Source organism: Herpailurus yagouaroundi, unplaced genomic scaffold (assembly GCF_014898765.1).
Source record: "Herpailurus yagouaroundi ecotype Mexico unplaced genomic scaffold, PumYag 219, whole genome shotgun sequence".
NCBI classification, from domain to species: Eukaryota; Metazoa; Chordata; class Mammalia; order Carnivora; family Felidae; genus Herpailurus; species Herpailurus yagouaroundi.
The window spans coordinates 1808526-1880614 of NW_024412450.1; the positions used below are offsets into that span (position 1 = coordinate 1808526).

Consider the following 72089-nt stretch of genomic DNA (forward strand, 5'->3'; position numbering starts at 1 on the left):
TATGGTAACAGTGTACATTTTATCAGGATAATAATTTAACCCAAAGTACCTAAACTTTCATTATTCCTTCCTGCCTATAAAAGAATTCTGCATATTTGTACTATGGATATGATTAATTATAAATAAATTGATGACTAAAGTATTTTAGTGGTCATGGGGAGATACGTGCCACAATAAAAACAATTAGGATTTAAATCCTTTATTCTATCCACCTCTGTGCTGTTTTACATCAACTCATTGAATCTCCCTAACAACCCTCATGTGAAAATTACCTGAGTCAATTGTTCAAGGACAGTAAACTAATAGTATAAAAATAGAATATATGCGGCCTCTACTCTCAGTGACTGCCTCTTTGAATGATTTAATCAATACTCTGGAGTGAGAACATTTAAAGCACAAAATCAGTAGACTGTATAACAGTAAAAAAAATTAATAACAAGCACCAGGACTTCTAACATATACAATAGCAAGGCCATGGCATATAGCTCGGCAAGGACTATTCAGTATAACCAGAACAAAGTAGGATTACACAGGGCTGCTCCTTGGGCCAGGTGCCTTGTTTAACATCCAGTGTTTACTGGCTAATTATAAAAAGAACGCCTAATCATTGAATAAAATTTGGAAATGCAGAACACAATTATATAATGAAAACTATTAATAATCCCAAAGTCACAGATAATCTAAATTATCATTCTTGTAGTGTGCTTTCCAATGCTTTTGTATGCTTACATTTTCATATATTACAGCAATATTTGGAAAATATTTCGTATTTTATATTAGGCCTGCCCACATACTAAGACATTGTAAGCGTCATGAATAGGTATTACATATTTAAAATTAATTTTATTGACTATGTAATAGTCTAATCAATGGATACATGATCTTTGACATTTCTCTGTTCTGAAACATCAAGCTTATTTTTTCTAATTTTCCCATAATGTACATATGGCAATGATGTTTATCCTAGCACGTAAATATTTTTGTGCATTTAATCATACATCTAGAATGTTTTCTTAAGGAGGGGCTCCTGGGTGGCTCATTTGGTTAAGCGTCCGATTTTGGCACAGGTCATGATCTCATGGTTTGTGGGTTCGAGCCCTGTTGTCAGGCTCTGTGCTGACAGCTCAGAGCCTGGAGCCTGCTTCAGATTCTGTGTCTCCCTCTCTCTCCCCCTCCCCTGTTTGCACTCTCTTTCTCTCAAGAATAAATAAATATTAAAAAATTAAAAAAAAAAGAAGTTACCTTCTCTAAAAATTAAAGTGTTTATAAAAGCCCTTCACTCATGGAATCACTTCTTGACTGACAATTATTATCTTAATAGTAATACTTATATTTATGTGATGCATTGTTCGTTGCTCAAAGTTTGAGTATAACATTCCTGAATTATATATTTGCTTGATACATAAGGAAAATGAAGCACATGCCCAGCATGTGTGTGTGTATGTGCAAGGTCATATATTTGGTAATTATCACATCCAGGACTCACACTGGAGAATCTATATAATGTTCTTCACAGCTCTGTCCATTGTGTAATCACAGTTTCCAGAAAACAGAAGATTATATTATACTGAAGCTTTATTACAGGACAGCCTGTTTTGAAAATCTTTGTACTTGGAGGTGTGGCTTAATGGAAGGAACAGTGAGGCCATCCATGAATACCACACTTTTTTTTAGTTCATGATATTTGATACAAATACAAAAGTGTTTTTGACATAAGTAAACTAAGTGAAAATGTTTGTGCTATTAGTCCTAGCTGTGTTAACTCCTACTAATTACCCTTTGGCTAAATATCATGATAAATTAATTCCATGAGTGCATTACCTTGGGTCCTTGGGGTTTTAGCCATATTGACTTAATTACCAGGAGAAGAAAGGAGAATTTACCTTCACTGATGGTGACTTTCAAGGGTGGTAATTTTACATGCTATAATAGAAATCCATTAAAAATCAGCAAGAAAAATGAATTGAAATGAATTAAGTTAGAAAAAATTGAGTAAATTAGAGATTTATTGAAGCTCCAATGTCTCGGTTTCTCCCAATCCTAACAGATATGATACCTTCTTTCTGTAACAAATAATTAGTAATGCCTCTTTACTATCTTGATCTTTGCAATACTCCCACTTAGCAAACTAAATGAAGATCAAGGATTAAAACATGGTTGTTAAAAAAAAACAAAAACAAAACAAAACAAAACAAAACAAAACATGGTTGTTAAGATACAGATATGTAATTGTTAATTCTCATTATTCTTGCTGAAGTTATAAAATGCAGTATGTTAATTATTTTCTCTGTTTCACATCCCCTGCCCAGCTTCTGTGTTGCTTGTAAGTCCATAAGCCAGCATCAGGTTCTAACCACAGGATAACAAAGCTCCCAGGATTCTGACTGTGTTGTTTCTGGCAAGTAGTGTTCCAGAAATGGGAAGATTCAACAACACCTTTACTCACCCCGATGGCTTTGTTCTGGTGGGCTTCTCTGAATGGCCCAGACTAGAAATGGTTCTCTTTGTGGCTGTTTCCACCTTCTACATAATGACCCTCCTCGGAAATTCAGCCATCATTTTCTTGTCACACCTTGATCCCAGACTCCACACACCCATGTATTTCTTTCTGGCTAATCTCTCTTTCTTGGACCTCTGCTACACTACCTCCACTGTCCCGCAGATGCTGGTCAACATACAGAGCCACCGGAGAAACATCAGCTACACGGGATGCATAGCTCAGCTTTTCGTCTTCCTTGGCTTAGGATCCACTGAATGCATACTTCTCTCAATAATGGCCTTTGATCGTTATGTCGCTATCTGCCGGCCTCTCCATTACATAGTTATCATGAACTCTCGGCTTTGCCAACAAATGGCAGCGGTGGCTTGGGGAACAGGTTTCAGTAACTCCTTGGTGCAAACAGTGTTAACTTTCTTGTTACCTCGCTGTGGTCAATATCGGGTAGAGAATTTCTTCTGTGAGGTACCTGCCATGCTTCAATTATCATGTGTTGATACACGGACCAACGAAGTCGAGATGTATGCAGCTGTGGTCATCATAAAAGTTATCCCCGTTGGATTAATTCTGTTCTCTTATCTCAACATTGTCAGAGCAGTGGTTGGGATCCAATCTACTGAGGGTCGCAAGAAGGCCTTCAACACATGTGGGTCTCATCTGCTGGTGGTCGTTATGTTCTATGGCTCAGCTATCAGTGGTTATGCATATATGGCGCCCAAGAGCAATTCAGCCAAACTGAAAGGCAAGCTTCTTGCTCTCTTTTATGGACTTGTAACTCCAATGCTTAACCCTCTTATCTACACCTTGAGAAACAGGGATGTGAAGGGAGCAGTAAAGAAGCTACTGGGGAGAGAAGAGCAGGGGTGGAGCACGGCTTAGGAGAAGGTGGTTCCTTGCAATTCGTGTTCCTCACTCCCAGAATGCCTGCCATGGACGCCATCACCACGGTCCCAATAGCAGTGGCTGCCTGTTATTCCTATTACCTTTGTATTTCAGAGGAAATAAAATGCTGACTATTCTCCCCCTAAAATAATGAAAGAGCTCTAAAAATAGATAATGAATATTCATAGATTTTAGTAAAGTATTGCATTTGTTGCCATGCTGTCTTTTCCAATGAAGTCTTAAAATTAATAACCAAGTAAGTTTTCTTATCACACGGCACATTAAAACTGATGATTAAGGGGCTAATCTTGAGACTTGTTTAAAAAACAGGAAGAGGACTGTCTGAAATAACTACATTATGCCACAAAATTAGAAGAATGCCCTTATACTCAAGAGGGAACTTAATTTCCTCCACCCATATTTTCTTGTGTTGTCAGTATAGCTGTTGTACCTCTGACCTCATTTTAGTCAATATTAGAATGAAGCATCCTCAGGGAGCCACGTCCATGCTATGAGCATTGACACAGTTCTGGAAAAAAAGGTGTGGATGTGTAGAGAGCTCTCTGCAAGACCTCTGCCTGTTTGTTCATTTATCCAACCCTTCTAGCAGCCTCTTTTAGCATATTTTAAAAATTCAACATGTTCTCATATGGAAGTTTTTCCTCATGGCCAATATACAGACAACATGTATATCTCTCAGCAATGGCTTTTGATCTGAAAACACTTGTTTCCCAATCAGTATAAATTTTATTTTTGGTGCTCAATCATCTTTATCAGCATTCTCAGCAGGCAAAATAGAAAAATAGACATTTTTCTCCAAAATGAAAAGGAAGAAAGCATGTAAGTACTGCACACAGAATAGATATCCCCAATGCCATGTGTTTAAGGTTTTTTTTTTTTTAATTCTGGTTAGCTAATGTACAGTGTAATAATAGTTCCAGGTGTAGAATCTAGTGATAGAACACTTCCATACATCACCCAGTGCCCATCATGACACATGCCCTCCTTAATCCCCATCACCTGTTTCTCCCATCCCCCACCCAAAGTTCCCTCTGGTCACCAGAAGTTTGTTCTCTATAGTTGAGAGTCTGTTTCTTGGTTTGCCTCTCCCTCCCCAGTTCCGGTTTCATAGATGCTACATTTTATGCAACCATTGCTGGATGAAAGGCCTACCTCGAGGCAAGGATGTGTAGGCTTGACACAACCAAATATCTTGCATGTACTATGAAAACAGCCCAAACATCGAAAGAACATTCCTACTATCGATACGTCTTATTAAATTTTAATTACTTCTCTTCCTATCTTCTTCTGCAAGTTATGGTTTCACATTTGGAACAGAGGGAAAAAAATGACCACATCTTCATCTGGGTAAATTTACAGCAGAAGAATATGAAAACGCATCTACTCTCAAAGACTGTAATGTACAAGTTATTTTATTAGTGGCGACACACAGTGGTCCTTTCTACCTATGTCTGAGCAGTGGGTATATAGTTCAATTCTCCTGAAGAGTAGTGAAAATGAGCTGTTTGAAGATGTGACAAAATTTCTGACATCTTTTTCTATAAAGACTTCATTTTTGGAGGAGTAGATTTAGATCTACAGCAAAACTGAGAGATTCAGAGAGACCCCCGCCCATTCCCCTGCCCCTCTGCACACAGCCTTCCCCACTATCTACACCAGAGGGGACATTTGTTATAATTGATGGACCCACACTGATACATCATTATCACCCAAAGTCCATTATTTACATGAGGGTTCACTCTCAGTGTCCATTCTGTGGGTTTAAGATAAATACACAATGACATGTACCCACCATTATAGTATCATACAGAGTGTTTTCACTGCCCAAAACGTCCTCCGTGCTCCACCTGTTCATCCCTCCCTCACCCAACGCCAGGCAAACACTGAACTCTTTACTGTCTCCATAGTTTTGCCTTTTCCAGAATGTCATACAGTTGGAATCATTAGGGTATACAGCCTTTTCAGGCCAGCTTTTTTCACTTAATATGCATTTAAGTTCCTCAATGTCTTTTTACGGCTGGATAGCTCATTTCTTTTTAAAAAGTGATGAATCATATTCCACTGCGTGGATGGACCACAGTTTATTTATTGATTCACCTACTGAAGCACATCTTGGTCCTTGCTTCCATGATTTTTCAATTACGAATCCAGCTATGATAAACATCCATGAGCAGGTTTTTGTGAGAACATACGTTTTCAACCACTTTGGGTAAATACTAAGGAGTGTGACTGCTGGACCACACGGTAAGAGTGTGTTTAGTTTTGTGAGAAACCACCAAACTGTCTCCCAAAGTGGCTGCGCCATTTTGCATACCCACCAGGAATGAATGAGCGTTCCTATTGTTCCACATCGTCACACACACTTGGTGTTGTTTGTGTTCTGGATTTGGGTCATGCTAATTGGTATACAGTAGTATCTCACTGCTGCCTTAATTTGCGTTTACATAATGACGTATGATGTGGAGCATCTGTTCATACGCTGATCTACCATCTGTTCCTTGCTGAGGTTAAGGTTGTTGGTGCACTTGCTAATGAGGTTGTTCGTTTTCTTAATGTTGAGTTTTAATAGCTTTTTGTATATGTTGGATACCAGTCCTTTATCAGCTATGTCTTTTGCAAACATTTTCTCCCAGTCTGTGGCTTGCCTTCTCATTCTCTTGGTCTGTCATTCCTCTTCTATCCCAATATAAATTTCCTCATTTTTTTCTAATATGTATATGCTTGTGTGTGTGCCCTATGTACAGGTGTTGTATTTCAGAAGTGTATACAGGATGAGAAATCACATTTCAGACATTACAGACATTGTATTCCCAATCCTCTCTAAGGGATCATTACTATCCACCCTCCCTAAGCATTTACGTATCTTATGTTGTTTGTGACTTGATAGAGGGGGTAGGGAGTAGGTTTTGTGATTGAGTCTTGGTTTTTCAAATACACTGATCTTTTCTGGATTCTATCTTTATGTAAATAAAGTTGGTATTCAAGTTGTTTGGCAGAATTAAAAAGAAAAGTTAGTGGGTTTTACCCCCATTTACAGGCCTGATACGTATCACATGCAGAAAGGTAAGGGCTACCAAGCAGTGTCTATTCTGATAGTCTGTTGTGACCTCAGGATGTAAGAGGTGCAGGATGGAGTATTTCAAAGGATCTTGTGTGTGCATGGTCCCGAACTTTTAGGCTTCATTTCTTGGTCACATATGGTAACTATAACCCTGGGAAATTTCCATTAAAATGGTTGGTTCTTCAATTTTGTTGAATTTTTTTAAGCATAAGGGACCTTCCCTTCTTCTGAGACTTTTACAGCTACCCTTTATCAGATTAAGAAAGTTCTCTTCTATTGTTGGTAATGCTAGGTGTGTCTTTATGTTAACGTAAATGGATGCTGTATTTTATACAGCTTTTACTGTCTAAAGAGAAAAAAAAAGACTTCTACATCTATTGAAATGATTATATAATTTTCCCTTGTTATTTTTTCTAATATAATATATTCTGTTAACTGACTTTTTAACATTAAAAAGAACTCTGAATTCCTAAAATAAAATCAACTTTGTTATAGTCTGTTTTCCTTTTTATAAATTGCTAGATTAAAAATGCTAATTATTAGCTGGAATTTTAGATTATGCTCATGAGGGAGACAGGCTTGCAACTTTACCTTCTAATCGAAGTCAGAGGATTTGGATTACTTGATATGAAGATTTATTATAAAGAGACAGCAATTATGGTCTCTTATGGGTGTAGGAATACACACAGAAAACAGTGAAGTACAGTAGAGGATCTGGAAACAGACCCACATGAACCTGGACGTTAGGTTTATAAAGAACTTGGCAGTGGAGAGGGGGCATGGCGATATTTAATAAGATAAATAGTACTTTGTCTATCCACATAAAATAAATATTGACACTTTGCCTCAGAAACTACTTCCCCATAGAGTTTAGATATTATAAATTTGAATGGCAAAATATTAAACCATCTGGGAAAATAACCCTGAAGAATATGATCATGATCTTGGGGTCAGCAAAAGTTTAAAAAAACCTAATGCATAAGTAGCACTAACTATAAAGGCAGTAACTGATAAATTAGACCACATTAATTCTAGAAACTTCTGCTAATCACAAGATACCGTTAAGAAAGTGAAAAGGCAAACCACAGAGTGAGAGAAGATGTTTATAATACAACTTCAAAAGCTAGACCAGAATATATAAATACTTATAAATCAATAAGAAAAAGACAAATGACCTAATGAAAAATGTCCTGAAGTGCTTCACAAAAAATGAAATGACCGATCAATATACAAAAAGATATTCACCTACATTAGTCACCAAGAAAATGCAAATTAAACTCACAGTTCAATACCGTCGCATGCTTACAGGGTTACCTAAACTAAAACAGACTGATAGTTCCAAGTGTTGGCAAACTGCATAGATGGAATTCTCATCCATGGCTGGTGGGAGTCCAAGTGGCTCGTCCATCTTGGAAACCAGTAGGCAGTGCACCTACTAAAGCCTAGCGTATGCATATCTTAGTACCCAGGAATTCTGCTGCTACAGATACGCAGAAAATAGCTCAACTAAAATGCTTATGCAAACAGTATTAATAATAAAACCAAATAGAAATTGCCAACTATTCATCAGTAGTAAAGTAGATCGATAAAATTGTAATATATCCATATATATAATACCATACAGCAACGAAACAAAGCCTCGCTACCTGCAACATCCCAGGTGAATCTCAGAAACAAGTCAGATGGAAAGATTAGTACTACATGTTTGGACGCACGAAAATTTCAAAAACAGGTAAAACAAACTTTGTAGACATCTGGATGATGATTACCTTTGGGGAGGAATGTGGAAACAGCAAATGGGATGGATATGAGGGGGTCCGGAGGTGGGGTAACATTCTAGATTTCCATTTGGAAGTGGTTGAATGTGTTTTGTTCCCACTTTGTGGTAATTCAGTTAGGTTTAGTGTTTTCTTCATTATGTATGTTATACTTTATAAAACAATTAAGACTCCATGTCAAATGGGATAAGCTGATAGTATACTGTTACTTGTAAAACAAACAGGACGCCTTTGCATTTCAAGAGGAATATTTTCATTATCTCCCTCTTTATGAAGACAAGGAATACTGATCTGTTTGCTAAAAAAAAACCTCTTGGGGCGCCTGGGTGGCGCAGTCGGTTAAGCGTCCGGCTTCAGCCAGGTCACGATCTCGCGGTCCGTGAGTTCGAGCCCCGCGTCAGGCTCTGGGCTGATGGCTCAGAGCCTGGAGCCTGTTTCCAATTCTGTGTCTCCCTCTCTCTGCCCCTCCCCTGTTCATGCTCTGTCTCTCTCTGTCCCAAAAATAAATAAACGTTGAAAAAAAAAATTTTTTTGAGAAAAAAAAAAAAAACCTCTTATTTATAAAAATTGAAAATTTTATCAACTCTTGTGCACATTAGATCCATAAAAGTAATAGAACATGATTTAAAATAGAAACCAAAGCGTTCATGTACAACAAAGGAAATAAAGACGTGCCACTAAATATCATTAGATCACTCCAGAATCCTCACTGATGAGAAATCCTAGTAGTGACCTGATTCCCTTTGAACTTGGTGAGATATCCTTCTGTGCTCATGTCCCTTAACATAGTGACATTGGTTTCCATCAGTTTTTTTTTTTTTCAACATTTATTTATTTTTGGGACAGAGAGAGACAGAGCATGAACGGGGGAGGGGCAGAGAGAGAGGGAGACACAGAATCGGAAACAGGCTCCAGGCTCTGAGCCATCAGCCCAGAGCCTGACGCGGGGCTCGAACTCACGGACCGCGAGATCGTGACCTGGCTGAAGTCGGACGCTTAACCGACTGCGCCACCCAGGCGCCCCTCCATCAGTTTTTTATTAAAAGATGAGCTGGCTTAAGGTTTGGGAAATACTAAATGTTGATTTACACAGCTATACAAAACCCTCATTGTCCTGAATCAATTTGTCCAATTTGCAATGACTTGACTTATCTTACGTAAGGAGGCGTGAAGGAGCACGGATTCCAACTCTTTCATCATTTAAAGACTTTAGCAAACCAAAGAAGGCTGAATGTGAGAGACCGGGGATTCAGTTTCTTTTCATTTTTGTTAACACCAATACAATTTTGTTACAATACAATACAATTTTGTTAACACCAAAAATATCTGTTGGAGAACCTGGGATGCTACGATACACTTTGGCACACAAACTCCATTTTGCACACCGACAATTATTGGGCCTGCCCTGAATCTACATTTAAAAAGTCAGAGTGTTGCGGGGAGGAACAGAGTCCTGAGCTTCAGGCTGGGAACACTCACAGTCGTACAGACACAACGCACAGAGAAGATTCAGCAAAAGTCAGAGAGACAGAAGACTAAACCTCTCACCCTGGGACTCCCGGGCCAGAAAACAGCCCTGCTAGACAGACAAGAGTCCTCACACAAGTTAGCACACGCACTTACACACCGAACGAATCAGATTCACCCTTCGCCTGGCTGCGGCCGGATTCCCAAGATCTGTCACTGGACAGAAATCACTTAACACTCGAAATGCAAAGGTCACGACTGAAAATCCGGTCTGCTGGCACCACTGCGGACACGACTGGCTGTGCACCATCAAAACATCAACGGAACGCTAACTTGGCCAAGACTCAGGTGTACATGCAAGACCTAAAACAGCTCAACCGGGAAACTCACCAGAACAGACTCGGGAGGGTGGCTGCAGCCGAGGAGGTCCCCTGCAGACCACCTGTTTCCGTTGGTCCAGCGTGGGGTCCAGGGGCGCGGCATCGCAGGGACCTCCAGGGATGCACTGCTAATTAGCTCAAAGACGTCCAGCTAATCAACGGCACACTATGTATACCGGAGATCAATCAGGGGACTGATTTAACTCGGCAAGGCCAACACTTAACAGAAGAGAAAGGGCTGAGACCCGAGCAGGTTGACTGGGGACATCCTGGACTGGTCACATCTGCACTGCAGGTCAACAACTGGCTGGCAGGTGACACAGGTGTGTGTCAGGAGACGCAGCAGAGAGACGGCAGGAAGCAGTGTCGGCTGCCTGTGGGTCTGGTCCTGCAGCCGGCAGCCAAGGTCCTCTGGTTCGGGCTCCCTGTGCCCAGTCTTCAGCGCGAACCTGGCCAGGTCGGTGCCCTGCGACAAGCCAGCGTCAGGACGCGGCCGACCCGCATTGAGACGGGAGGTAGGGTGTGCGCGCATGCGTGTACGTGCGCGTGCGTCCTGTGTGTCCTTGTGCGTGCGCGCGAGTCCTGTGAGTGCGTGAGCACGTGTGCGCGCGTCCTGTGAGTGTGCGTGCGTCGTGTGCATGCGTGTGCGCGTGTCTGTGTGCGTGGGAGACAGTGTCACGTGTGTGTTGTGTGTCGTACGTGGGGGAGCCGTGCGCATTCAGGAGGAGGGTAAGGATACAAAACTCACAGCATGTGGTGACATATGGACATATACAAGTGGGGATTAATTATTGCCCAGTTCTTCCAGCTTGTGTCGTCTTTTTCTTGGAGATCCACCCTGTTTCGTCAACGGCATCTTGTAAGATTATGAGTAAAATAAAGAGATTTTTCCTAAACAAACATCTTCGCCCCCCTTCTAGCAGTCGCCCACAGAAACTAGCAAATCAGGGTCAGGCAGTTTTTGAAAAAGATCCACATAATTATTCAGTACCCTACCCTGACACGTGCATTTGTCAACATCGTGCTAACGCAGGCTTCGCGGAAACAGCGTAATACTGGTTTCAGGTGTACTATGTAGTGACCCATCACCTACAACCCCTGATGCTCCGCCCGGTGTCCTCCTCCATCCCCATCAGCCATTTCCCCATCCACCCCTCCCCTCTGGTGGCCGCCAGGGTGCTCTCTAGAGTTCAGAGTCTGTTTTATGGTTTGCCCTCTCTCTTTTTTCCCTCTATGTTTATCTGCCTGCTTCTTAAATTCCACACATGACTGAAATCATTTTGCTTAGCCTAACACCCTCTGGCTCCATTCAAATGGATATGTTTTGAATAAACTGATAACCTTCACTCATTCTATTAAACTGCTTTCCTCTCCATTTCTCCTTCCCTCATAAAATTGCTTATTTGAAACATATATTTAAGCATAAAGCTATACAATTACATATAACAATGCTAATTAAAAAGCCAAATATGAACAAATACAAACTAAGTAACTAGTAGTGTGTATTACTCTTCCTGGAATAAGTATCTTTTTTCTTTGGAGAGCATATTACTTGGGACACTTTAAGGATTTGAATGCGTTATGTTAGAGGCTCTGCTACTACGTACAACTCCTACTTAGCAGTGCACACACCCGCGTATTTTAGGGGAAAGACCATGCTAGCACTTCTCCCAGACAGGCTGTGCACCTGTGCCAAAACATTCTGTAGCTCTGAACACCCGCCTTTATTTTCTTCTCTCGTCCCTTCACTTCCAGCCAGGTCTCCTTCCACAAAACTCTCCCTTTTAACTCAACTTGCTACTAACTTCCTTAGCATTCTTCCAGTGCTAAGGCCATTTAATGATACTTAAAGTAATGTCCTTCGATTAGAAAGCTCTAACAAGCACGTTTGCTCCTTCGTGCTGACAGATGGAGAGGGGCAAAGTCCTGTGTCCAGGATAGAAAGTCCACAGAATCCCAGCAGCTTTCCTCACCTTACCCGAACCACCTGCTTGAGAGGTTACCACTGAATCTGGGGCGCATAGTGAAAGATTCCCAAACACCTGTGCCTTCTTAACAAATACAAGTTTACACATCTCACACAATGAAGTCCACTTTGCCCAGAATTCGCGTCTCTCTGGCCTTCTGTTCCAACGTCCCCCAGCTTTGGAGTTGTCCTTTGTGTGCAAGGTGTAAGCCTGGCTGAAGCGGATGTCACACTGGGCTCCCGGGCCACAGGATGGACAGAGAGGGGCAAAGGAGGGCAGTCTCCCTCCTTTCAGGAAACCTCTTGGTCATACCAACCTGCCTCTGTTTGCATCTTCTCGGCCAGAGCTAGGTGTGGGTGCACCTCGCTGCAAGAGAAGCTGAGAAAAGTTCCTGAACCAGAGCATTTGCCACAAATAAAGTCTGTATTCTGTTACTAAGGGGGAGAATGTTGGAGAGGACAGCTGTCTCGTCCTGTATGGAGAAACCTAATAAAAACCCCTTGGCTCTGTGTTTGAATTAGGGAGTGATAACTGTAGGAGAACTACATTTTAATCACATTCAAGCTGTCAGGTTGTAATTCAAGAGGACTTAAAGCAAAAAGTACAAACCAGAATGTATACTTGGGATGTAAGCACTTGTGTGAGGTTCCCATGAACACGTTCTCACTTCACCTGAGAGGGCTCCCACCAGGAGAATTTTCTACCGAAATGACACTTTATCCTTTCCTATGTCTCCTTGCCTTTGTATCATGACAATAATAGGAACGTAGTACCTTACCCACTTTTCTGTAGCATTTAAGTAAGAAGCATTCAGTACCTTACAGTTTTTTCCTGTAAATCTGTATTTACAGTTTTATTTATCTATCCTAATATATATCCTTTGACCTTTGATGATTTTATTATTTCCTTTGATAGAAAAAAGTAGACACTTTGTCAAACTCATGTAACAAGATTGCTATGATTTATTAATTTGAGTTTTTTATAATAGTTGGAATAAATAGTATCTGCATCGATGTAATATGACATGAATGTTCCTTATGTAGTTTTCATAATTGTTTTTCATGAGTTTTGTTCAATCAGACAAAAAATTGAAATCTTAATATTTTATACTAATGGAGTTGTCAAAGATTTGGTTGCAACAGTGCATTTCATGGAATTCATATCATGCTTTGTACACAGACTGGGGTAGCAGTTACCCATAATATAGCTTTCATTATAACTATTGATTTTTTTTTTGTCTTTTACTTTTACTTCTTTTTTTTTTAATTTTTTTTTCAACGTGTTTTATTTATTTTTGGGACAGAGAGAAACAGAGCATGAACGGGGGAGGGGCAGAGAGAGAGGGAGACACAGCATCGGAAACAGGCTCCAAGCTCCGAGCCATCAGCCCAGAGCCTGACGCGGGGCTCGAACTCACGGACCGCGAGATCGTGACCTGGCTGAAGTCGGACGCTTAACCGACTGCGCCACCCAGGCGCCCCTACTTTTACTTCTTTATCATTTACCTGTTAGCATTTACCTGTTAGCTTTTACCAACAGTTAGAGGAATTGCCCGTGACAATTCCTGAGAGGCAGAATCACACTGTTCCCTGAGAGTCTCCAGTGAAAAGAAATCTGCCTCCTGGGGGAGGAAGAAGGCTAAGGATCCAGAACCAGAAGAATCCAAATATAACTGTTCAAGCTCTGTTGTTTTCCAGGAAGGAGGAAGGCTCAACTATATCATCATGTAATTGGCACAGCCTTGTGTGCATTCATAGGGGGCAGCGGGAGCGTGGAGGGCATTGCTGGAGGGACATGATCCCATGAGACACAGAGGTGTCCTGAGAGCCGGGAGGTGCTGAGCACAATCCAAGCCTCTGGATGAACAGTCTTAGAGGATCCACAGACTTCCAGCATCTGGATTTTGAGAGGTTGTAAGGGGAGGGTGCAGAGGAAACCAGGCAGTGGCCATAACCACCTAGTCTTTCCCCCAAACGTTATGATTAAAGGAATGTGGCATAAGTGGATGTTTCCAGAGGACAGGCTGGAGACAGTGGGTTAAAGTGTGGAAACGGAGAGCCAGCACCTGCAGCATTTTCCTTCTGAGCACTATTTAATCAGCTATTTCTTCCATCTCCAGAGAGTGGAACAGTCTACCCAGTTTGCCAGTATTCCTGTCATAAAACTGCTGTGAGTTGTTCTAAATTAATTCCTTCATAGGAAATGGAAATACCTTATTGTTGGGGAATGAACTACCTAGATTGTCCTGTACACGTTAACCCAATCAAATGACAAAATAGTTTCTGCTGTGTTATGGTAAGGCATCACCTCAGGTCCTAGAAGAAGCGACTACGGGGAAATTGTGGAAAGCAATGGTTAACCACCTCCGTAATCCATAACGAGCCGTTTACATAGGTTGTATCTACTATGCAGACATTTTAGAAATGGAAACTTCATTGTAATGAACATTAATACTTCTGAGTGTTTCTTGTATGCCAGGCACTGTGCTGTTTCAGATACAGTGTCTAATAATGTATAACAAGTTTTCCTTTGGTTGATTGGAAAAAAGAAATATTTTGTTATGAAAATGGAGATTAATAAGAGAATGAGTCAGTCAAGGAACATTTCTCATTATGTGGAGATAAGCCAATCATCTTGTGCTGGGTTATTTCCAAAGCAGAAGTCTATAGAGAGTGTTTGTCTTGGCTTTTAGGACTGGGCATGAAAATCACCTTATTTCCCTCCTACTTCTCATACATCCACCTATCACTGAAAGTCCATGTCGAAGTGTGAACCTTCAGAATCTTGCCAGTGTCCAAGGGCCACTTAATCTGATCACATGGAATAGGAATCTATAAGTAGAATTTATCACGGGGCATGAAACTTGGATATCTTTAGGTTATATGACGTTACTATCTGCTTGATCACACCCTTCATAAGTTACTCTTATAGACTGATAATATAGTTATATATTATATGGCATATATTTATTTTGTATATGTTACAATTTAACAATAGAGAATGATAACAACAGAAAATACTCCATGCAGTGTCCTAGGAGCTCATTCATTGTTTTAGAAGACAAGAGATTTTAATGCTGATTAATTGCATTTTCATGGCCATTTCTTACTTTTTATTCATGGTCTGCCTCCACAGTGCCTAGCAAGAAAGCTAGGAAGGCCTCATCATCCTGCCTTTACGTGAAAATGATGAGTCAGAAACTTTAAGCCAAGAAAAGGTGTCAGGTGAGAGCAGAAGCGACGTGCAAACTCGGCTGCTGTACGAGCTGGAGGCCCTTTCTGCTTCCAGTTCTTCACTGCACAGCAGTGATCGGTGTACGTAAGGCTGGTCTCCACCACATGGGCCTCAGGTCCCCAGACTAAGGCCAACACAGTAAATCCTGAAAACAGCAGGATTTGTGATTTAAACAATCGGATTTTACCTGCTTCAGTATCAGGCCAAGTGACAGAGAGGGAGGGAAGAGACTGCATTTGGTTGTACCCTCACCTCCAGAGAGTCCTGTACATTCATTGTTATATGATTTAGTATTTATTTCCAGGCAGAGTGCCACTCTTTGTTCAACAGTTAGAAACGCTCACAGACCTTTGCTGCCTCTGTTATCCTGTTTCTCCAACTGTCTCTGAACTTGTGAGGTTTTAAAATGTCCTATCATAGGATGACTTTTTTGTTCATACTGGGAGTCCAAAGCACAACAGCTGTCATAGCACACGTTAGGCCGTGTGAGCGGCCCCACTGCGTGCCGTCCACCCCCAGCATTGCCCGACTCCTAGCCCCAAAACAGGCCCAGCATTTCCTGTCCGCTGTCCAAACGGGGTGGGACATTTAGGAAAGGAGACCATCAGGATGTCACTGCTTGAGAAGCAGTCAGACGTTGTCCTTCTCTGCTGGGGACTTTCCGCCTGGTCCCTCCATCAGCACCACTCAGGAAACTGCTGTCTTCCCAATATGAGGGAAGATGTGCAGGGTAAGAGGCCTGTGCACGTGTCTAACTGACAAATGGACTGACACCTTCCCCACAGGCAGAGTTTTCTGTCTATAGACGCTGACTGAAGAGTCAGGAAATTCAAGAAAATGTTTTGGGTAAAAACAAACAAAGATAAGTACGTCATTGTCTGTTTTTGTTGCCTCAGGCTTCACTGAATTGTGTGCTTTCATGGGAAACATAGATGTTAAAAACAATTTCAATGCAAGAAAAAGGTTTATAAATGCTTTAATATCTGTATAAGTACATTATAATAGACTACTTGATGTGGGAGCCCCTGTCATTACACAGAGTTGTTATTTCTTATTTCCCAGTCTTAGATCAGATCACTTGTTCCCATCCTTAACTTTGGGCCTTTTGCATAGCTCCATGGACACCCAAATTAGTAGATTAAGACGATCCACAACATAACTATTTTTTCTTAGGACATAACACTCAGGAGGCATCTTTATGTGTGTATGGGTGTGTGTGTGTTTTCTGCTGTTCCTCTTTCCATCATGGCAGGTGCACAGCAAAACATGACATGGGGATGAAGAAGAGGCAGGAGAAATGACCAGGGATGGATGAAAATCCCACAAGAGGGAGTGTGTGTGAGGGTAAATCTATGGTGACGAACACCACAGTGTACCTGGACTCAGCCGCTGCCATGGCCGATGCTCACTGCGCATTGAACCACTTTCTAGGTGCTTTTATGGGAATTAACTCAATCTCATAGCAACCCCATTAGGGACATACCACTGTCACCCCCTTTTATAAATGGGAAAATTGAGGAACAGATAGTTCCAGGAAATGTTGACTTTGACCCAGCCCTAGATGGCTGCATTAGGATTTGAACCCAGATAGAATACCTCCAAAACACTCGTGATTACTATGCTACTCGGTGTGGATTGGAATGTGTGTTTCTGTGTGTGGGTGTACGTGTGTATGCAAGAAGGTGAGTGCACCTCATGCACTTGTCTATCCACAATAACGTGCAACCTCAGGAAGCGCTTTTGTGTTACGTGTGCCGGCATCACACGTTACTGTGCGATAAACAGTGATGTGTTATGAACAAATGTACAAACAGGATCTCAGGTGACACTAGAGCAGATAGAGTCCAGGCCGACAGGCATGCGACCTCCCTGCTCTCCCGCCCCTGGGATGGCAGACCTGGCCTGGAGCTTTGACTCATGACGTTTCCAAAGAACAACCCAAAGTGGTGCAGGACATCCACAAACGGAACGAGGGCTATTTTGCCGGGAGTTGATGTTCCTAGATTGAGAGAAAGGTGACGGTCACATTTGGGACATTTGAAGGAGATGAGATTTATCATAGCTAGCCTCAGAAAACAGACTCAGCACCCGTGGGCAGAAAAGTAAAGCTGAGCGTTCAAGCTTTTCCTCGTTACACGAGAACTTATTCATTAGTAAGTGTGGTGCGTGTAAGAGGTAAGTAAATACAATTAGTTTCTTTTAAATGTTTATTTATTTATTTGAGACAGAGAAGGGGGGGGGCAGAGAAAGACAGAGAATCCTAAGCAGGATCTGCACTGTCAGTGCAGAGCCCAACGCAGAGCTCGAACTCACGAACTGTGAGATCATGACCTGAGCCTAAATCAAGGGTCAGACACTTAACCGACTGAGCCACCCAGGCGCCCTGATAAATACAATTCTGCACTCCGTGTCTGTGTCTGAGGCTCCGCTCAGGAAGAAATGAGCAGTTGCCTTGGAGGAGTGTGAGTTACCAGGTGGTGGGAACACACGCAGGGACATGTCCACACCCACTGTGGGGACAGGGCAGAGCAGGAGTGAGGAAGAAGTTTCCAGAGAGGAGAAGATGCATCCTGCAGCCTGAACGCAGTGGGCGGTCCACTTCACTGACTGTCCACTTCACTGGGTGGACAGTCAGGGTGGCAGAGGTCAAGTCCCTGCGAGAAAATCAGCACAAAGGAAACACGTGCAAGAAAGGTGCGAGTGCGTGTGGTTTGATAGGACAGTCACAGGAGGCCTCTGGTTAAGGGGCAAACGTCTCTGTCATAGTCACTGAGCCAATCCATGGGTTTGCATGAATGACGTTAATAAGACATCTGAATTGTAACTTGAAGGCAGTGGTCATTTAGCAAAGAATCCTGTGACAGGGAAAGCCTGGCAGATGAGAAGAATCACCAGGAGAATAGTCTGTTGCTTCAATGCAGTGAACGCAGCATGCAGTGTAGACGTGGTGTGAGAGTGGATACGGGCTCCTGCTGTTCCCACAGAGCCCCCAGGACACACTGGCTTTAATTCTCTGCAGTACAGCAGTTATTTATTTACTGGATAGCTATTAAATCTCTACTTTCTTTCACTGAATAAGTCCCATTTGGGAAGAAATGGGTTGTTGTTTTTCATTGTTGAATCTCAGGACTTGCAGCAGGAAAGGCAGAATCTCTGTGCTCAGTAAACACGTGCTGAGTAAGTGTGTGAAGGACTCAGTGACAACAGAAATGTGGAAAAGAAAGGATTGGTACAGAGGACCTTTGGTGGTATCTGAAGACTGATTAACAGACTGGATGAAGACAGAAATGAGCTGGAGTTAATTTTTTTTCCAACGTCATGCTTGGTGACCAGGTGTATTTTTTTTTTTTTTTTACCAGAAATAACCTTTTATTCAATAGGATACAATAAAATGTATAAGAACATTGGAAACCACTCACCTGCCTCTGGCCCCATAAAATACTTATGATAAAGCTCAGTGATTAAATGTATGGGAACTCCATGAATAAAACAGAAGGAAATTTGTGCTGTGCTCTTGGACGGCCAGAGAAGATTCTGCTAAGAGCAAATCTTCACTAATTAGTTTATGAGTTAGACTTTTTTTTTAAATAGTTTATTTATTTTGAAATTTACATCCAAGTTAGCATATAGTGCAACATTGATTTCAGGAATAGATTCCTTAGTGCCCCTTACCCATTTAGCCCATCCTCCCTTCCACACCCTCTCCCGTAACCGTTTGTTCTCCATATTTAAGAGTCTCTTATGTTTTTGTCCCCCTCCCTGTTTTTATATTATTTTTGCTTCTCTTCCCTTACGTTCATCTGTTTTCTCTTAAAGTCCTCATATGAGTGAAGTCATATGATTTTTGTCTTTCTCTAATTTCACTTAGCATAATACCCTCCAGTTCCATCCATGTAGTTGCAAATGGCAAGATTTCATTCTTTTTGATTGCCAGGAAATACTCCATTGTATATATATATACCACATCTTCTTTACCCATTCATCCGTTGATGGACATTTGGGCTCTTTCCATACTTTGGCTATTGTTGATAGTGCTGCTATAAACATTGGGGTGCATGTGCCCCTTCAAAACAGCACACCTGTACCCCTTGGATAAATACCTAGTAGTGCAATTCCTGGGTCAGACTAGATGAAGACGGAAATGAGCTGGAGTTAATGTTTGTTTTCAATGTCATGCTTGGTGACCAGGTGTATTTTTGAGCAGATCAGCTGGTATGGTGAACACAGAGTAGGATTTGGTTCATAAAGGCGTGAGGGCAAGTGTAACTTCCAAACTTTGAGTTTTAGATTTGCAGGTAAGAAATGTACCTACCTGGCGTACTAGCACTCTTTAGAGGTAGATTTACATTTATATTGAACGAATCCTCGCCTGCTGACCCCTTCCCAGGTCATGAACCTCAGCTGTTCCCAGTGGCAGGACAACAGCGAGCCCGTCAAGCACTTTGCATTCGCCAAGTTCTCTGCCGCTGCCGAGCAGTGCTTGCTTCTATTCACCCTCATCCTGCTCATGTTCCTCGCCTCCCTGACGGGCAATGCTCTCATAGCCCTGGCCATCTGCACCAACCCCACCCTCCACACGCCCATGTACTTCTTTCTGGCCAACCTGTCTCTCTTGGAGATTGGCTACACGTGTTCGGTCATACCCAAGATGCTTCAGAGCCTTGTGAGTGAGGCCCGGGGCATCTCCCGCGAGGGGTGTGCCACACAGATGTTCTTCTTCACGCTGTTCGCCATCAGTGAGTGCTGTCTTCTGGCGGCCATGGCTTTTGACCGCTACATGGCCATATGCTCCCCACTACACTATGCAACACGAATGAGCCGTGGGCTATGTGCCCAGCTGGCCGTGGCTTCCTGGGCAGTGGGTTGCGTGGTAGGCTTGGGCCAGACCAACTATATTTTCTCCTTGAACTTCTGTGGCCCCTGTGAAATAGACCACTTCTTCTGCGACCTCCCCCCTATCCTGGCCCTTGCCTGCGGGGATACATCCCATAATGAGGCCGCGGTCTTTGTTGTAGCCGTTCTTTGCATTTCCAGCCCATTTCTACTGATCATCGCTTCCTATGGCAGAATCCTAGCTGCCGTGCTGATCATGCCCTCACCTGAAGGCCGCTGGAAAGCTCTGTCCACCTGCTCTTCCCACCTGCTTGTAGTGACGCTCTTCTACGGCTCAGGGTCTGTCACCTACCTGAGGCCCAAGGCCAGCCATTCGCCAGGAACAGATAAGCTCCTAGCTCTCTTCTACACAGTGGTAACCTCCATGCTCAACCCCATCATCTACAGTTTGCGGAACAAGGAGGTCAAGGCAGCTCTCTGGAGAACCCTCTGGAAAAAAGCTTTAACTCACGGGTAGGTACCGAAGGACTGTGCAGATCTGCTCTTTGAAAAGAGGCACACACAACCCAAGAGGAAAGAAAGAAACATACACTGTGAGCCCTGCAGCCTGTGTAAGGACCTTCTGTGATAACACTCCGAGCCCTGCAGCCTGTGTAAGGACCTTCTGTGATAACACTGTGAGCCCTGCAGCCTGTGTTAGGACCTTCTGTGATAACAGTGGCTGCAATTTTGGAGACACCTCTGTACTCACAGCCTAAGTTCTGATTGCCAAATTCTGGAAGGAAGTTGGCTACCAAACATTTTTAATATGTGAGTCCAACACTAGACAGGTTTTCCAAAATATGTTAGTCTAGACTTAGTGTATAAATTGCCAGATTATATCTCAGAAGTCTGGCAAATTCTCATTCTGCAGTCTTAGTCATTTTCCAGTCCCCGAGGGTCCCATCTGACTCTCTGCCCTAGTCCCTGGGGAAAGTGTTCCCACATATGTCTGCCCCACATGACTCTCAAATCCCTAATAACTCCATGAAACACATTATTTCCTTCCATAAAAAATGTTTTAAGCATTCCAACTGTAATTATTGTTACATGACATGGAATTAATTCTTTCTGTGAGTTGCGTGTACTATAAAATATGTAAGCATGCAAAAAAAGAAAGCAAACACATTTCAGAACATTAAAAGAAAAAAGTGGGAAATTTTTATCAGTCTCCATGGTGAAAATGCTTTTAAAAAGAGAATCATATTTAAATTATAGGATAGAAAGATAAAAATGAACTAAACATAATTAACATAAACAATTTAAAAGATTTTTATATAATTTACAAAATTTGCATATGTACAGATGAATTCTGGCTCCTTATGCTTGGAAATGAGCCACACACTATCTCTCAAGGGAAATGAACATGGTCACAACACAGTAGCTACAGGCGCCTGGAGAGGCATTGCCTGAGGCACCAACACCCAGCCCTCACAGGTGCTGGGATGCAGGAGGGTTTGCTAACAACTCAGGCAGCAGCTGTCATAGGACCAAGCGTAGCTGTGTGACCCAATCACTGTGCACGATGACTAGTCCTGGGTGTGATGTAAGTGTGGTCCCTGGTTAGCAGCACTGTATTGTACACTTGACGTGTACAGAGAGGGCAAATCTGAAGTGCTCTCACCACACACACAATCTCTATTTGAGGTGATGGGTGTGTCAATAACTCAGTTGTGCTAATACTTCATCACCTTGTGCACCTTAAATACATGCAGTTTTGCTTGTCAGTTAGTGGTAAAAGAAAAAAAGAATGTGCTAATGTGATAATTCTATCAGGGGACAATAGTCATGTCCACTAATGACCAAGACGTGTTTTCCAGATATCCCTACTTTACCAAAAACTGTCCAATTAATTCACACATAACGCATTGTGGTTCATATTTAGACATGTGCATAGTAATTGACAATGGGAATAATCAGAACAAGCAAACCTAACTGGGGAACAATTATGCTATGGAATAGGCAGAAATTATAGGCAGGCATTAGAAATGATGATCAATCCAGAAAAAAGAGTGATTATTAAAGCAAGTTAAAAACGATTTGTATACCATGACCATTTTTGTTTAGTTTTATAAATCTGAATGGATTACAATGGGATGTTCACAGTAGAATCTCCAGGCGTTTATATTGCAGATGTTTTTCTTATCCTTGTTTCTAAGGTTTCTTCAATAAATATGTAATGTATGTATAATACAGATACTAAAATATTTAAATGTAGACCTTTTTGTTAAAACAAATATAATACATGCTTTTCAGAGCAAATTTATAAAATATATAAAAGTGTAAAATTGAAAATTTAATCCATTTATCTTCCTTGAATCCAGCCAATGTAAATATTTGGCTTATTTTATTTTAGCCTTTTTCTTTCCACTAATCACACACACACACACACACACACACACACACACACACACACACTCAAGTCCCTTCCCATGAAAGATTATGTTATGAAAACATATATGTGTTGTTTTGAAAGCAGTTGAATATATAAAAAGTACCAAAAATGCATCTTCTAGAACATTTAATGTTTGTTTTAAATATCTACATGGTCACAAATTAACTTACCCTCAGTATTTTCTCTACTGCATGTTCCTAAATATTAGTTATAGGGAGAAATTCTTTACTAACTCTGCTCCTCGAAGCCTGTGCCACGTGGTGTTGGGGAGACTCTGGAGTGCACTTTCCTCTGCACCAGCACAGACAGCGCCACCAACCATAATGACAACCACGTTTTCCGAACTCTGAGTGTATAAAAGGGCAGTTTAAGCTCACTCCATGTGACCTTAAAAACCATCCTTGTGCTACTGTCCTCAGTCTACACACCTGGAGGCCAGGAGCAGAGGCTGGAACCTCTCATCTCCAAAGTGAGCAAGGACCAGTGTGGGGCACCAGCCATGACTTCCAGGAAGGTTCATTCCCATTAGTTCTGATTCCCTGCATTCTCTATCCCTGAGATAAATAAAGTGAAAGTGAAAAGACCAAACAATACCAGAGAGTCTCCACTGGGAAGGGACAAATATGCTGTTCAGGTTTCTTTCTAAGTTGTGAGATTTTTTCAGAGGGGTGATTTTATTTTTCTTTGTGAAAGCCTCTCCTTTGGTTTTAATCAGCATATGTGATGTAAACAGTAACTTATGATTTATATTTAAGAGTAACCCCTATACCCTATGACCCAGCAATCACACTACTAGGTATTTACCCAAAGGGTACAAAAATGCTGATCTGAAGGGGCACATACATCCCAATGTTTATAGCAGCATTATCAACAATAGCCAAATTACAGAAAGAGACCAAATGTCCAATGACTGATGAATGAATAAAGAACATATGGTATACGTACACAATGGAATATTACTAGGCGATCAAAAAGCATGAAATCTTGCCATTTGAAATGATGTGGATGGAACTAGAGGGCATTACGCTAAGTGAAATAAGTCAGTCAGAGAAAGAGAGATACCATATGATTCTACTCATGTGGAATTTGAGAAACAAAACAGATGAAGATATGGAAGAAAATAAAGAAGAGAGGGAAACAAACTACAAGAGACTCATAATGATACATAACAAATTGAGGGTTGCTAGAGGGGAGGTGGGGGGAGATGGGCTAGATGGTGATGCGTACTAAGGAGGGCACTTGCTGGGATGAGCACTGGGTGTTGTATGTAAGTGAGGAATCACTGAATTCTACTCCTGAAGTTAATATTGCACTGTATGTTAACTAAAATTTAAATAAAAAGACAAAAAAAAGAGAGAGAAAGAGAGATTCCCAAACACCTATGCTTGTTATCTTTAAATCACACACATAAATTGTTTACCTCCTATTTACATAAAAACACAGTCAGCAGCATGTTCTGAGAGCAAAATTCTCAAATAGATTTTTAGAATGAGCTACAGTTTATCTCATTCAATAAAAGACGAACCAGCAGAAGATAAGACAGGTAGCCCAGGGCTTAATGACAAGGAAATCTAGGCAGAGAGACAGTTTGAAAAGGAATTTATTAATTGTCTCACTCTTGGAGTTATTGTCTATACCAAGTTACAAAATCAGAGCATGCCATCACCTCTTCTAGGTTAACCTGTCTCCTTGCAGAATGCAAACCACAGGTCGGTTTGCAAACTCTAAACATTGGGCCAAATCTGCCTACTGCCTATTTGTGTACATGAGGCTCAGTGGAGACCCCCCAGCCCCCTCACCAACACGCGGTTCAGGGGCCGTACCTGCAGAGTTCAGTGTTTGCAGATGCCAGGTACCTGCCCTCCGCCGGAAACGTCCGTACATGAGAAACACCAACAAAATGCAAGGGGTGGAAGTTTTTTGGATCCTGATTGGAACAAACCAAAGACAAAACCATTTAAGAAAATCTGAACATGGGCTGATGGATTATGGTAAGCAAATACTGTTCGTTTTCTTTCTATATTATTAATGTTTGCAATGATACAATGCCTGAGATTTACTTTTAAAAACTACAGCAAAACAAAATGAAAAAAACAAAAACTGTGGGAGGAAATATTTGAAACAAAATTGGCGTGATGTTGATAATTGCTAATGTTGACTTGGATGTTGGTGGGTTATCTTATCCTCTCCTACCTCCGTGTACTATGTTTGAAATGTTCATATGTGAAAAACAGTAACCCTTTGTCCAGTATGTGTTACTGATTTCTATCTTGATTTCATATTTCTCAAAATAAATGCTCATGTGCTTTTAAACTTGTGGAATGTGTTCAGACTTGTATTATTCAATATTTGGTCAACATGTTGTGAATGTTCTGTGTATGCTTCAAAAACGCTCGTATAAACTCATTGGCTTGAGTGTCCCCTCTGCACGTCTGAGGTGATTTTTGTTGTGTTAACTATATTCCCTGTGTATCACTCATGTTTGTGTGTCTTTCTACCAGTGATTCACCCAACTCCACTGTGGATTTCTCTCATTCCTTTGCTACTTGTCCGATTTGGCTTCATACCTTGAAGCTATGTTGCAGGAGGTATATGAATCTTGGAGTGTTATAATTTCCAGGCTGATTAAATATTTTAGCATGATCAAAAGCCCTTCCTTATTACTGGTAATCACTCTTCCCTTAAAGTTTCTGTCATGTGATATTAGCATGTTTCAACTTCCTACTGTCTACCGTCACAGGGTATGTCTTTTTTTTAACCTTTACCCTGCATCTTATATGTAGTTTTTATCTTAGTCTCTAAAAAAAATGCACTCTGGGGGCATTTGGCTGGCTCAGTGGGTGGACCATCTGACTCTTGACCTCAGGGTCATGAGTTCAAGCCCCACGTTGGGCATGGAGCCTACTTAAAAAAAAAAATTAAAAAACAGTACTCTGAAAATATTTTTATTTATTTGGACAGTTTGGGCCATTTACATTTATATAATTTATACATATAGTTTATATAATGTACTTTATATACAAATTTATATAATTCATACCCATAATTTAAATAATATAATTTATATAATTGCTGGAGTTGGTGGCTACTATTTTTCTATGCAGCTTCTATTCGTCCAATTTATTGCTTGCCTTTTCTTCTACTGCGTTTATGTTTTTATAATTAATCAAATAGTTTTATTAGAACACTTGCCTCACCTTCAAGCTTGTTGGCATTACATTAAAGTCTTATTCTTTTAGTGGCTTAGACATTACAAGATACATCTTTGATCTGTCATAGGCTGAATTAAGTTATTATTTTTACCAATTTGTTTTCCCCATGAAACGATTTTGAGTGATTTCCCATTTATGCTATTAAGTTAAAACAACAAGCCTTAAGATAGAGCCAAATCTTTCAGAGCTACCAGGTGAAAATGACAAACCAATGATTCTAAAGGATTTTTCTCAGGTTATATTTACTGATGCCATATAGTAAAATAAGAAATCAATAACAAAGTGATAGTCAAAAAAATAAAATAGATAGCATTAACAAAATCATAGTCAACATCCCATGAGTTTAGAGTCCAAAAACCACATTCCTAAATAAATTCAAGTTACAGAAGAAATAAAAATTAAAATTAAAAGGCATTTATAGCTAAATTTCAAAATATGTATAGAAACGTGTGTATTGCAGCAGTACTCAAAGAGAATTTATGGATTTAAATGCATTTATTGGTAAATTGGAAGAACAGAGGCTAAACATTCAAAATACCAAATTAAGGGGAGAACAACAAAATAAACCCAAAGAAAATAGAATAAAGGAGATAATAAAGATAAAAGGAGAAATGAATGAAGTAGAACACTAATACAACAATTAAATAGATTTGACCAATAAAATAATAAGCTGGTTCTTTGATAAAACTAATAAAATGGTAAACCTCTGGCTACTTACATGAGTAAGTATCATTAAGATAAAAAATGACACAGTATAAAACGGATTTAATGCCACAACACATCATTTCAGGAAGAATGTTGAGCCGATAACTTAAAAATCTAAATGTAATGAATAATTTTCTACAGAAAAACATAAATTGTCAAAATTCCCAGGAAGGAAAAAGCCTGAATAGAACCGTATATTTTTTTTAATGAGCTCAGGATTACTAATGTCCAACAGTGTACCCTCAGCATCACAAGGCTGGATCTGTTCTGTGTGACTTCTAGAAAACTCAAAGAAGCATTATTCCAGGCTTATTTAATCTCTTCCAAATTTAATAAGAAATAGAAAGTTGCCCCACTGATTTTATGAGACTAGTAAAATTTTTATGCATAAACAGAACACAGGTGACATAAGAAAATGATATTATTGGCCAATCTCCATTATAAACTCAAATACAGTTTTACATTTTACATAATTTTTATAAAAATTCTCAAAAGACATTTTGAATATAGAAGGAATATTCTAAAAACAATATATCACAGACAAAGCCAGCTTATTCCAGGAACACAGATATTATTTCAAGGTAGAAAATCTATTGACACAGGAAGTATGTAATAGATTATAATAGGAGAAAAACAATGCAATCTTCCCAACAGTTGCATGCAGAAACAATGGGTACTTGCAGCATTTTAGCTGGGCACAGTTTCTGGCGTTCAAATCTGGCTACATCGTGGGTTGAATGGAGGATAAGCAATGAGGTTCTCATACAGTCAAGGTGGGGTTGTGAATCAATATGGTTCCCTGAGGAAATCTTTGCCATATCAGCGGATTTCTGTAGTTTCTAATGGGCATCTCCTTTACCTGAAGGTTTCCACATGTAGTTACTGACCACACAGAATCATTCCCACAAAAGTAGGTAAAAGCTGGCATCTACACACAAGAACGTTTATTGCAGCATGGTTGGAAAGAGTAAAAAACTTGAAACAATATAAATATTCTTAATAAAATGAGATACATGCATACAATTAAATAATCTGAATATCTTTGTAACTAGTTCTTAAACTAGTGTAAGTGATACATGTAGTTTAATATTATTCATGTAAATTTAAAACCATTAATATCTATATATTTTTACTTTAAAGTATTTTTAAATGTTTTTGGATAAATGTACACAAACTGATAATCATGGATACCTCTAGGTATGACTGCTAAAAATGTAGAAAATATATAGAAAATATTAAATTTTTTAATCTTATTGGGGACATAAGGATACCATTTTTATTAGTGCTTTCATTTATTGTCTATTTGAAATTATAACATTTTATTTTTTTTAATTTTTTTTTTTAATGTTTATTTTTGAGACAGAGAGTGACAGAGCATGAACGGGGAAGGGGCAGAGAGGGAGGGAGACACAGAACCGGAAGCAGGCTCCAGGCTCTGAGCCATCAGCCCAGAGCTGACGCGGGGCTCGAACTCACGGACCGCGAGATCGTGACCTGAGCTGAAGCCGGACGCTTAACCGACTGAGCCATCCAGGCGCCCCGAAATTATAACATTTTAAATGATTTGGGTAATCATACTGCTGATTAGGTATTTGGCTGTCCTAATCCATCTATAAAAATATTTTATTTAACTCTGACCACAATTAACCCAATTTCCATCAAATGTCAATCAAATTCTATCATATAAACAGAGAAATAGAAGCACTAGTTTTTATAAACAACACCTAAGGCACCTTATCAATGTCTTCTTAGTAGATCATGTTTCTTTTCCTCCAATGAGGTCTTTTTTTTTTAAATCATTCCATTCAACTTACCATATTCAGCTAGAGTTACTTATCTGTATTAAAATAATTGCTTAGGATTAACCCCTGTTAAAAGCATTTATTTTTTTTTTATAAAACCACATTTATAAAACAATAACACATTGTAAGTATGTTGAAGTAGTCTCTAGAATTAAAGCCAATAAGGATTTTGATAATATTTTATAAATCGATAACTATTATGAATATAGGGAAAGCATGGCCAATATTTTCACACTTTAAAAATTACCCAGATTTTTAGCTGTGCTTTCAGAACAGATAAAAACTTCATAGTCAATATGAAGAAAAAAATTTTATAAATTCTATGAAATTACAATATCTGTGAAAGGGAATGTTATAATGGCAAAGATAAACACTTTTATTTATAAATAAATCTGCCTACTTTTGGGAGATTTAAATATTCACACTTAATGACAATACTTCAAATTGTGTTTATTTGCCCTCAATTCAGGTATAGCACTAAGGGGTCAATTGAGAGATTGGGGGCTGCTCTGTGGTAACAAGAGTTACCACACTGTGGTAACGTGTAGTAGAGAAACAGTCACGTTGGTCGTTCTCCTTGGAGACTTTCTCTGTGGCTGGGAGAGATCAGAATGGTCCCGGGTGCATGGAACCCCAGACGCCCTGCTGAATATGTGAGAATCAACAACCCCTGATAAGACAAACCGTCAGGCAGCTGTGGGTGTGCAGGGCCCTAACCGGCCGGCGAGCTGCAGACGCAGCCCCCCCTGCAGAGCCCTGTCCTCAGCTAGACCCACCTGGCAGCCGTGACCAGCGCGAGCTGGAGCTGCCTTCTGTCTGCTCATGGCGATAGTTCGTTACCAGAGCAATAACTCCGGGATTCCTGGAAGTATGATTCACGTGCACACGCTCCTGCCTCTAAACGTGTTCATGTATACACAGCATCTTTACAAATTAGCCAGAAAAAGACACATAACAGTTTGGGAAAGGAGGATGAAAAGAAGGGCTTAGGGTAGTAACTTCAGGACGCCATTGAAAGGAAATGTCACACCTGTTTTACTGCGGAGCCGAAGCTGTGACCCTTAGACGCGGGATGTGTAAGTCCTCGGCACCTGGGGAATGGCTGAGTACGTGTCACGGTTGTCCCTGATGTGGGTCCCTCCACAGCAGTCTCCTCAGAGCCCACTTAACCTCCTTGTTTCTCAGCGTGTAGATGAGAGGATTAAGCGAGGGCGTCACTACAGTATAGAAGAGGGTGAGGAATTTACTGTGGTTCTGCGTGTACTCGCTCTTGGGTTGGATGTAGACAGAAATTATAGTCCCGAAGAACAAAACCACAACCAGCAGGTGGGACCCGCAGGTCCCAAACGCTTTCCTCCTGCCTTCCGTGGACCTGATTCTCAGCACGCTCCTGGCGATGCAGCCGTAGGAGACCAGAATCAGCCCCAGCGGTATGACCACATAGAGGACGATGGCTATGGAGAGCTCGTTCTCCAGGAAGGTGGTGTTCACACAGGCAATTTTAATCAGGGCGGGCTCCTCACACATGAAATCATCCACCCTGTGGTGGTTGCAGAGAGGCAGCTGGAAGACGAGGATGGTCTGAAGCGTGGACTCCACAAAACCACTGCTCCAGGCCACAGCTGCAAGCTGCCGGAGCAGCCTGGGGTGCATGATGACGCCATAGTGCAGGGGGCGGCAGATGGCATTGAAGCGGTCATAAGCCATCACCGTCAGGAGGATGCACTCAGTGGAGCCCAGCCCCAGCGCCACATAGAGCTGGAGCACACAGCCCGTGTAGCTGATGGTCTTCTCGGGGCCCCTGAGATTCACCAGCATCTGTGGGACAATGCTCGTTGTAAAGCAGAGGTCCAGGAAGGACAGATTCGACAGGAAGAAGTACATGGGCGTGTGCAGCTTGGGGTTCAAGAAGGAGACCAGGATGATGGCTGTGTTCCCCACCAGTGTCAGTACATATATGATGGAGATGGCCACAAGGAGGACCTTCTCCAGCCGGGGATGCTCAGAGAAGCCCAGCAAGATAAACCCTGCCGGGTTGCTAGAATTTGTCCCTCTCATTCCTCCCTACGTGAGAGTCACCTTTCTTTGTCATTCCTGTTTTATTCCTGCGGGAAGAAAATCAGGTCTCATAACCACTGGAAAAATAACAAAGTGAGTGAAATGAGCATTTGGACACTGGAATTAGAGAAACAACAGACAAAGATAAAATTATGCAAACAAATATAATAGGTTGACCTGTTATCCAGAAAGAAAGACAAATATATTCAGTCATGAAAATACTAAATGCATTGAAAGGAAATATACAAACATAGGAGAGACATTAGAATCATATATGAACCAGATTTGAGATTTATATACCAAACCACCTGAGGATTAAAATACACAGGCCATCAATGCACACACTGTGAAAAAGCAGAGAAATGGAAAAGGTGATTGGTTCATATAGATAGACATGTGCTAGACAATATATGTAACAGATAAGTTGAAAGATCCATGTAGTGAGCAAGGGTCTGAGAGAAGGTACACAGAGTTGGAGACACATAGAATTTTTATACAGGAGCAGTGAGACATGGTTATCATTCATATCCATTGTGTTTCTATGAAGCAAATAATTACTGACCTGATAATAGCATTAAGCAAAACTTCTGTGATCTCCCTATTTGAGTCATAGGTCTACTGTCTTCATGAATATTGCTGTCTAGGAAAGTCTAATTCACAGTCCCCAACAAGCACACTCTCTCCCCAGTGGGTCCCAAGTCCACACGCTTTAATATGCTTTCACTACAAGAGCATCTGAATTCAGTCATCTAATGCAATCCACTGACATTTCATAGAGTAAATGGTGTAAAATGCATCAGTGTCCTTCATGCTATTAGCCTGCAGAGATTAGGAAGTGCAGTTAGGAACATCGGTCCCTCTGAATGCTCGGTCCTAGCGTTTCCAAATGACTGGGCAGATGGATTACCTGTGGGTCAAACCTAAACAGGTTTCTTACAATAAAAAAACAAAAATATCCAATGAAAATTCTCTTCAATATCCTGACCAGAAAATATAACTGTATTTCTAAGAGCCCTCGGCCATTATAGCTGATCTTAGGCAATCGTCATATAATCCACTTTAAGGAGAATAAGTTGTTTATTTTCCTCAGTACTCATGGCAATCACCAGCTGCAGTTTGAACTCTGGTTGAGTGAAACTGCTGTGTTTTGGGTGAGTTCAACCCTCCTTCCAGAATTGAAACAAAGGAAGTAAACTAATTGAAACAAAGGAAGTAGTCACTGTGTTTACCATATGTCCCTGTGACCACGTGGTTTGGTGGTAAAGTAAAACCCTGAATTGTGTGGTACAGAATTGACTTTGATTTAGCTGCTAGGTTTCCTCCCCCAAACTGTGAAGAGGGAAAGCTTGGGGCTACTGGGTCTACAAGAAACACAGTGCGTGGGGGGCCCACTTGGCCCAATGCAACGCTACATCACCACGATTTTGTCCTGGGGTATTTCTGCTCCAAGAATAACCCACATTTTCCCAGGTGAGTCCATACTGAAACTCTCTTTTCACATTTCTGTGAACCAAAATGCCAATGAGGGGATTTATGTCTGCAAAGAGAAGGAGAGAGTCAATTTTCCATGATTAAAAATATAGTGGATGTTGAGACACATGAAAACCTCATCCTGTTCACTGCTAAAGGGAACCAGCTCTGGATGGCCTGGACTTTTAAAATAAACTTCCTTTATCTTTTTCCACACATGAGAAAAACAGCCCTACCTTCCAGGAAGAATGTCAATCCAGAAGCTGTTGGAGGCTGTGATGAAAAGTTCAGTCTTGATCAGAATTCTGGGACAGGCAGTGGGGAAACTGCGTGTGGGCAGCCTATAAGCTGTGATCTCTTGGCTCAATCACCCTGCAGGTGGATGGAGGTTGGCGAGTTCACTCCTCACACATTACTGGAGCTCCTTCCCAGGCAGCGTCCCGTCTATATCACAGGGAGACTCCTGTCTCTGGAGAGAGAAGGGCCTTAGAGGCTTGCACTTCTGTGTCATTGGGAGGCAATCAATCCTATGCCACTTTCTGAACATACACACACGCACATACACATGCACTTTGCTGTGACGGTGTCTGTAACCGGCCCTCTGCTATCATGGTAGCCTCCCATCACGAGCTCTGGGATGGAGGGGCAGTGAGAAGAGTCTTCCACTCTAGGCATCGTGGAGTTTGCCAGCCAGAAAGGCCACGCACCTGCTTCCAACATGTGAGGTGCTGTCTCCTTGCTTCCAACAGTAAAATGCAAGAGGAGAGACATAAACTGGAGGTGAAGGAATCAGAACTTGAAGATTTGGATAATCCTCATTCATCTCAGAAGAAGACAGGATTACACCAGCAGAGACACTGATAAATTGGACCAACGGGCACAGAGATGAAAAAAAGAAGGCAAGGTTGTCAGACTCCTGGGATTCTACAGGCTGGGAAATGGGGCAGTGTGGCTGTGAACGTGTTTTCTCCTTCAAGAAAAGTGAAGAATGACCCTGAAGACAAATCAGGGCTCGGGGGCTGCCCGGAAGAGGGGGACACAGCTGTCCCCTGTGCAGCCTCAAAGGGTGGGAGCAGCTCTGTGGTGGACGCTGCCCAGTCAGAGGTCAGCACGGCAGACACAGGGCCAGCATGATGCCCTGTCATGACAAAGAGGATTACTGCAGAGCCTTAAAATTGAAAGGAGTGTGTCTCCTGTTTTCTGGGCACTCAGGCTCTGCAAAAGGTGCACATAAACCATCTTCGAGGCCACAGAGAAACTGATATCAGGAAACTGTCTCCTTAGCCAGCAATGGTGTTGCTCCTGGTGACGGGGTTGATTTAAAATGGCATTTGGAACATGTGGATTCTGTTCATGCCATGATTCCATGGACATGATTGTTATTAAAAATAAATCTTAAACATTTGACCAAAATAATAATGATAAAAGTACATAAACTATGCTACTCTCTGGAGGTGATGGAAATACCCGCTTTGTGCTCGCCCTGGGTCTTAGTGCTTATTGAAATGGTTGAAATAAGAGTTCTAATCATCAAAAGTAAAAACATCAATCTGGGAGAAATTGGCATTTCATGTTGAACATTATTAGGAATAAACAGAATATGAGAATATTCCAGCCAAGACCCGCCTTCCCCGGCCGGTGCCCTAGACAGCCCAGCCCAGACCTGCCTTCTTTGGCCTGTGCCCTGGATGGCCCAGCTCCACTGTGCAGGGTGGTGTTGACTGAGCAGCCTGGGCTCTGCACGATGTGACTCTGTGTGAAGGCCAGCATGTCCAGCTGCCTGACCCTGGAGGCGCTTTCGTGCCCGAGTGCCCCAGGCCAGTCAGGGTCCTCACCAGCACTACTGTGGTGACAGTGGCCGCTAATTTACAAGCTGTTGTGACAAGGAAATGTGACATTAGCCCAAGGCCACTTGCATATTAATAGAACCACCAGTAAGAATTCTACCTGTAACCACACACATGCTTCCAAACCTCTGGGCACTTAGACCTTCGTCACCCATTTAACATTCAACCTCAGGCTTTCAATCACGTCTAAGGCCACTCTTCCTGCTAATTCCCCCAGCCCTGGATAACCTCTGCACGGTGCGGGGAGGGGGCGCACAGGCCCCACACATGCACGGGGTCCCAGCAGCACCCCTCACCCTCCTCACCTGTCGCTCTAATTCACATGCTCTCCCTGCTCTAACACAACTGGTGAAGGCCTGGCCTGGGCTGCAGTCAGATGGGCAGTGTGGTCTGAAGGTCAGAGGTCATGACCTCTGCTGTGCCATGGTCCTTCAGCTTTACAGCAGAGCCCACCCACCCACCCCAGGAGCTTGGCAGTCACCCTCCAGCCTAGGATCACAGCCACACTTCTAAAGTCTCCAAGCTGTTCTTTCAGATCTTATTTTTTCTCCATGATAAGTCTGATTATTCTGTAAGAATTATTTCCCATACATGACCCCACTACTCTCACTGAAATGGCCCCTAATGATTAACAAATAAAGTTCCAGGTTCTCCACCATTTTTACCTAATTTATCTCTCCTACAACATGCCCTATTTATCCTATGATCAGCTTGTTCAGTTAATATTTAAACACTCAGAAGTTTCTGAATATCTTTTCCTTTTATTGAGGTTATGAACCACACACCACATCTAGTTCTCAAAATCTCACCAAACCTCATCCTTGGATGAAAAAGCTTGGAGACTTTAGAAGTGTGGCCTTGATCCTGGGCTGATCGCCCATGACCTCATCCTCTGAACTGCCCAGTCATCTTTCATGTGCTAATCAGTGGATTTGTGAGAAGAAAGAATCTTCTAAGGAACTCAAGGTCTCAGTTATAGCTAGGGGAGAGACTCTGGGAAGTGGCAGGAAGTTCCTAGGGGATGAAAGGACCCATTACAAAAGGACTCCTGTGATTCTTGTTGCAATTGTGAATGGGATCAGTTTGTCTTTCTGTTGCTTCATTATTGGTGTATAAAAATGCAACTGATTTCTGTACATTGATTTTGTATCCTGCGACTTTGCTGAATTCATGTAGCAGTTCTAGCAGACTTTTGATGGAGTCTATCGGGTTTTCCATGTATAATATCATGTCATCTGCAAAAAGCGAAAGCTTGACTTCATCTTTGCCAATTTGGATGCCTTTGATTTCCTTTTGTCTGATTGCTGATGCTAGAACTTCCAACACTATGTTAAACAACAGCGGTGAGAGTGGATATCCCTGTCGTGTTCCTGATCTCAGGGGGAAAGCTCTCAGTTTTTCCCCATTGAGGATGATATAATAGCTGTGGGCTTTTGATAAATGGCTTTTATGATGTTTAAGTATGTTCCTTCTATCCCAACGTTCTTGAGGGTTTTTATTAAGAAAGATGCTGGATTTTGTCAAAAGCTTTTTCTGCATTGATTGAAAGGATCATCTGGTTCTTTTCTTTTATTAATGTGATGTATCATGTTGATTGATTTGCAAATATTGAACCAGCCTGCAGCCCCAGAATGAATCCCACTTGATCATGGTGAATAATTCTTTTTATATGCTGTTGAATTCGATTTGCTAGTATCTTGTTGAGAATTTTTGCATCCATATTCATCTAGGAATAAACCTAACCAAAGATGTAAAAGATCTGTATGCAGAAAACTATAGAAAGCTTATGAAGGAAACTGAAGATACAAAGAAATGGAAAAGCATTCCGTGCTTATGGATTAGAAGAATAAATATTGTTAAAATGTCAATAGTATCCAAAGCAATCTACACATTCAATGCAATCCCAATCAAAATTGCACCAGCATTCTTCTCGAAGCTAGAACAAGCAATCCTAAAATTTGTATGGAACCACAAAAGACACCAAATAGGCAAAGTGATTTTGAAGAACACCACCAAAGTGGGAGGCATCACAATCCCAGACTTTAGCCTCTACTATAAAGCTGTAATCATCAAGACAGCATGGTATTGGCACAAAAACAGACACATAGACCAATGGAATAGAATAGACACTACAGAATTGGACCCACAAAAGTATGGCCAACTAATCTTTGACAAAGCAGGAAAGAATATCCAATGGGAAAAAAGACAGTCTCTTTAACAAATGGTGCTGGGAGAACTGGACAGCAACATGCAGAAGGATGAAACTAGACCACCTTCTTACACCATTCACAAAAATAAACTCAAAATGGATAAAGGACCTGAACGTGAGACAGGAAACCATCAAAACCCTAGAGGAGAAAGCAGGAAAAAAATCTCTCTGACCTCAGCCACAGCAATTTCTTACTTGACACATCTCCAAAGGCAAGGGAATTAAAAGCAAAAATGAACTATTGGGACCTCATGAAGATAAAAAGCTTCTGCACTGCAAAGGAAATAAACAACAAAACTGAAAGGCACCTGATGGAATGGGGGAAGATATTTGCAAATGCCATATCAGACAAAGGGCTAGTATCCAAAATCTATAAAGAACTCACCAAACTCCACTCCTGAAAAACAAAGAACCCAGTGAAGAAATGGGCAGAAAACATGAATAGACACTTCTCTAAAGAAGACATCCAGATGGCCAACAGACACATGAAAAGATGCTCAACGTCGCTCCTCATCAGGGAAATACAAATCAAAACCACACTCAGAGATCACCTCGCACCAGTCAGAGTGGCTAAAAAGAGCAAATCAGGAGACTATAGATGCTGGAGAGGATGTGGAGAAAGGGGAACCCTCCTGCACTGTTGGTGGGAATGCAAACTGGTGCAGCCACTCTGGAAAACAGTGTGGAGGTTCCTCAAAAAATTAACAATAGATCTACCCTATGACCTGGTAATAGCACTGCTAGGAATTTACCCAAGGGATATAGGAGTGCTGATGCATAGGGGCACTTGTACCCCAATGTTTATAGCAGCACTCTCAACAATAGCCAAATTATGGAAAGAGCCTAAATGTCCTTCAACTGATGAATGGATAAAGAAGCTGTGGTTTATATATACAATGGAATACTACTTGGTAATGAGAAAGAATGAAATCTGTTCATTTGTAGTAACATGGATGGAAGTGGAGAGTATTATGCTAAGTGAGATAAGTCAGACAGAGAAAGAGAGATACCATATGTTTTCACTCTTATGTGGATCCTGAGAAACTTAACAGAAGACCATGGGGAAGGGGAAGGAAAAAAAAAAGTTAGGGAGGGAGGGAGCCAAACCATAAGAGACTCTTAAAAACTGAGAATAAACTGAGGGTTGATGGGGGGGGGGGCCCGGCGGGCGGGAAAAGTAGGTCATGGGCATTGAGGAGGGTACCTGTTGGGATGATAACTGGGTGTTGTATGGAAACCAATGTGACAATAAATTTCATGTTTAAAAAAAAAAGAAGAAGAAGGACTCCTGTGCTTTGTGACGGAGGTTAGACTCTCCTGCGAACTCTGGCAGCACATCTTGTATTTTGTAAGATCACAGACTCTGGAGTCAGATCAGCGTAGGTTCCAGAACCTGGGCAAGATATTTCTCCTCTAGAAGATAAGGTTTCCTCATCTTTATTGAGTGGAACAATAGTGCCAGTGAGTGATGCGTGAAATGATGTGTGTGACGTGCTTGGTGGGGAGCCTGGCACCCAGCAGAGCTCAATCCACACTTACCTGCTGATTTGGTGAAGGTGAGAGCAGTGTGTGGGTGCCTCACCCTTCCTGCCTGCCGTGTGCTGGCTCTCTCCCCCCTGGACTCCGTCTTTACAATGTCCCATGATCTTTCCGGTCATTTTTAAGTGGTAAAAATGCCCACGTTTAAGTAATAAAGTATTCTCATGTCTGTCATTGAAGTGTCTGCCATCAGGTCTGGTCCAGCTGGAGAACCTGCAGGGGAATTGAGAGCTATGAGGGTCTCTGTCTCCACCTTGTGTGTGCTACTCTCGCCTTAGGCACGGGCTGTGAACTTGCCAGTGGAAAACTGCGGAGGGAAAAGGACATGGGCGACAGCAAAGTTTACTCCGTAGCTAAAGGCTGTTTCATTCAGCTTCTCACATTTATGTATTTTGGGGCAATTACTATAAATCCATTCATCATGTTCACTGAACAGTCAATATCTACCGCTTTCTCCCACTCCGTTAATTCCAGGCCAGAATGCTTGGCTTCCCCTGAAAGTCCTTCTGGAGCCTTCCTCTCCCTCTGCCAGCCTGTCAGGGGTGTGGACACCAGTCAGGCTGTGACCCTGAGAGACACAGATGGCAGAGCCCCTCACTGAACTTAAGAGACATATGAATGGGGCGCGAGGGGGCCTCCGTCGGTTAGGCGTCCAACTTCAGCTCAGGTTGTGATCTCACGGTCCGTGAGTTCGAGCCCCGCGTTGGGGCTGACAGCTCAGATCCTGGACCTTGCCTTGGGTTCTGTGTCTCCAACTCTCTCTACCCCTTCCCCACTCACGCTCTGCCTCTCTCTCTCAAAAATAAACATTAAAGAAATTTTTAAAAAGGAAGAATGAGTAGAGTATGTATAGATGGGAATTGACAGTGAAAGGGGATGGGCAGAGGTATGAGCATGCCCACGTGTTTGTGCTCAGCCGTAGGTATGTGCGTTACTGGGGGTGCATTTATTAGAATTAGAAAGTATACATGTAAACCAGTGTGTTCATTGGGGCCCTTTTATATTGTTGTTATAGTATCACTTCCTTTCACTCTTTTGAAAGACCATTCTGCACCTGTGCTGCTGTTGGATGCCCAGACCCAGATCTGCAAGTATATTGTCACATGCTATGTTACATGAACGTAAGGGTTAATCATTGAGAATGACTTAATATATTTTACTTTCATGATTATTTTTCACAAGTAACAAAACAATTTCAAGATGTGCAGTTATTATGAGGGAAGAATGGTGAAGCCTGAGGACATGTGCCCATTTGTCTTAAACATGACACACAGTGATGGTCTTTGGAAATATGCTTTGTCTCAGTGAGTGTATTTTAAACATTTTCATTTACAACTGGACTTTCAAAAGCCCATTACAAATCTCAGCCTCTTTAATCTTCTAGAAGGTAAAACATCTATGCTGAGGCCACTAACTTACACGCCACCAGGGAACCTCCTCTCCCTGACCCTTATCCCCATGTTGAGATTCAGCTACCCGGTCATCAACATGCAGGCCCAGAAGCTGACTCCTTCCTCAACACCATGCATCAGAACAGGCCAGGAGGTTGGGTGGTTTGTTTTTTTTTTTTAATTTGAACATGTTAAGATATTTTTATTATTTATTTACTTAACTTGAGTATATTTGACACACAATGCTACACTGGTGTCAGGCGTACAAGTGATTGGACAAGCTAATATGTTATGCTGTGCTGCCCCAATGCATCACGGTGACAGCATCACTGTATGTTCTAAATGCAAATACCATACAATTTCACTCATGCATGGAATTTAAGAAACCCAACAAATAAACAGAGACGGGAAAGAGAGAGGCAAACCAAGAAACAGACTCTTACCCACGGAGAACACACTGATGGGAGGTGGGAGGACGGGGGAACAGGTGATGGGGATGAAGAGGGCACTGGTCCTGAGGAGCACCAGGTGCTGCATGTGTGAAATCACTGTGTGCTACACCTGAAACTAGTGCTACGCGCATGTTAACTGACATTTTAAAAAATCTTGGAAGAAGAAAATAAATGCATCACGTGAATTTATATTAATAAGCTAGTGGACTAAAAGAGTTAACTAGTCCGTGAAAGAAATACTTTTGAAATTATGTGTGCATAATGATTAAACATTTAGAACACAGATATGTTTATTACTTCCAAGAGCCAAATGTTTGCCATCTTCTAGGAAAAAGAACCACTAAAATCTCCAGAAGCTGACTGTCGTTTATAGAACAAATACCCTTGGGGAAAGGGGTTCTGCCGGCAGCTCAGTGGGTTGAGTGTCAGACTCTGGGTGTCAGCTCAGGTCACGATCTCGCGGTTCTGGGGACCAGGCCGCCCCCCCGTCCCCCCCCCCCCCCCGTGGGGCTCAGAGCTTTCAGGTTGGGATTGATTCTCTGTCTCCTCGCTCTCTGCCCCGCCCCTACACTCGCGCTGTCTCTCAAAATAAACTTAAAAAAAAAAAAAAATCCTTGAGGAAAAAAAATCACTTCAAAATTATGGTTGAGGGGCTGAAACGGTATTTACGTACGTGAAACATCAATGTCCTCCTGAATCCTCCTCATTTACACGGTTTCTCATAAGCCACAGACTGAGCGCCCTGTACCCTTCCAACAGTTCCTTCTCCCTTATTTACCTTTTGGTGTGACAGATTTTACCTCGGCTCCTGACACTCACGTCTCAGGAAAACTGCTTCACGGCGAGCCTCCGGAGCCCTTCTGGTCCCCCGCTCTGGCCTCGGCGGGACCCCGCGGTCCCCCACCACCGTGACCTCAAGGCAGCCGGCCCTCCCTCCGGCCGCAGCTCCACCTGTTCCGGCGCGTTTCTCCACGTGCCCAACGACCCCTCCCCGCTGCGCCTGCGTTCCACCCTCCCCACCAACACGCCGGCAATTCCTGACCGCCGCCGTCTCGAACAACAGTCTCCTCTTTATCACAGGGAAAGCTTTCGTTCACCTTGTGGTGCCCTGTGGACAGACTGGATCAGAGAATCTGGATTTTCACTGCAAGGCTTCCTTTCTGAGCCTGTGGGATTTTTATTGAAGCGGTTTTTTTGTTTTTTTGTCTGAGTTCACTCGTGCGCAGGAAAAGAATGAGCTTATCACGTCGGGTCAGGGTGAAAAGGGGTGTAGTTTGTGTGGCCAGCCGCCGGAGGCCCCACTTCCCGGGCTCCTTTGTTTGCAGGTCCTGATTGACTTAGGTAAACGAGACCGTTTGGGGCATCCTGTCCTTCTGATGCTGCGCTTTTAACTCCACTCCTGTTTTCACCGAAAGAGGGCAAACCCGTGACAGTCTAGACCCCCCTCCTTCAGTAAACGCAGAGCCCAGGCCCGCTCTCTCGGGGACAGCGAGGGACAGTGACTTGTTCCCGTTGGCCGTGGCTACAGGCATCTTGCGATCAGAGGAACCACAAGGCCCCTTCCGACCACAATATTGGTTACTGATAGGCTGAGACCGGCACAAAACAATAGGAAAAGGACCTGGAAAGGAGTGATCAATAAATATCAGTTAACAGCTCTTCAGTCTTGTACTCTCCTCCTATTTGGATCCAATATGTGCTTATTATTTTCAATTGTTCTAACACGAATTCTTACCTCGTCAGTAATTAGATGCCCACTTATGCTTACATCTGAATGGAAAATCAATCACCCGAAAATATGGGTAAATTAATCCTTTTTTGGGTCTCTATAATATGGAAAAAACATATGACTTATTTTTTCTCTGCATACTTCTAGAAAGTGTGACACACATCTCTTTTTTTTTAATGCTTATTTATTTTCAGGGAGAGTGTGAGTGGGGGAGGAGCAGAGAGGAGAGAATCCCAAGCAGGCTCCACGCTCAGCCAGGAGCCTGACCCAGGGCTCGAACACACGACCCTGGGATCATGACCTGAGCCAAAATCAAGAGTCTGATGCTCAACCAACTGAGCGACCGGGTGCCCCTATTTTTTTTTTCTTTTTGACACAAGGCTTTAATGGTGGTAACTGAGCTGAAGCTGTCATTGCCAAAAGGCATCTAGTCTATTCATCGTGTTTGGAATTACTCTCTACAGGAAACTGTGCTACTATTAACCTGGCCAACAATGAATTTAAAGTAGTTGACCTATGAAATAAAAATATCCTCCCCAATGTTTCCTGAATAAATACAAGCTGAAATGTAGCCATTGGCAAATGGCTATCACTGTTTGCAAGCAACATAAAATATTCTTATAAAATACATTTCTTCATTTGTGAAATAGTTAAAAGGTCATAACAGATACAAAATAAAACAAGAAGGCAAGTGCACTGAATGCCTGTGTGTTTGAGAGATTCATAACAAAGCATAGACCTCCTGACCAGTGCCTAACACTTGGAAGAAAGACATAAAACTGCAAATACAAGGAATAAAAGAATCACTTTTCAGGCAAAAATGACCTGGACACACGGAGGACCAGACCAGACAGCATCATCTCTGAATGGTGGAAATCAGGTCACTGGCTCCCAGTGATATACATCAGGAATAAAAATGATACTACATACTACGTTTTTATAACTGTACAAATCGTTATTGAATAAAAAGTTGAGATGCATTTTTTGAGCTTAGCACACATTTTTCTATTGTTTTATCCTCATAAGCAGCAACATAAACATTTTTAAAACAGAGTTCTGATTAGGCACAGTAAATTGAACAGAAATGTTGATTCCCATTCCTTTCTAAACACCATAAAAATTACATTACATAAAAGCTGATGTGAATCTACAAGGACAAGCAGGCTGGAGAGGGACCGACAGCCAAGAACAGATGGGTAAACTTTTGGAAGACGTGAGACGAGAAGGATGGGAGGAAGCCAAGGAAGGGGGTGAAGCTGCTCTCAGAGGACTGGCGAGGCAGCGGGTAAGAGCCAGAACTGGAGCCTCGGGGCAGCCTGGGGAGCAGGCAGGTGTCAGCAGGACTATCAAGACAGAAGGGTTTAGAAATGTGCCCTAAGGTTTACAGCAGCACTTTCAACAATAGCCAAATTATGGAAAGAGCCTGAGTGTCCATCAACTGACGAATGGATAAAGAAGATGTGGTTTATATGTACAATGGAATACTACTTGGCAATGAGAAAGAATGAAATCGGGCCATTTTCAGCAATGTGGATGGAACTGGAAAGTATTATGCTGAGTGAGTGAAATAAGTCAGTCAGAGAAGGACAGATATCCTATGTTTTCACTCATATGTGGAAGTTGAGAAACTTAACAGAAGACCGTGGGGGAGGGGAAGGGGAAAAAGTAGTTTCAGACAGAGAAGGAGGGAGGTGAACCATAAGAGACTCTTAAATACAGAGAACGTACTGAGGGTGGATGGGGAGGTGGGGGAGAGGGGAAAGTGGGTGATGGGCGTTGAGGAGGGCACCTGTTGGCGTGAGCACTGGGTGTTGCATGGAAGCCACTTGGCAATAAATTATATTAAATAAAGAAATAAAGAAATGTGCCCAGCAGGCGGCTCGTGACAGGATAGAGAAGACAGAGGCTGACAGGTGTCCTGTGTGGACAATCACATCGTTTCACTCGCACTGTGCCTTCTGCTGCCCCAAAGGTGTGATCGAAGGAGAAATAAAGGCTAATGTAAAGGAGATAGGAGCAAAAATCTATGCCGAATGTTCATTTTGGTGGCTCGCCCTGAGGAGTATAGATTGGCAATGCTCAGTAGCTTGGAAGAAGAAAATCTAGATCAAATTTGGGAGCAGCTGTCTTGCTCCCTGTCTACGTGGCTATGATCTTGGGCACGTTCTTTGATTTTTCTGAGTTTGGGGACTGCCATCAGCTAAATAGGAATAGTTCAAATGTGCTTCCCTAACTTATACAGTGGCTATGATTACCAAATGAATTAATAAATATCTTATGTTTAGTAAATACCTTGTATGATAAATATGAGTTAGAATGAAGAGCCATTATGGGAGAGACACATGTAAAAATCATTTTAGAAAGATGAATTTTGTGACTGAATGAAGTTCTTATTTTTCTCAGAATAGTGAGCATATGTGAGGAGTAATTTTACCTAATTCATAATCGATATTATAAAAATCATCTGAACAACCACTAAGACCAAGTCTTATTGGAATGGATTTAATTTCCTCTGAGGTGACTTTCTGAACTTGCCCAAAGTTTGTACTTGGTCGGAAACTTTATCTTGGTTGCTTCTGAGGTTGTCTCACTTGCTGGTCCCTCTGGCTCTTCTGTCCCGGGCATGTTGGTGGCAGACGTTAATTATGCTGAGTCTCAGAGGCTTACATGGAATCACAGCATGCAGACTCAGGGGAAAGCGCTGCGGGAGGCTGCGGGGCCTGGGGATGGCCATAACTGGGAGCCGGTGCCTTGACCCTTCAGTAGGTGAGGGGAGCGGGGTTGACGCTGCACAGAGCCCAAAGGAAATCCAGACAGCAGACCAGGGTCTGGGAGTCACGTCTGAGCCTGAGGTCAGTCTTCCCCAACAGCCCCTCTCTGTCCCAAGCAAACAACCTGATAGATTTTACAGCCCAGCACCAGGTCAACAACGCAACGGTTTGGGGAGGGAAGGAGAGTCAAAATCAGAGGGAACCTTGCTTTGCTGCTCCATACAGTTGGGGAAGGAAGCATTCAGGAATAGAACTGTAGAGTAAAAAAAAAAATAATTAAAAAATATTGATTTCACGGCCACTGACATTTTTTTTGCGAAAACAATGGAATTAAGAAAAGTGTATTGGGGTGCCTGGGTGGCTCAGTCGCTTGAGCCTCTGACTTCGGCTCAGGTCATGATCTCGCAGTTCATGAGTTCGAGCCCCGTGTCGGGCTCTGTGCTGACAGCTCAGAGCCTGGAGCCTGTTTCCGATTCCGTGTCTCTCTCTCTCTCTGCCCTCCCCCACTCCTTCTCTCTCTCTCTCTCTCTCTCTCTCTCTCTCTCTCTCTCTCTCAAAAATGAATAAACATTAAAAAAAAGAAGAAAGAAAAGTGTACTGATGTAGGATTCAAATCACATATTATTCAAATCTTTGCTTCTAAATTTACCAGATTTATGTGCTTGAGCAAGTCCTGTAGCCTCTTGGTGCCTGAGTTTTCTCTGTTCTATCATTTAAAAAAGTATTCTTACTTTAGGGGATTATTATGAGAACAAATGAAACATACATGTGAGGAGGGCTTATTATATGCACAAAATCGATTATATATACATACACAAAACTTATATACATTTATATATTATGGAAAGTTAGATACGAACATTCTGGTATTTGCAGATCCTTGTTATACATTATTCTGTTATAAGGAAAGCTGTGGAGAAATGCAATTGTTTCCTATTAGTGTTGTTTACCTTTGGGACCTTGTATTTTCATTTAAATATCCTAAGATGTGCCTTTTCCCCACTCCTCTAGACTGAAACTGTGATTTACATTACAAAGTTTGTAGATAATAAGGTACTGACTTCGTGTGGGAACCAACTGAGATCTGAAAGGCCCACCATTCAAACAAATCCAAGACTGTTTAGAACAAGGGAATCCAGTACATGGCATCCAGGCATGGCATCAGGCCGTAGGGACGATTCGTAGACATCACATTAAGAAGAAATATCTGAAGTGAATCACAGGAGAAATGAACACCAAAATATGGCAATAAAACACTTAGAATGTTTATATTACGAGTAATGTGGGCATATTTCACTCTGCCCTGGCTTCTTGGTCAGGGAGTAGAGAAGCAGCTGGTGTATCTAGTTCTGTGGTGATGAAATATCAGCAAGACCCACTGAGGCCATGAGTGAAAGGAAATCATAACGTCAAGATGCTGGAGTGATCTAACCCACCACAACCCCAGAGGGAAGCATTTCAGAGCTTCAGGCTTTAACTGAATTCCAATTAATTAAAAGGTGGGAAATACCCATCGTCTAAACTTGCTTCTAGAAGTCACACCCCTACTCTTAGAGAGTATGTATTAAGTCCAGTCGGAAAAGGGGCCAGGTACTAAAACAGGGATATAAGTATATATATACACACACATATATAGGTATATGCACATAAAATAAAATGTATTGTGTGTCACAGGAGAATTACAAATACACTGTTCTGGAGGGTCAGTAAAGAGGGTGGGGCATACTTAGGAACCTTTTTAACCTGAAATGATGCTCACAGGACAGAAAGCAGTGGGTGTTCCCACAAAGTGGGAAGGAGAAGTGGGCTGGATTGTGGGTACGTCCGGATGGCTGGAGCCCTCGAGTCTAAGGCTGTGTTGTGATATAGTGTGTGGAGATTCACTGAAGAATTCTGAGCTGTGCATGGTCAGGTCTGAACTAAGGAAAGACTTTTCCAAACGTGCTGGGTCTCTATGAAGATGAGAACTTGTAAGTGGGGAGAACAGCTGGACAGCTAGAGACTATGGAGCATGGGACTATATTCTGTGTCTGCTGTGAGATGTTTGAGTAGATACAGATTTCATGGATCGATGTGACAGACAGTGTGAAAGAAGAACTGGTCCCACTTGACAGCCTGGGACACAGGCAATTGCAATTCACAGATAAGGGTTCTGCTCTGGGCACTGAAAGAATTGTGGTTCTGTCCATAAAAAACAGACGCTGTGAGTGCGAGAAGGAGTCAGGTCTGGATTTAGTGATTCTGAGGTCTGGGCTTGAAGCAGACACGTTTCCCTGCCTTCTGTTGCCTTCTGTTATTCCCCTCTGTCTGATTTCATAACCCAGTGACAGCAGCATAGGACACAGCCACGCAGGCACACGGATCCCACCAGTGGGGGGCAAGAGGAGAAGGAGGAGCAGAGGGGTTCCAGAGTTGTCCTCCTGACCCATCACCCATTGATTGCAAATATCACATGCTCTGTGTACAGAAGTTGAGAAAATTCCAGTACGTTAGGGAATTCATGAGTAGGGAAAGAAATAATAACTATTAAAAGCTACTGAATTATCAACATATGAAAAGAATTGAGTTACATGTGCCGTTTACACTGTATCACTCTGTCCTATGAGAAAATTAGGGTCATTCTAAAGCTGAGAAATTGAACCACAAAAAAAGATGATGTGACATCTCCAAAGTCACACTCCTGCAAAATGGAATGGTCAGGTTTGAAGCAAGAAGGAAAATGCCTTTTATAAAATAACTAGAGAGAAATACAACACGAATTTGCCATAAATGGGAGCAAAACTGAAAGGAATTTAGGATTTTAGGGAACGGAAAAAGTACTCCTTGGATTTTTTTTTAATTCTGCTATAGTTAACATGCAGTGTAATATAGTTTCAGGTCTACAACAGAGTGACTCAACATTTACATACAACATCCAGTGCTCCTCACAAGTGCCCCCTCCTTATAATGCCCATCATCCATCTAGCCCATCCCCCACCCGCCTCCCTCCATCAACCCTCACTTTGTTCTTTGTAAGTTAAGAGTCTGTTTCCTAGTTTGTCTTCTTTTTCCTTTTGCTCATTTGTTTTGTGTCTTAAATTCCATATATGAGTGAAATCATATGGTATTTGTCTTTCTCTGAGTGACTTATTTTGCTTACATTCTACTCTCTAGCTCCATGCACATCATCCAATTGTTGCATAATAAAGAGCTGTGTGATCTGGATGGGAAGGTGCAGGTGCACCAGGAGGCAGGAATGTGTGACAGTGAGTGAGAGAGGAGAATAAAGTTGGGGGGGGGGGCTAAATTTAAATGGCTATCCTGAAGGGTTAGAAATTCATATTTAGCCCTGAAACTCAGGGAGCCAAACATCTGAACCTCTTTCTGGATGCCTCCCTCCCTCAGAGGTAAAACTTGCCTCACATTTATCCAGATATTTTTCAAGTAACATTTTTTCAGCAAGTGAGGTTTTGAGGATTGTTTTGTGTGTATATCATCCTGTTTGAACTTTTTGTTTCTTCCCTCTATTTAAAAATTTTCTGAATAGGATGAGAATTAGGCTGGGAAGGGGTGAGCGGCGTCCTAAAAGTGCAAACTCCCATAACGTAAAATCTGTGCAGGGCAGTTCCCAGGAAGATTGTGACCGGGTCAGTCTAAGGAAGGTCATCACCTGCTGACCCTCAAGCTGACCTCTGTTTCACTTGTATTTGGGAAGCTCCACCTCCTCCCCACTCTGCTTTAATCTGTACTCCATTGTTGTCGTTAAATATTCATAACGTGTACAGGTGATGGAAGTTCTATGAAACTTTTTGGAAGATACAAAATCCCGAAAGGGGTGAGTAGCTAACCAGACAGCACCCACAAGGGAAGCCACACTTCCTATTTTGCTGGTGCTCTCCTTATTCCTCTCTCAAGGATCTTTCAGTGGTACATTGGCAATGTTGACTCAACGTGTCACCATAATCAAGGTGCAGGTGCAGATCACAGCAGAAATGGGAAGCCCAGCTCACCACCTCTTGTCCCTACTTCTCAGCAGCTCCCTCTTACCACTGACACCCGTGCCTGGCAGTGGGCACTTAGAGGTTCCAGCTAGCACTTCACCTGTCCATGACAACATGTGGATCAACAATCAGAGCTCTCGAGATGACTTCATCTTACTGGGATTCTCCGACCGCCCCTGGCTGGAGACACCACTCTTTGTAATCTTTCTGGTGGCCTATATCTTTGCCCTATTTGGGAATGTGTCCATTATCCTTGTTTCCCGCCTAGACCCCCAGCTTGACAGTCCCATGTACTTTTTTGTCTCTAATCTGTCCCTACTGGACCTCTGCTACACTACCAGCACCGTGCCACAGATGTTAGTCAACCTTAGGGGACCAGAAAAGACCATTAGCTATGGTGGCTGTGTGGCCCAACTCTACATTTTCTTGGCCTTGGGTTCTACTGAATGCATACTTCTAGCCATCATGGCCTTGGATCGCTATACTGCTGTTTGCAAGCCCCTGCACTACCCAATCATCATGAGTCACAGACGCTGCATCCACATGGCCACTGGGACCTGGATCAGTGGCTTTGCCAACTCCCTTGTGCAGTCCACCCTCACCGTGGTGGTCCCACGGTGTGGACACAGGGTGGTGGACCATTTCTTCTGTGAAGTTCCTGCTCTTTTGAAACTAGCATGTGCTGATACTCATGTGAATGAGGCTGAGCTCAACGTGCTGGGGGTGCTGCTGCTTCTGGTGCCCCTCACCCTCATCCTGGGCACCTATGTGCTCATTGCTCGGGCAGTAATGAGGATCCGCTCTGCTGAAAGTCGCTGGAAGGCCTTCAATACCTGTGCTTCACACCTGCTGGTCGTGTCCCTCTTCTACTTCACAGCCATCAGTATGTACGTCCAGCCTCCCTCTAGCTACTCTCATGATAGGGGGAAGATCATGGCTCTCTTCTATGGGATTGTCACTCCCACACTCAATCCATTTATCTACACACTGAGGAACAAGGATGTGAAAGCTGCCCTGGGAAGGGCACTGACCAAGGAGTTCTGGGTCAAGACAGGATGATCTCTGGAAAGGAGACCCACAAAGCAAGGAGGGATGTGTCAGCCTTTCAGGGAAGATTCTGGGCATGAAGTTATGAGACAATGCTGCATCATGTGTCATGAAGTTCACAGACGGAGCAGGACCAGAAAGGAGCAACAAGTCTGGGTGACCTCAGAGCTGTTTTCCACTTATGAGAACACCTGTCTTACAATACGAATCCCATAAGGTCATGCCACCTTCCTCCCCAACCTTGGCTACTAGTTAACCCTAACTGCTGGCTAACTTAGTTTCAGAGGGGAAATTGGTTCAATAACTAGGCAAAAATATATTTAGAAAATATATTTGGCCTGCATTATTTCTAAATGAATCCCCAAAAAATTAGAAATAATCACGTATTTAAAAAAACAACAACCATGCCACTGCCATCTTGAGTCGACTTTAATCAACACATATTGACACCATGCAGTCATCCTCTGGCATTTGGTGACCAACTGTGTCACCCATGAGGGCCTTGGACCCAAAAGCAAGTGAACACAAGAGGCACTGAGGTCAAAAGCATCTAAAATAGAAATATGCAAAGGGAAAAATCCATGAAAAAATTTAGAGTCAGTGATTTTAAGTACACACTATTTTGACCTGAAACCCAAGTCAGTTTTTGTTATGATAAACAACAATGAGGTCATGGTCAATGAAACAGAAGTTACTCGGGGCCAAGAGACAAAACAAAGCACAGTGAACAGTGGGAAATATTCTAAGTCAAGAAACTGTACTAGTGACTAGAGAGTTTGACAAAGTAGCTTCTTTCACCATGTGAACGTGTCCTGCTTCAGTGTGGGAGTTAGGGGAATATGATGTTGAATGCAAAGCCTTAGTTCATCTATCAGACTTATTTTTTAAAAAATGTTTTATAACTCCTGGCTATAAATTGTTTCACACATACATTTTAGTCAAAATAGAGTGAATTCAGCAAAAACTCAATGCTATTGCCTGAAGTGAAAATCAAATCTCACATTTCATGAATGGGTATATATACCCCCTCAACGGAGGCATGTGTGCCTTTAGGGGACAAAATTCATCATCTTTGACTACAGTTCCTTTGCCACTAAAAAGGGGTGCTAACATTTGCCCTAATTCAAAGGTGTGTGAAATTATGTTCTTCACAGGACATTGACTTTAATATTTAATATTGTAACTCTGTTTCCTATAAACTAAATCTAGATAATTTTTTTAAAGTTTATTATTTTTGAGAGAGAAAGACAGAGCATGAGCAGGGGAGGGACAGAGAGACAGGGAGACACAGAATCCGAAGCAGGCTCCAGGCTCTGAGCTGTCAGCACAGAGCCTGACACAGGGTTCAAACTCATGGACCGCAAGATCATGACCTGAGACAAAGTTAGACGCTTAACTGACCGAACCACCCAGGTGCCCCAAGCAAATCTAGATAATAAAAATTTAATTCTAAATTCATAGAGCTCTAATGCATTTTCAATTTGAAGATTTATAAAATCATGGACTAAGCACTTATTCTGACTTATCAATACAATTTCTATGTCATTGTCTCCCTTTTAATACACATTATTGAGGTTTCTGTATAAAATTATCCTTTCCAAAGTCTACCCATCCATAAATACATTTAATAATTTTTACTTATTTCATTTCAGTTCTTTGTAGTTATTTTACACTAATGGATCAGAGTCCCTTAATAATATACACTCAAAGGTCTTAATCAACATGAATAATTTTCTGAGAATCCTTCAGTGTATTTTACAAGGTTCTTTAATTTGGGGAAATAAATACACTGACTGACTGAATTCTAGAATCTGGATTAAACTGGTATATGGCTGGGAACATTAAGGGTGTATCAGCTTCAATATCTTGTCATAGATTCTGAAAATTTGGAATTGCAAATGTTAATGATAACACAAAACATGCATAAAATCTCTCCCCGGAGATAAAATACTCTAGTAAATGGAGATTACCACATGCCATGGAGTGCTTCCTAGGACACTCCTCCCTCTCCCCCTCCCACATATCAGCATCAATCCTGCCATGGGGTATTTCCTTGGACCCTCCTCCTTCCCCTCCCCACATATCACCATCAATTCTGCCATGGGTATTTCCTAGGACCCTCCCCCTCCCCACATATCAGCATCAATCCTGGACATTTCTAGCTCAGCATATTAAACTTCATTAAAAAAAAAAAAACTGACAACCCTAAGGGCTGTGTCCTGCAGTGGCTTCTGTTTGAACACTTTATTGTGTTCACTGCCTGTCAGGAGACCTCCTTCCCAAACCCCCCTGTAATATTCATGTTTTAATGCCTTACATATCTGCAGATTTCTTTACAATGCTTTTGCATGATAAACATTTAGTAAATACACTAACGTAATTAGGTCAAGGTATGGCTCTTTTTTCCCTCCCCGATGCCCACTGCACTAACCCCCTTCCTGAAGGGACGGTGTGAGGCTCTGCTCCTGTTAATGATGTACCATGAACACATCACTGTCCGTGGCCCAGCTGTAAGTCAGATGAAGGTGGAACAGGGAGGAAAAAGATTTTGCAAAATAAAGGCTCCTGGTTATACAAGGGAAAGACAGTCTGTCACCTCAATGTTTCTCCTTGGCTTCTTTAAACCACTAAAAAACTTTTTGGTTGCAGTGTTTCTCGAATTCATGAGTCATTTTAACATGGAACCTCAAATCAGTACTCTCTAAAATATAAAATGTAGCCTAGTATGTATTAAGAAGAAATGTTTATGGGTTTAATTTATTAATTCTAGTAAAGCGGTATATCTCTCAAAGGGTATTTGAAGTCACTAGGCAAAAATGCTACATCTTCTTGGGTTTGTTAGTTTTGTTTAAAGGTCTAGATAGACTTAAAAATAACTGAACATTAAAACAACTATTTTGTATTGAAGTGATCAGGGATATATTATTGTGTGGAAGTTGCATACATTTTTAAACAAAAACATGGGTTTTCAAAAATATTTACTGCTGATGTGAGAAGCTGTCCCCAAACCCTAGGGATATATTTTGATTTATCTTCAGTATTATAGATATAGTAGAGCAAAACCCTGAGATTTAAGCAAAAAAAAGAACTCAATAGCTACTTGCCATTTGCAACTAAGTGGATGGAAATAGAGAGTATTATGCTAAGGGAAATTAGTCAGAGAAAGACAAATATCATATGACTTCACTCATATGAGGACTTTAAGATACAAAACAGATGAACATAAGGGAAGGGAAGCAAAAATAATATAAAAACAAGGAGGGGGGCAAAACATAATAAAGGACTCTTAAATAAAGAGAACAAACAGAGGGTTACTGGAGGGATGGGGGGAGATGGGCTAAATGGATAAGGGGGCTTAGGAAATCTACTCCTGAAATCACTGTTGCACCATATGCTAACTTGGATGTATTTAAAATATATATATTTAAAAAAAGAACTGAATATTTAATTTTACAAATGTAATTAATACTTCTTCATGAATTCTGCCTGGTATTTTACAAGTTTATATATTTAAATACATCACTAAGTGAATTATCGTATGTGTATTGCCAAGCAGGCAAATCAATTTGGTGCAGGGTTAAAAACAAGATTAAAAAAGAAATTTTTTTAACATTCATGAAAGTATTACTGAAACATTAGTGAATTGGTTAAATATTATATTGTAAATTTTTGCAAATATCAGTAAGTCATTAAATAGAAAAATGCTTTGTGATATAGAAAGAACAGCAGGCGAGCACATTCAATAGGTAAAAATATTTACGACAAAACAAAGTCATATTATTGTTTTGACGGAAGGAGAACTAGACACTTCCCCAAAGAGTCAGGAACAAATCAAGGTTTCCCTCTGATCACAATTTTTATTACTGTTTTGGATTAACCACCTGCTATAGACTGAATGTTTGTGTCCTTCCAAAATTCATACGTGGAACTTACTCTCCATGTGTTAGTATTTGTATGTGAGCTTTCGGGAGCTGATTGGGTGGAGAGGGGGAGACTGTGGATAGGCTCAGAGCCCCCTGGTCCCTCGTCCCATGAGCAAAGAGCACAGTGAACACGGCTGTCTGTGAACCAGGAGGCCCACACCACACAAGGGTCTCCTGGCTGCTTGACGTTGGAACTGCCAGACTCCAGAACTGTGATAAATAGATTTCTGTTCTGGATAAGCCACAGCCTATCGTATTTTGTTATAGCAGCCAAACAGAATAAGAATAAAAGAACACCCATTGCCTTAAAAGAATTAGATTATTAAAAATGCGTAAACATTATAAAACAAGGAAGGCAGTGGCATTTTAATTAACTGTTCCAATAGTGAGGTTTCACTTATGTTGCAAATGTTTATTCCTTTACTCAGTGAATAGTTGTCACATGTATGTAAGCCACTGAACTGGAAGAGGCAATCTGAAGTGAGTAAGACATTGGCCCGTTCTCAAAGAGTACAAATCTAGAAGAAAACAGAGATGTGAATAAATAAGGACACAAAGCTGAGAGTCTAGAAAGACTCTAAAAGGTAAAGGTTGTAAAGGGTGAGAGACGATGTTGTGAAACAGAGACAATCATCTCTGGATCCTGCAGAGGGCCAGTGTCCAGCTGAGTGTCCAGCAGCACTGTCGGCACGAGCCCGCAGGAAACTGTCCAGGCTGAGGGAGCGGAGGACACGGTCCCCGAGCTTACACAAGGGCTAGGGACGCTGTGACTTCCCAGCAGCCAGACCTAAACGTAAGGATCATGGACACTGGGGTCGGCGCCCCAAAGCCCCAGCCGGGGCAGTAATCACCCTCAGCCACTCGCAACGGCCCTGGTCTCACCTAACAAATCCTCAAAAGAGCCAGCAGTATCAGATCGTTTCCAAGTAACTTCCAGAAAAAAGATGAAGACCTTTTATAGGGATATAAATATATCTACCTTCTAATTACATCGGGACCACGTGACTCAGGGAAATAAAATGTGAGTGTAAGTGATGAGTGTCTTCAAAAATCCTGTCTTCTGGAGGCGGGGCGCGCCTCCGGGCTGCAGGTAACTGACGCCAGTCCCTCACGGCGACTGCAGCGCGCAGAACCTGGGCGCCGAGAGAGGCCTGGCCCCGCGTGGGGTCGAGCCGGCGCGGCTGCCGCCGGGGAGCCTGAAGCGCGGGGCCACACACGCAGGGCCCAACTCGTTAGGCCGTGAGCGGCCGCGGCCTTGGCGGCGAGGCCTCCCAGGTGCCGGCTGGGGCCCTAAGGAGCGGAGCGCAGGCTGGGCCCAGGCCGCGGGCGGGCTAAGAGGCGGAGGGGCTGGGGCGCCTCCGGTGGCTCAGTGGGTTAAGCGTCCGACTTCCGGCTCAGGTCATGATCTCCCGGTTTGTGAGTTTGAGCCCTGCGTGGGGCTGTGTGCTGACAGCTCGGAGCCTGGAGCCTGCTTCGGATTCTGTGCCTCCGTCTCTCTCTGCCCCTCCCCCACCTGTGCTCTGTCTCTATCAAGAATAAAATAAAATGTAAAAAATATATATATTTAAAAATATATTAAAAAAAAAAAAAGAGGCCTACGGTCCTGCTCGCGCGTGGAGGAGAAGGAGGCAGCCGCGGCGGCGGCTGTTTTCCTAGAGAAAGAGAGCTTCGCTCTGTCCTTCTCTTCTGCCTCTGATGCAGAATTTGATGCTCTGGTTGGATATTTAGAGGACATTATCATGGATGACGAGTTCCGGTTATTACAGAGGAATTTCATGGACAAGTACTACCAGGAGTTTGAAGACACAGAAGAGAATAAACTCACCTACACACCTATTTTTAACGAATATATTTCTTTGGTAGAAAAATATATTGAAGAACAGCTGCTGGAGCGGATTCCTGGATTTAACATGGCACCTTTCACCACAACTTTGCAGCACCATAACGATGAAGTGGCTGGTGACATTTGACATGCTGCTCACGTTCACAGACTTTCTGGCTTTTAAGGAAATGTTTCTGGACTACAGAGCAGAAAAAGAAGGCCGGGGACTGGATTTAAGCAGTGGTTTGGTGGTGACTTCATTATGCAAATCATCCCCTGTGCCAGCTGCCCAGAATGATCTGCGGCACTAGGTCCTACCACCAGGCAACGATATCTTTCTGGACGTCACCAGCCCCATAGACTGGAAGAGGCTTTGGCTATGCGACAGAATACATCTTGGAAAGACTGGCTCTGTTCCACAACTCTTCACGGACGTTAAGTATTGGTGGGTCAGAAGACAGTCTTCTGACCCTCCTAGGCCCCTGAAGCACCTTGTGTTCAGTAATCCTAGCACTCCTCCCCAAGTAGGCCCCTCTCTCTGGCCTGAGTCAGGCTCCTCTGGAGCAAGCCTGAGGCCAGCATTCCCCCAGGGACCCCTTCCCCAGCATAAATGTTGGTAGGTCAGCAGCATTTGGAAGAACCCACCAGCTCCAGCCCTCTTTGGCTCCACATGTCCATCAGGCTTTTTGTGTGCTCACAGCTTCCTGTATGCATCAGTTTCGGTCCTGCAGCCTCAGAGGGGTTTTTACCTGTGTGGGAACATTTCTCTAGGGTGTTCCTTGAGCTGGCTGCCCTCTGCAGCAGCTCCCATCCCAGCTAGTCCTGGCCATAGGAATAACTGAGAGATGCCCCTCACCTGAAGCTACATGTGAAAATCACTTCCTTGTCTTACACTCGGCAGTCCCTGCATCACTCTGTCTTCTGCTGGTCCTGAGGTAGTCTGTTTCCAGAATGCTTTTAAGCATTTTTAGAAAACTATTTTTATAGATGAATACTCTGGCTAACCTAGTGGCTATAATCTTGGAGCTTCCATGATTACCTACTTAAAGATCAAAGTATTATATACTGTGTACTTTTTAGCTATTATCGCTATCAAAGCAAAGATGCTTTCTACGTTGGCGTACCTAGTTTACTGGCCCCAATGAGTGTGTGTTTATGCTGGAAGTAGGCTAAAAGGTCTCCCTTTCTTACAACATGTTAAGTGTGCGTACAGGTTTGCTAAAACGCTTCCTGTTTGTTAGGTTTTCTGTTGGAGTAGGGACTCTGCAGTTCCTTCCTCCTGTCAAAATCTCCCTACCAAGGCAGTGTTCCGCTGGGCTGGCTCAGCATGAGGAGGAGAGAGCAAACAGCTTTAATAGTCATATGTATGCTTTGATTTAGCACAATGTTTCATAGAAATTACCAGAAAACATGATGTCACATCTCTAGAAAGAAAAGACATAGGATTTCAATTCTCAATGTGTACCTTCCATATTTTTTTAAGTAAAAATAAGACTATACTTACAAAAAAAAAATCCTGTCTTCTGGAAAACAGTGTGGAGGTTACTCAAAAAATTAAAAATAGAACTATCCTATGACCCAGCAATAGCACTGCTAGGAATTTACCCAAGGGATACAGGAGTGCTGATGCATAGGGGCACTTGTACCCCAATGTTTATGGCAGCACTTTCAACAATAGTCAAATTATGGAAAGGACCTGAATGTCCATCGACTGACGAATGGATAAAGAAGATGTGGTTTATCTATGCAATGGAATACTACTTGGCAATAAGAAAGAATGAAATCTGGCCATTTGCAGCAACGTGGATAGAACTAGAAGGTATTATGCTAAGTGAAATAAGTCATACAGAGAAAGAAAGTACCATATGTTTTCACTCTTATGTGGATCTTCAGAAACTTAACAGAAGACCATGGGGGACGGGAGGGGGAGGAAGTTACAGAGAAGGAGGGAGGCAAACCATAAGAGACTGAGAACAAACTGAGGGTTGATGGGGGATGGGGGAGAGGGGAGGGTGGGTGATGGGCATTGAGGAGGGCACCTGTTGGGATGAGCACTGTGTGTTGAGAAACCAATTTCTCAAAAATTATATTAAAAAAATAAAATAAAACTCCTGTCTTTCCCCCTACTTCTGGCACTTCTCCTGGGCCTCAGCAACCCTGCAGGTCACGTTTTGAGAGGTCTGGATCACCTGGTTATTGGAAAGAATAGGACACTGATTTCCAAAGTCATATTTTATATGAATAAAAAATGTAGTATTTGGGTCTAAATTACTGAGTTGGGATTGTTACTGCAGCTAGCCCTAACCTCCCTTGAACAATACAGGTACAGCACACATAAAATCCGAAAAGTAAGGTAAGCATTATTGTGAAAAAGTGTTTAAACTTGATACCTGGAAAATAAATACCACAATTAGGTAAAATACCAGTATTCCCATTATACCCCACGTACGCCTATAAGAAGTGCAAACCAATTTTGCTTGTGTGACACTTTACACTGATAGCCATGTTTATAAACGTGAGCCAGCAGATGATTTTCTGAGTTCGGTTTAGCAAGTAAAAAACCCTTAAAGTTTTTGTGTAAATCACGGCGTGGTTGGTGGGAGGGGTACGTGAAGGAGAAAACGCTCAAACCAGCAAGCAAGCCAAAGTAGCATTTCTTATGTTAGCGGAATCACACAGTAAGTCCAGATGCCCTCCATCCCCACCCAGTTAGGATCTATTTCTCTTGTGCTGAGAACTTGTAAGATCTACTCTTCACATAGGTGGGAAGAGGGCAGTGGAGCAGGAAGGCCCTGGGCTGGCCTCACCCACGAACACAACTACGTAACTCAATCGTTCTGAACACCCCAAAACGAACCTGAAGACTGTCAGGACAAGCTCCACAACCTAAGGTAGAGAAGAGGCCACAGCCAAGAAGGTAGGAATGCCCAGATGCAGTTTGGGAGAGAAACGGACCTTGGCCGCTGGGATGGGGAGGGAGCCGAGGTCGAGGTCAAGGAGAAGGGCAAGGGAGGGGGTGGGGAATGATGAATCTCCCTAGCAACCATCCAGCAGGGCTGGAGGGGCTGGATCTCCTGACTTCTGGCAACAGCGGGAATTCAAGCCTGGAATGTTAAAGGAGGAGGCTGGGATCAGCCTGAGGGCACTGCCTTGCTCTTGGAGACACAGAGGGACAAACAGCCCAAGGACAGCGAGGAGGAAGCAATCTGAGAAGCTCCTGGAGTGCAGAGTGGGGAGGTTATTTGCTCATCTCTGTGCACATCCCAGAGAGGCAGCATTCTCAGAAAGACCCCACTAGGAACAGGACGTGGCCGGAGCCATTTCCCTCCTGTGGCCACGAGCAGCCAACACTCACCACCTAACTGGCTTCTGACAGGTGTGAGGTGATATTTCACTGTAATTTTGACTGATGAATGGATAAAGATGTGGAATATATATATATACAATATATTACTTATTCATCAAAAGGGATGAAATGTTGCCATTTACAATTGACATGGATGGAGGTAGAGAGTATTATGCTAAGCGAAACAAGTCAGGGAAAGATGAATACCGCATGATTTCACTCATATGTGGAGTTTAAGAAACAAAACAGATGATCATAGAAAAACAGAAAGAGACAAACCGGGAAACAGACTCTTAACTGTAGAGAACAAACCAACCAATGGTTAACAGAGGGGAGACTGTGGGGGATGGGTGAATGGGGATCAAGGAGGGTGAAAAAGGCGGCCTACCCCAGCTGACTCCATCTTGTTCTGTGTCCTTCACCTTGACCACGCCTCCTCCCCTTGAGTAACCTGCCCCCCCCTCACCTGCCTAACAGGACTCGGACCCTTCCCCAGCCAATCGGCTGAGGCCACAGCCATTACCTCACCAACTGCCCCTAGGCCCCAATAAAACCTTTGTCCTTTTGAAACTGGCTCTCTCTCCCCAGTATCTCACAGCTGCGTCAGTGCAGGTAGGGGACTGAACTCGAGCTAGCTCGAATAAAGGCTCTTTTGCTTTTACATCGGACTCGGCTCCCTGGCGGTCTTTGGGGATCACGAATTCTGGGCATAACTGAGGGCACTTGTGATGAGCACTGGGTATTGTGTGTAAATACTGAATCAATAAATTGCACACCTGAAATTAATATTACACTGTACTTTAACTAACTGGAGTTAAATTTTTTTTTAATGTTTATTTATTTTTGAGAGAGAGATGGAGCATGAGCCAGGGAGGGAGAGAAAGAGGAAGACACAGAATCTGAAGCAGGCTCCAGGCTCTGAGCTGCCAGCACAGAGCCCAACGTGGGGCTTGAACCCACAAACTGCAAGATCCTGACCTGAGACAAAGTCGGACGCTTAACCAACTGAGCCACCCAGGTGCCCCTTAACTAACTGGAGTTTAAATAAAAACTTTTTAAAAATGGCCAGAATGAAATCCTGTCATTTGCAACTACATGGATGGAACTGGAGGGTATTATACTAAGTGAAATTAGTCAGAGAAAGACAAAAATCATATGACTTCACTCACATTAGGACTTTAAGAGACAAAATAGATGAACATAAGGAAAGGGAAACAAAAATGATATGAAAACAGGGAGGGGGACAAAACAAAAGAGACTCATAAATATGGAGAACAAACTTAGGGTTGCTGGAGGGTTTGTGGGAGGGGGGATGGGCTAAATGGGTAAGGGGTATTAAGGAATCTACTGAAATCATTGCTTCACTATATATGAATTTGGATGTAAATTTTAAAAAATAAAAAAATAAAGTTAAATAAAAAAATGGTCAGAAGACATGAATAGACATTTTTCCAAAGAAATCCAGATGGCTAACAGACACATGAAAAGATGCTCAACACCACTCCTCATCAGGGAAATACAAATCAAAACCATGATGAGATACCACCTCACACCAGTCAGAATGGCTAACATTGACAATTCAGGCAACAACAGGTGTTGGTAAGGATGTGGAGAAAGGGGAACCTTCTTGCACTGTTGGCGGGAATGCAAACTGGTGCAGTCACTCTAGAAAATAGAGTATGGAGGTACCTCAAAAATTTTAAATTTAAAATTTAAATTTTTTAATTTAAGTGATTTGATATATGCATATATTGTGAAACGATCAGACAATAACTCTAGATACCGTCCACCCACACGCACAGTTAGGATCTATTTTTCCAACTACCCTATGACCCAGCAATTGCACTACTAGGTATTTACCCAAAGAATACAAAAACACTAATTCAAAGTGATACATGCACACTGATGTTTATAGCAGCATTATCAACAATAGCCAAATTATGAAAACAGTCCAGTGTTGATCAACTGATGAATGGATAAAGAATATGTGGTATGTATACACCCCCCCACACACACACAATGGACTATTACTCAGCCATGATAAAGATTGAAATCTTGCCATTTGCAGCAATGTGGATGAAACTAGAGTGTATTATGCTAAGTGAAATAAGTCAGTCAGAGAAAGAGAAATACCCTATGATTCCACTCATATGTGGAATTTAAGAAACAAAACAAATGAGCAAAGGGGAAAAACAGAGAGAGACAAACCAAGAAAAGACTTACCTATACAGAACACACTGATGGTCACCAGAGGGAGGTGGGAGGGGGGAGAGAGAAATGTCATGGGGATGAAGGAGGGTATAGAGCACTGGGTGTTGTTTGCAAGCGTTGAATCACCATGTTGTACACCTGAAACTAATATTACACTGTATGTTAACTGGAATTAAAATTAAAACTTACAAAAATCAACTCTAGTAGCAACATTCAAATATATATTATTGTTAAGTATAGTCACCATGCTGTACAAGGCATTCCCAGAACTTACTTGTCTTAAACCCGAAGTTTGTATCCTTTGATGACTTTCACCCATTTTGCCCAGGCCCCTCTCTCCACCTGTGTTAACCACCAATCTGTTCTCTGTAAATATGAGTTCCTTTTTGTTTAGATCACACAGTATTTGTCTATCTCTATATGACTTATTTACCTGACAACCATTTTTAGTATTGAAAATATAGGTCCCTTCTGAGCTGTCCAGTAATTTGAATAAATGACAGCTAATCACTTTTGCTGCAAACACACTCCTTTTTCTTTTTTTTTTTTAATTTTTTTTTTCAACGTTTATTTATTTTTGGGACAGAGAGAGACAGAGCATGAACGGGAGGGGCAGAAAGAGAGGGAGACACAGAATCGGAAACAGGCTCCAGGCTCTGAGCCATCAGCCCAGAGCCTGACGCGGGGCTCGAACTCACGGACCGCGAGATCGTGACCTGGCTGAAGTTGGACGCTTAACCGACTGCGCCACCCAGGCGCCCCAACACACTCCTTTTTCTACAATCCTCTTAAAGTTTTCAATTCTGGAATGATTCAGTTTTGGTTTGATGAGGACAGTAGATATTTTAGATTTTTTTTTTTGAGTTTTTATTTTGGCAGTCATTGGATGCTTTTAACATGTATTTATGGGATTTACCCATTCTTTAAACAAGAAAACACACCCACCCACCTCTCCAATTTCTATGTGATTTTGTATATGAGATATATTTTATTATTTTGTCCTATTTGAACTATACCATGATTTTCTTGGAATTAGCCCACTAATTAATATGTTGACATGCTTGGATTCTCTAATATTGATTTTAACTTCTTTTGATAATCATCTACCACTCTTATCCAAAGCTTTAATGAAAATATTGATCAGATCACAATAAAAACCTGTATTAAAATAGCAAATAGTCTTCTGAAAACTTAATTTCAGAGATCTCTTTTTGATCACTTTGATTACTTTTTGATCACTTTATTGTTCATGAAAACGTTATAAAAACAGGTGTGAGATGCTCCCAGAGACACTTCCTGAGGTACTGAAGCAGGACTATAATTAATGATCTGGACTCAAAACCAAGCCTGCTGGTTTATAACTTTTAAAATTCAATTTCTTAATATTAAAAATAGGGGAACTTAGAGCTATTTTTAAGTGGTGGTCAAATGGAATATAACTGACATTGAAATTTTGATATTTAGGAGTAGTTGGAAGATTTAAAAATTTTTAATTTCTTTTACGTTAAGAAAGTAGATCCAACTTTGGCTCAGGTCATGAACTCACAGTTTTTGAGTTCGAGCCCCATGTCGGGCTCTGTGCTGACAGCTCAGAGCCTGGAGCCTGCTTCGGATCCTGTGTCTCCTCCTTCTGCACCTCTCCTGCTTGCACTCTGTCTGTCTCTCTCTCTCTCAAAAATAAATAAACATTATAAGACAAACAAAAAAAAATGAAAGTAGATTTCATTAATGTTCATATTGCAATAAAAAATGCCTTTCCTACAATGATAGGAATTTGAAAACTGAATACATCGGTCTTTAGTTGAAAATTACTCATTTATGTGATTGTTATAATGGGACCCAGATGATCAGGTTCAGAGTTATTTTAGAAAAGATAGTGCTTAGATGAGGTTTAAACTCAGTGAGCTCTGAATATTGCTTTAGTGCTAAGATACTTGATTCTATTATTATGTATAAGTGTATACAAACAAATAATTACTAAATATTTCCTTTTTCTTTTTTTTTCTTTTTTACTGTTTATTTATTTTTGAGAGAGAGAGAAGAAAAAGAGACAGCATGAGCTGCGGAGGGACAGAGAGAGAGGGAGACACAGAATCCAAAGCAGACTCCAGGTTCTGAGTAGTCAGCACAGAGGTGGATGCGGGGCTTGAACCCATGAACTGTGAGATCATAACCTGAGCCGAAGTTGGATGCTCAACCGACTTCTTTTTCTAAATGAGGCCCTTTTTCTAAATGAGGCCCTTATGAGCAGGCATGATTTTGTTGATGACCACTAAATTGAAATTGTTAATAGAAAGTTGAATTGAAATAGAAATTGAATTGTTAATGAAAAAATACCGTTTTCTAGAGAAATCTAAGTCTGACCTTATACTGTAGAAAATAAGTTATACACATTATGCATTTTTCCCTCCCTGGAAGGCACAGGCTACAAGATACAGTTAACCTAAGATGGTAATTAATTACTTTCCACTGAGGCAATCCCTTGGGGGGCCACTCCATTAAGCCCCATGCTCTGAACTGTGTTTACCTGAAACACCACCCTCGCTGAGCAGACCTGCTCCCTGGTACCTGGGCCGCACTCGATTCTTTTCAGTGTCAATGGGCTTTGGGAGAAGTTAAAATGTCCCTGGGTCTATGCCCTCTGTTCAGCCTCTTATGAAAGCATCTCAGTCCTTTCCTGGCCTGAACATTTCAGAGACCAGGCTACCAACTTGGCTTTTAAAACAAAGATGCTCAGTTTTAGGATTAATTGAGATTTGCTCCTACTGACCAAGACCAACTCTGGTGAGTGCAACTTCTCCATATTTTGCGAAATGTATAGCCATCCTCCTGAGGAGAATGGTCACGATGTCTGTGTTTCCTCTCACATCTCATTCATGTTCTGAACCTCGTTCATGTTCAGACACCTATGAAACCTCCAAAATAGATCTAGCAAATCCACAAATGATCTTCAAAATGGCCAATTCAATGTGCTTTTGTTATTTTAAATTTCCTTTCTTAAACATATGATCCTATCATATAGTTTCTTCTAAAACATTTCTCTTCCATTGGCTCTGTGAGGCCACTCACTGCTGGTTTTCTCCTTCCTCTGTGACTGTCTTCCTCAGCCCCTGGCTCCTCTCATGCATATCTCTTGAAATTTGACGGAATCTGAACATCATCCTCAGCCCTATTTTCTGTCTTTTTTTTCCCCTAAAAATATTCTTGTAAGTGCCTTTCAAAGGAGCTAGGTTCACTGCTTTTCTACATTGATGGTGTTTTCAGTTCTAGATCCTCATATTCGACCTCAAGCTCAGCACACAATCACCTCAGACTGGGTCTTTCTCATCAGGGTCACCTCCTCTCCCAACCACCTCCCTGTCTGTATCTGTTTTGGAGAATAGCACAACATCTTTTCTCTGTACGTCCATCACATCAGGTTTTATCTGCCCATTTTCTCTTGTACTTGTCACTTCTTCTTGTCACACTTACAGATCAGTTCAAACCTTCACCCTCTCTGGCAATATTTCATTTTCCAATCTTACATCCTGCTAATCCAACATCCGTGCTGTTGCCAGAATGCTTCCTAAAAATTAGTTTCAGCGAGTTCTCAAAATAAATTACAGCAACACAAAAAGGTACTACCTCAGTGATTTTCAGCCTGTTTCCATTGGGTGGGGATTAATCAATGTAATAAACCACAGTATCTGATGGACTAATTCAAGCAACTTGATAAACTGTATAGAATTGAAATCAATCAAGTATATGCCCAGTTAAATAAATATTTACTTAGTGCTTCTATGTTAGGTACCATTATCAAAGGTGGAGAAATGGACAGAGATGGTGAAGAAATTGCCTTCTTGACCAAGAAACTCACTGAAGGTGAACTGACCTTTCAACAAAGCCACAGATTTTTAAAAAGAAGTAGAAATCAGTGGAGTAAACTCTGATACACAGAATGGTTTTATGATTCTACAGCATCACCTTTAACATAAAACGTGACACCGGCCAATCCCCCTAACAATTATGTTATATGTGGTATTAAGGTTTTGTTTGTTTGATTGATTATTTTTAGAAATGGGCACCCACTAGCTAATATATTTCATGTCCTGGAGAAAAAGAAAAGTAAATGTTTACTCTTATTGGAGAAGTCACAATAGAGATAATACTGGAAAGGCATATACTCTATTATCTAGCATTCTGCCTACAATGTAGTAAGAACTAAATACTTCTTCAAAAATTTTTTAAGTTATCTATTCATTCAGAGAGAGACAGCAAGAGATTGCGAGCAGGGGAGGAATAGAGAGAGAGGAAGAGAGAGAGAATCCCAAGCAGGTTCCTCACTGACAGAGTGTAGCCCTATGCGGGGCTCAAACTCACAAACTGTGAGATCATGACCTGAGCCGAGATCAAGAACCAGGCGCTTAAACGACTGAGCCACCCAGTGCCCCAGAACTCAATATTTTTTAGAAAACCTCATTATTTGTTCAAATGAACCTGATTGGACATATCCAAATCCAAATCATCCTAAGGTTTTAAAAATTAAAAGGACAAGGCACCATCAGACAGTTGTGATATCTATCAAGTTCCAAACCTCAGAATTCAACGCTTAGTTTCAGTGGCATCTGCATGTGACAATTTTGAGGTTTATTTCACTATTTGAGCTTGGTCTGGGAAGTTCATTCCAAGCAAATTTCATATTTTAAAAATGTTGAGAGCCTTTCAGAGGCAAGGAATATGACTGTTTTTAGAGTGAACAGCTCCCCTACGTTTGCCTCTGGTCTGTTCTTAGATCCACTTACAAAGTGGTACCAACAATTTAATTTTAGATGGTTAACAAAAGAAATGTTACTACCTTACTGTAATACTAAGGTATCATAATAAGATGCAATAATACTAGTACAATCTTCAATGACTATGTTGAGTAGAAAGATTTCATCGTCTCTGTCAGTTTCACACCTTTAACAATCCAAACTCTGCTCCAGAAAATTCTGATGACTTTTTTCAAGCTATGTGATGCCATTGGTCACCCTTAGAGCTTCTGTTTCTGAATAATAAGTAAAGGTTTTTCTTTTTTTTAAATATATGAAACTTATTGTCAAATTGGTTTCCATACAACACCCAGTGCTCATCCCAAAAGGTGCCCTCCTCAATACCCATCACCCACCCTCCCCTCCCTCCCACCCCCCATCAACCCTCAGTTTGTTCTCAGTTTTTAAGAGTCTCTTATGCTTTGGCTCTCTCCCACTCTAACCTCTTTTTTTTTTCTTCCCCTCCCCCATGGGTTTCTGTTAAGTTTCTCAGGATCCACATAAGAGTGAAAACATATGGTATCTGTAGTAAAGGTTTTTCTAAATGAAGTATTACCTAATCACTACGGGGATACGTTTGTCTTGATTTCGGTAGGTCTATGTTGGGTGCACTGTTAACCTGACATGCAGATATACTAAATATGATACATTCTTTCTACTGTTGTTTGGCTTCCTAGACAGTCATACTTGCTACGTTCAGTGTGACCATGGCCAATTTGACCTCCATGAGTGGATTCCTCCTCATGGGGTTTTCTGAAAACCGAAAGCTTCAGATTTTATATGCATTGCTGTTTTTGGTGACATACCTGATGGCCTTGACAGGAAACCTCCTCATCATCACCGTGACCACCTTGGACCATCGCCTTCAGTCCCCCATGTATTACTTTTTGAAGCACCTCTCTGTCCTGGACCTCTGTTTCATCTCTGTCACAGTGCCTCAGTCCATTGCAAATTCACTTATGAACAGCGGTTACATTTCACTTGGTCAGTGCATCCTTCAGGTTTTCTTCTTCATAGCTCTGGCCTCATCAGAAGTGGCCATCCTCACTGTGATGTCTTATGACCGGTATGTCGCCATCTGTCGGCCCCTGCAGTATGAGACCATTATGGACCCCTGCACTTGTAGGCACGCCGTGGCAGCTGTGTGGCTTGCTGGGGGCTTCTCTGGGCTCATGCATACTGCTGTGAACTTCTCCATACCTCTCTGTGGGGAGAGAGTCATTTACCAGTTCTTCTGTGACATTCCTCAGATGCTGAAACTAGCTTGTTCTCATGAATTCGTCAATGAGATTGCAGTGGCTGCCTTCACAACTTCAGCAGCATTCATCTGCCTGGTGTCCATTGTGCTCTCCTATGTCCACATCTTCTCTGCCGTGCTGAGGATCCCATCAGCAGAGGGCCGGACCAAGGTCTTCGCCACCTGCCTACCACACCTGTTTGTAGTCACCTTCTTCCTCTCCACAGCAGGTTTTGAGTTTCTGCGGCCCCCTTCTGACTCCCAATCAGCTATGGACCTCATGTTTTCCATATTCTACACGGTGATACCACCCACACTCAATCCGGTTATCTACAGTTTACGCAATGAAGCCATGAAGGCCGCTCTGAGGAAGGTGCTGTCAAAAGGAGAATTTTCCCCGAGAAAGATGTATTTAAAAGCCATTTTTAAATTCTAAAGAACCATACAAATAAAAGTTATTGTCATTAGGTTTCAGATTGTAAAAGGGTAGGTCTGATTTCCACCCTTCCAATGTTTCTATTCTTCATATTCTGCTCAAAATCTGAGTAAGATATTATGCTTCTCAGGATAGTGGCCTTCCTTCCTCCAATTCAAGTGTTATTTTAAGGCATCTTTTAGGATTTTTTTTCTGAAATAAAACAGAAAGGGCAATGAGTTTAGGGCCTGGCCAGCATCATCTGAAGGTGATTTCTAACAGATAGGCTCCAGACTGCTGGCACATAGGCTGACTGTGTTTATGGGGGCATGTTCCTGGTATAGTTCTTGGTATACATGTATGCTTGCTGGTGTGCCTCCAAGTTTCTTACCTCTGTCAAGTTTCTACATTAATTCCCCTTCCTATTAAGCTTTTCAATAGCTTTTCCTACAATTTTTTCAGTCCCTAATAAATGTCGGTTTCATTATACATGGGTTTCTTTTAACTCCTTTAGACAACTCTTCTAGCTATGCTGCATTGTCCCCATTCGATCAATTAGGACACTAAATTTAGAAAAGATTGGTTTCTTGAGACTTCTCAAATAAAAAGTAATAAAGCTGTGGGTGCCTGGGGGGCTCAGTCAGGTAAGCATCTGAGTTTGGCTCAGGTCATGATCTCATGGTTGGTGAGTTTGAGACCCGCATCAGGCTCACTGCTTTTAGTGCAGAACCCACTTCAGATCCTCTGTCCCCTCTCAGCCCCTCCCCTGCTCTCTCTCTCTTTCTCTCTCTCTCCGTCATGTGCACATGCACTCTGTCTCTCAAAAAAAAATAAATAAACATTGGGGCACCTGGGTGGCTCAGTCAGTTGAGCGTCCAACTTCGGCTCAGATCATGATCTCGCGGTCCATAAATTTGAGCCCTGTGTCAGGCTGTGTGCTGACAGCTCGGAGCCTGGAGCCTGCTTCTGATTCTGTGTCTCCCTCTCTCTCTGCCCCTCCCCCACTCATGCTCTGTCTCTCTCTGTCTCAGAAATAAATAAACATTAAAAAAAAGACTTTCAAAAAAATAAACATTTAAAAAAAGGGTAGTAAAGCTGTGATTGAAACTAATATTAGTCTGACTCAAAGCTTGTTCATTTGCATCTACTTGCAAATGCTTCCCAGCATATGTGTCTATGTGTATAAACATAGAAACAGAAGCACATAGTACTGTAATTCAGTACTGCTTTTCCATTACTAGAGATGTTTGCATTAATGTATTTCTTATTCTGATCCATAGAAGAGCTTGACAAGATGTTTTTACAGAGTAAGGCAGGGAGGCCTCCCGGGTCCATGAAACACAACAAGGATGAGGAACGGGAACAGCTCCAACCTATAAGCATGAGTCCCAGGCCTTGTGGGTCCAAGGTCTGACTCCTTCTGGGGTAGGAGGCTGTGTAACCTTCTCCACGAAGGGCTCATAAATCACAAGAGGACAACACTGCACTGGTTCCCAGGTTTGCTGAAGTGAACTAAAGTACACTGAGAACAGTGGGGATGAGCGATTGCTGAATAATGGGGAATGTTTTTTACATGGCTGTTTGGATTAATGCTTCTGTCCATAGTAACCTACACATGCATGTACACACATGAAGATTGTTTTGTTGTTTGTTTTTAAAGGTCATGCATTTTATTTCTCTTCAAGTATGAAGCTGAAATTGAGGACAAAATCTCTCTCAGTGTCATATTTTGCAGTCTTAAAGCTTGGTCCACAGTGGTTCCTCTATCTCTAGATGTGCATTAATATGTGTGTGTGTATATATATATATATACAGGATGCATGTTATTTGTAAATAATTCCATAATGAGGACAAAGAAAAATTTTAAAGTAAACCATCAACCCATTGGAATGGATATTGTATTATCTATGACTATACTTCTAGATATTTTTCTTTTTTTAATGTTTTTTTTTTTTTTTTTGAAAGAGAGAGAGCAGGGGAAGGGCAGAGAGAGAGGGAGGCAGAGGATCCAAAGTCGGCTGTCTGCACTGACAGCAGAGTCTGATGTGGGGCTTGAACTCATGAACCACGAGATCATGACATGAGCCGAAATCAGATGCTTAACTGACTGGGCCACCCAGGTGCCCCTAGACATTTAAAAAAAAATTAACGTTTTTTTATTTTTGAGACAGAGAGAGACAGAGCATAAACGGGGAAGGGTCACAGAGAGAGGGAGACAGAATCAGAAACAGGCTCCAGGCTCTGAGCAGTCAGCACAGAGCCCGACGCAGGGCTCGAACTCAGGGACCGCGAGACCGTGACCTGAGCCGAAGTCGGACACCCAACCGACTGAGCCACCCAGGCGCCGCTAGACATTTTTATATTTATGTGTATACATGTGTGAACATTATATTGCGCTGTGATACCACTTTACATACGGTTGATAAATTCCCATTATGAAATAACATCATTCTAGAGAAATACGTAAAATGGCTGTGTGTTGTATTTAACCCATCCCCTTTTGAAAATGTTTCTGTCATTATTCTAAACAACACATTGGTGAATATCTTCATCCAGGCATGTCTTTTATACATAGGTAATGAATTCCTCGCTACACGCCTAGCAGTAGAATTGCCTCTTTATTCTCCCACCTCCTGCATGTGTTCAATACATCATTGAATCTCCTTGGATGTCCACTGGTCTTCTCCTTTATCTCCTCTAAAGCAGAGAAACTTCTATGTATTTATGTACATATTCTATGTACTTCTATGTACATAATTCTATGTATTCAATTTCATAGAGTGGTTTTTATTCTCACAGAAAATATTTATTGCTTTAAAATTTTATTTAAATAATATTTAAAATTTATAGGTCACCAGCGTGGCTCAGTCAGTTGAGCGTCTGACTTCGGTGCAGGTAATGATCTCACAGTTGGTGGGTTCAAGTCCTGCACTGGACTCCGTGTTGACAGCTCAGAGCCTGGAGCCTGCTTCGGATTCTGCTCTCTCTCTGCTCCTCTCTTGCTCACATTCTGTCTCTCAAAAATGAATAAATGTTTTTTTAACATTTTTTAAATATTTTTTAAATATTTTAAATATTTTTAAATATTTTTTAAATTTAAAAATTTTTTAAATATTTATTTTTAAATTTAATTTGATTTAATAATTATTAATTTATTTAATTAAATTTACTTATGTGGAATGTCTTTTTTCTTACAGAGGATTTTTTTTTTTACTTCTCAAGGGAAAGAGAAGAAATGGTATCAAACAAAAATAATTATTATTTGTAGAATTTCATATTTTTTTGAATGAGATCATTTTGAGCTAGATTTAAGAGGCAAAATATTCCTGGGGCCTCAACCAAACTCTCAGATGAGGAATTCATTATTTGTAAAGAATGTCCCCATGTAAATGAGATAAACCACCCAGACACTGCCAATCAAGAAGAAAAGAAAATGTTTACAGATAACTGACATGAAGATTGTTGATATTAAGATAAGGTTAATCAATAATCAGGTTATCACTGGCAGTTTGTCCAATTTACTTTTGTTCACTTATTCATTTTTTTCTTTATTCTTCATTTTTTATCTCCATAAATAGCTCTTTTGCCTACCTTATTGCTCAATTCAGATCACTGAATATTCCCTTTTACTCAGGCCCCATACTGCACCAAAATGCTACTGATCACATCTTCTGTGTCGCGGACATCTTTTTGGCCCGGGGAACATTATCCTGGGCTGGTGCACTGGAGGAGACTCATAACTGATTCCTACAAATCTTCTATTTTGATTACAATACAACTTCAATTTTGAATACAATACACTTTGATTCTTTTTTACATTTTTCATCAACTTTTTTATGGTAAAATTTATATGAAGGTTATTACACTTCAAGTGTATAAGTCAATGAATACTGACAACACCCACAATCAAGATACAGAACATTTCCATCACCCCAAAAAGATTCTTGTGTATCTGGAGTCCTTCCTCCTTCTGCCCTCTACTGCACGAAGTCACTAATCCACTTATTGTCATTAAACATTGGTATTTAACATGTATTAAATGTATTGAACATTTGTTTGCATTTTCTTTTTTTTTTTTTTTTACATTTAATTTTTTTTTCAACGTTTTTATTTATTTTTGGGACAGAGAGAGACAGAGCATGAACGGGGGAGGGGCAGAGAGAGAGGGAGACACAGAATCGGAAACAGGCTCCAGGCTCCGAGCCATCAGCCCAGAGCCTGACGCGGGGCTCGAACTCATGGACCGCGAGATCGTGACCTGGCTGAAGTCGGACGCTTAACCGACTGCGCCACCCAGGCGCCCCTTGTTTGCATTTTCTAGAATTTTTGCAAGTGAAATCATATGCACTCTTTGATGTTAAGCCTCTTTTGCTGAGCATAATGGTCTTGTGATTCATCCATCTAGTTGAGTTCTGGGCTGTGTTCTGTGAAATAGACATGCTACTATGCTTTGTTATTCATTCACAATCCATGAGCAATTGGGTCTGGGGTATCAGTTGCAGTTTGGAGTACATAAATAAAGCTTTTATAAATATTTCTATAAGTTTTTTCACACTCATATTTAATTCTGAGTAAATATTTAGGAGTACAATGGCTGAATTCATAATGTACATGCTTGCTGAATTTTACAAAAAAATTGTCACAGATTTCCAGAATACTGTGCTGTATTACATTCCCCAGATAAAACATGCCAGCAACGTGTGAGTGTGCCAGTTGCTCTACGTTCACACCAACATTAGTATTGTCATTCTCTTTAACTTTTTAGTTTTTAGAATATGCATTAAAAAATAAAATAAAATATGCATTTAGTAGCATATCAATATGGTTTTAATGTGTTTCCTTAATAACTAATGAGGTTGAGCATTTTTTCATGGGCTTCTCAGCCACTTAGGCATTATGTATCTTGAACTTGGAAGTGTTTGTTCAAATCTTTTGCCCATTTTTAAGTGGATTTTTGGTCTTTTTGTCATTGAGAAAAAGATATCATGTATCTACAAAAGTGCATAAGATCTATACAGCATGGGATATTGTGGGGATCCTTAATTTTTTTTAATTTTTATAGCAGTGATATTTTACCTTCATTATTTTTTAAAAGTTGCAACAGATCAAGAGATTAAACATGTTTACCATATTTCCTTCTCCATATTATCCGTGTTAATTTTCAACATTTTACGCTTTATTAATTGTGTAAACTCTTACACACATGAGTATTCTGTGTTTTATGATGGCAACAGCCACTTTCTCGGTCCCCTCTTTAAGTCCATTTTTTCCAGGTGTATTTCTTTGCAAATATTATTCTTTGCAAATATTATTCTTTGCAAATAAGTTGAATATGAGTTTTTAAATGTAGCAACAAAACTTGTCTAGGTTAGTAAGAGATAGCCTTCAATGACTACTAATCCAATATTTTTTCTCCTCAAATATTAGACTATTCAATCCATCTTCAGTAATGTGTAAACTATCTGTCTATATATTAGATTATATATATGTGTGTCTCTCTCTATGTATATATAGAGAGAGAGGGAGAGAGTTTACATGTTATTATATTATATATTATGTAATATATAACTATTTAATAT

At 41.7% G+C, this 72089-nt stretch overlaps 6 protein-coding genes across 6 annotated transcripts; 5 read left to right on the forward strand and 1 right to left on the reverse strand.

Moving 5' to 3' along the window:
- Window positions 1-2370: 2370 nt before the first annotated feature.
- Window positions 2371-3512, forward strand: LOC121018363 (putative olfactory receptor 2B8). Its single transcript, XM_040457103.1, has one exon. The coding sequence runs from the start codon at window positions 2417-2419 to the stop codon at window positions 3374-3376; it is 960 nt and encodes a 319-aa protein (XP_040313037.1). The 5' UTR covers window positions 2371-2416; the 3' UTR covers window positions 3377-3512.
- A 16165-nt stretch (window positions 3513-19677) lies between these two features.
- LOC121018390 (olfactory receptor 10C1-like) lies at window positions 19678-20637 on the forward strand. The gene has a single exon (XM_040457125.1). It carries the CDS (start codon window positions 19678-19680, stop codon window positions 20635-20637), a length of 960 nt encoding a protein of 319 aa, XP_040313059.1.
- An 8143-nt stretch (window positions 20638-28780) lies between these two features.
- LOC121018413 (olfactory receptor 2G3-like) lies at window positions 28781-30331 on the reverse strand. The gene has a single exon (XM_040457143.1). The coding sequence runs from the start codon at window positions 30329-30331 to the stop codon at window positions 29387-29389; it is 945 nt and encodes a 314-aa protein (XP_040313077.1). The 3' UTR covers window positions 28781-29386.
- A 17325-nt stretch (window positions 30332-47656) lies between these two features.
- On the forward strand, window positions 47657-49098 carry LOC121018415 (olfactory receptor 2B6-like). The gene has a single exon (XM_040457144.1). It carries the CDS (start codon window positions 47657-47659, stop codon window positions 48776-48778), a length of 1122 nt encoding a protein of 373 aa, XP_040313078.1. The 3' UTR covers window positions 48779-49098.
- Window positions 49099-51247: 2149 nt separating this feature from the next.
- LOC121018392 (ADP-ribosylation factor-like protein 2-binding protein) lies at window positions 51248-54851 on the forward strand. The gene is given in 4 exon segments (XM_040457126.1): window positions 51248-51276; window positions 53813-54058; window positions 54281-54652; window positions 54654-54851. Coding segments are annotated over 4 exon segments (816 nt in total). The 3' UTR covers window positions 54823-54851.
- A 10492-nt stretch (window positions 54852-65343) lies between these two features.
- OR14J1 (olfactory receptor family 14 subfamily J member 1) lies at window positions 65344-66632 on the forward strand. Its single transcript, XM_040457146.1, has one exon. It carries the CDS (start codon window positions 65566-65568, stop codon window positions 66529-66531), a length of 966 nt encoding a protein of 321 aa, XP_040313080.1. The 5' UTR covers window positions 65344-65565; the 3' UTR covers window positions 66532-66632.
- Window positions 66633-72089: the final 5457 nt, after the last annotated feature.

Excerpts from the sequence above, each read along its gene's own strand:
- LOC121018413 (XM_040457143.1), bottom strand. The coding sequence starts at position 30,331 with ATGAGAGGGACAAATTCTAGCAACCCGGCAGGGTTTATCTTGCTGGGC.
- OR14J1 (XM_040457146.1), top strand. The coding sequence starts at position 65,566 with ATGGCCAATTTGACCTCCATGAGTGGATTCCTCCTCATGGGGTTTTCT.
- LOC121018390 (XM_040457125.1), top strand. The coding sequence starts at position 19,678 with ATGAACCTCAGCTGTTCCCAGTGGCAGGACAACAGCGAGCCCGTCAAG.
- LOC121018415 (XM_040457144.1), top strand. The coding sequence starts at position 47,657 with ATGTTGACTCAACGTGTCACCATAATCAAGGTGCAGGTGCAGATCACA.
- LOC121018363 (XM_040457103.1), top strand. The coding sequence starts at position 2,417 with ATGGGAAGATTCAACAACACCTTTACTCACCCCGATGGCTTTGTTCTG.